The 72089-nt window shown below is 43.4% G+C and overlaps 1 protein-coding gene across 1 annotated transcript; it reads left to right on the forward strand.

The window, feature by feature from the left end:
• Positions 1–6259: 6259 nt before the first annotated feature.
• vtg3 (vitellogenin 3, phosvitinless) lies at positions 6260–44224 on the forward strand. The gene is made up of 26 exons (XM_046299305.1): positions 6260–6405; positions 6636–6887; positions 7002–7163; positions 7318–7466; positions 8083–8233; positions 8381–8538; positions 9776–9941; positions 10327–10458; positions 10689–10907; positions 11313–11530; positions 11624–11721; positions 11844–11968; positions 12059–12160; positions 12281–12400; positions 12560–12749; positions 12854–12941; positions 13154–13339; positions 13440–13575; positions 13666–13834; positions 14180–14289; positions 14385–14480; positions 14711–14923; positions 24084–24229; positions 37852–37990; positions 43632–43740; positions 43974–44224. The coding sequence occupies exons 1-25, from the start codon at positions 6301–6303 to the stop codon at positions 43737–43739; spliced, it is 3738 nt and encodes a 1245-aa protein (XP_046155261.1). The 5' UTR covers positions 6260–6300; the 3' UTR covers position 43740; positions 43974–44224.
• Positions 44225–72089: the final 27865 nt, after the last annotated feature.

Consider the following 72089-nt stretch of genomic DNA (forward strand, 5'->3'; position numbering starts at 1 on the left):
ACAAGCAAAAACTAAAGCAGGAAGTACCAGTGACTCGCTCAATACGGAAATGGCCAGATGACCTAGATGCCATGCTACAAGACTGTTTTGAAAGCACAGACTGGAAAATGTTCCAGGATTCATCCAATGTCATAGAGGAGTATACCACCTCAGTCATTAGCTTCATCAATAAGTGCATCGACGACTTCGTCCCCACAGTGACTGTACGTACATATCCCAACAAGAAGCCATGGATTACAGGCAAAATCCGCATCGAGCGAAATGCTAGAACTGCCACTTTCAAGGAGCTGGACACTAATCTGGACGCATATAAGAAATCCCACTATGCCCTCAGATGAACCATCAAACAAGCAAAGTGTCAATACACGATTAATATTGAATCTTACTACACCGGCTCTGACACTCGTCAGATGTGGCAGGGCTTGAAAACTATTACGGACTACAAAGGGAAACCCGGACGCAAGCTGCCCAGTGACGTGAGCCTACCTGCTAAATGCATTTTTTGCTCGCTTCGAGGAAAGCAACACTGAAACATGCATGAGAGCACCAGCTGTTCTAGACGAGAGTGTGATAACGCTCTCGGTTGCCGATGTGAGCAAGACCTTTAACCTCTCTAGGGTAAGTGAGACGGTAGTGTCCCACCTCTTCAACAGCCAGCGAAACTGCAGGGCGCCAAATTCAAAACAACCGAAATCCCATAATTAAAATTCCTCAAACATACATGTATTTTACCCCATTTTAAAGATTCACTTGTTGTAAATCCAGCCACAGTTTTTGATTTAAAAAAGGCTTTACGACGAATGCAAACCAAACTATTATCTTAGGTGAGTGCCTATTCACAGAATAACACAGACATTTTTCCAGCCAAATAGAGGATTCACAAAAAGCTGAAATGTAGATAAAATGAATCACTGACCTTTGAGATCTTCATCATAAGACTTCATGTTACACAATATATGTATGTTTTGTTCGGTAAAGTTCATATTTACATCCAACAATCTGAGTTTACATTGGCACCTTACATTCAGAAGTTCCAAAACATCCTTTGATTTTGCAGAAAGCCACATCAATTTACTGAAATACTATTGCTACTCAATGTTTATTATCTACGCATAGTCACTTCACCCCCACCTACATGTATAAATTACCTCGACTAACCTGTACCCCCGCACATTGACACGGTACCGGTACCCCTTGTATATATCCTCATTATTGTTATTTAATTTTGTTACTTTTTATTTATTTTTTACTTTAGTTTATTTGGTAAATATTTTCTGAACTCTTCTTGAACTTCACTGTTGGTTAAGGGCTTGTGAGTAAGCCTGTAAGGTCTACACTTGTTGTATTTGGTGCATGTGACAAATAGAGTTTGATTTGATAGGATTTTGACTGTCAGTTGAGTAACTGTAGCCCGTCTGTTGCTCTGCAAGATTTGTGTCCGTCCTTTATCCTCTTTCATCAATGACCCGTTTTCGACAACTGGCCTGAAATTGTCTGGATGTCCTTTGGATGGTGGACCATTCTTGATACAAAGAGGAAACTGTTGAGCGTGAAAAAAACGCTGCACCTGGCATCTACTAGCATACACTGTTCAAATGCACTTAAATATTTAGTCGTACCCAACCACCCTCTGAATTGCACACAAGCACAATCCATGTCTCAATTTTATCAAGGCTTAAAAAGCCTTCTTTAACCTGTCTCCTCCCCTTCGTCAATTACACTGATTGAAGTGGAATTAATATCAATAATGGATCATAGCTTTCACCTGGTGAGTAAGACATTTAAACGTGTTAACCCTCGCAAGGCATCCCCAGCCGCGCCCTCAGAGCATGCGCAGACCAGCTGGCCGGTGTGTTTGCGGACATATTCAATCACCATTTTAGATAAGCATGCTCCGTTCAAAAAATGCAGAACCAAGAACAGATACAGCCCTTGGTTCACTCCAGACCTGACTGCCCTCGACCAGCACAAAAACATCCTGTGGCGGACTGCAATAGCATCAAATAGCCCCCGTGATATGCAGCTTTCCAAGGATTGGAAAGCTGCCGCAGTCATCCCCCTCTTCAAAGGGGGAGACACCCTGGACCCAAACTGTTACAGACCTATATCCATCCTGCCCTGCCTATCTAAGGTCTTCGAAAGCCAAGTCAACAAACAGGTCACTGACCATCTCAAATCCCACCATACCTTCTCCGCTGTGAAATCTGGTTTCCGAGCCGGTCACGGGTGCACCTCAGCCACACTCAAGGTACTAAACGATATCATAACCGCCATCGATAAAACACAGTACTGTGCAGCCGTCTTCATCGACCTCGCCAAGGCTTTCGACTCTGTCAATCACCATATTCTTATCGGCAGACTCAACAGCCTCAGTTTTTTGGATGACTGCCTTGCCTGGTTCACCAATTACTTTGCAGACAGAGTTCAGTGTGTCAAATCGGAGGGCATGCTGTCCGGTCCTCTGGCAGTCTCTATGGGGGTGCCACAGGGTTCAATTCTCGGGCCGACTCTTTTCTCTGTGTATATCAATGATGTTGCTCTTGCTGCGGGCGATTCCCTGATCTACCTCTACGCAGACGACACCATTCTATATACTTTCGGCCCGTCATTGGACACTGTGCTATCTAACCTCCAAACGAGCTTCAATGCCATATAGCACTCCTTCCGTGGTCTCCAACTGCTCTTAAACGCGAGTAAAATGCATGCTTTTCAACCGATCGCTGCGTGCACCCCGCATGCCCGACTAGCATCACCACCCTTGATGGTTCCGACCTTGCATATGTGGACATCTATAAGTACCTAGGTGTCTGGCTAGACTGCAAACTCTCCTTCCAGACCCACATCAAACATCTCCAATCGAAAATCAAATCAAGAGTCGGCTTTCTATTCCGCAACAAAGCCTCCTTCACTCACGCTGCCAAGCTTACCCTAGTAAAACTGACTATCCTACCGATCCTCGACTTCGGCGATGTCATCTACAAAATGGCTTCCAACACTCTACTCAGCAAACTGGATGCAGTCTATCACAGTGCCATCCGTTTTGTCACTAAAGCACCTTATACCACCCACCACTGCGACTTGTATGCTCTAGTCGGCTGGCCCTCACTACATATTTGTCGCCAGACCCACTGGCTCCAGGTCATCTACAAGTCCATGCTAGGTAAAGCTCCGCCTTATCTCAGTTCACTGGTCACGATAGCAACACCCATCCGTAGCACGCGCTCCAGCAGGTGTATCTCACTGATCATCCCTAAAGCCAACACATCATTTGGCCGCCTTTCGTTCCAGTACTCTGCTGCCTGTGACTGGAACAAATTGCAAAAATCGCTGAAGTTGGAGACTTTTATCTCCCTCACCAACTTCAAACATCAGCTATCCGAGCAGCTAACCGATCGCTGCAGCTGTACATAGTCTATAGGAAAATAGCCCACCCATTTTCACCTACCTCATTCCCATACTGTTTTTATACTGTTTTTATTTATTTATTTTTCTGCTCTTTTGCACACCAATATCTCTACCTGTACATGACCATCTGATCATTTATCACTCCAGTGTTAATCTGCAAAATTGTATTATTCGCCTACCTCCTCATGCCTTTTGCACACATTGTATATAGACTGCCCATTTTTTTCTACTGTGTTATTGACTTGTTAATTGTTTATTCCATGTGTAACTCTGTGTTGTCTGTTCACACTGCTATGCTTTATCTTGGCCAGGTCGCAGTTGCAAATGAGAACTTGTTCTCAACTAGCCTACCTGGTTAAATAAAGGTGAAATAAAATAAAAAAAAAAAAATAAAAATCAATCCCTATACCAGTCTGCTGTTCCCACATGCTTCAAGAGGGCCACCATTGTTCCTGTTCCCAAGAAAGCTAAGGTAACTGAGCTAAACGACTACCGCCCCGTAGCACTCACTTCCGTCATCATGAAGTGCTTTGAGAGACTAGTCAAGGACCATATCACCTCCACCCTACCTGACACCCTAGACCCACTCCAATTTGCTTACCGCCCAAATAGGTCCACAGACGATGCAATCTCAACCACACTACACACTGCCCTAACCCACCTGGACAAAAGGAATACCTATGTGAGAATGCTGTTCATCGACTACAGCTCGGCATTCAACACCATAGTACCCTCCAAGCTCGTCATCAAGCTCGAGACCCTGGGCCTCGACCCCGCCCTGTGCAACTGGGTACTGGACTTCCTGACGGGCTGCCCCCAGGTTGTGAGGGTAGGCAACAACATCTCCTCCCCGCTGATCCTCAACACGGGTGCCCCACAAGGGTGCGTTCTGAGCCCTCTCCTGTACTCCCTGTTCACGCACGACTGCGTGGCCACGCACGCCTCCAACTCAATCATCAAGTTTGCGGACGACACAACAGTGGTAGGCTTGATTACCAACAACGACGAGACGGCCTACAGGGAGGAGGTGAGGGCCCTCGGAGTGTGGTGTCAGGAAAATAACCTCACACTCAACGTCAACAAAACTAAGGAGATGATTGTGGACTTCAGGAAACAGCAGAGGGAACTCCCCCCTATCCACATCGATGGAACAGTAGTGGAGAGGGTAGCTAGTTTTAAGTTCCTCGGCATACACATCACAGACAAACTGAATTGGTCCACTCACACTGACAGCGTCGTGAAGAAGGCGCAGCAGCGCCTATTCAACCTCAGGAGGCTGAAGAAATTCGGCTTGTCACCAAAAGCACTCACAAACTTCTACAGATGCACAATCGAGAGCATCCTGGCGGGCTGTATCAACGCCTGGTACGGCAACTGCTCCGCCCTCAACCGTAAGGCTCTCCAGAGGGTAGTGAGGACTGCACAATGCATCACCGGGGGCAAACTACCTGCCCTCCAGGACACCTACACCACCCGTTGTTACAGGAAGGCCATAAAGATCATCAAGGACATCAACCACCCGAACCACTGCCTGTTCACCCTGCTATCATCCAGAAGCCGAGGTCAGTACAGGTGCATCAAAGCTGGGACCGAGAGACTGAAAAACAGCTTCTATCTCAAGGCCATCAGACTGTTAAACAGCCACCACTAACATTGAGTGGCTGCTGCCAACACACTGTCATTGACACTGACCCAACTCCAGCCATTTTAATAATGGGAATTGATGGGAAATGATGTAAATATATCACTAGCCACTTTAAACAATGCTACCTTATATAATGTTACTTACCCTACATTATTCATCTCATATGCATATGTATATACTGTACTCTACATCATCGACTGCATCCTTATGTAATACATGTATCACTAGCCACTTTAACTATGCCACTTTGTTTACTTTGTCTACACACTCATCTCATATGTATATACTGTACTCGATACCATCTACTGTATGCTGCTCTGTACCATCACTCATTCATATATCCTTATGTACATATTCCTTATCCCCTTACACTGTGTATAAGACAGTAGTTTTGGAATTGTTAGTTAGATTACTTGTTGGTTATCACTGCATTGTCGGAACTAGAAGCACAAGCATTTCGCTACACTCGCATTAACATCTGCTAACCATGTGTATGTGACAAATAACATTTGATTGATTGATTGATTGATTGGTTAGTCTATATCATGGAAAGCACAGGTGTTCCTAATGTTGTGTACATCCTGTGAATATAGTATTTGTGCAAGCAGCACACTTTGAGCATTCAAATAAAGTCAAATATGTTGAATTTTAAACAATTCTTTGTAATATACAATATGTGAGTTTCACAAAGCACTGATTATTAGTGTCCATTTTAGATCACTGTTTATTTTTCCTGAAATGTCCTCCTTTTCCGTGTCATACTGACCACTGTCAACGTCACTGGTTACACTCGTCTGACATACCTTTGCCCCCTTGTTACTTTATGCCCCTCATTGATGCCAAAGATGTGCTGTGCAGACACTGGGTCATGTACTCGTTTAGTCATTGAGAACACAGCATTGCATATAAAAGGAAACATTGAGCTGCAGGATCCCACTCCTGGATTTCACCATGTGGGGGTTCCTTCTTTGTCACCTTGTGGCCTTGGCCGGTAAGTGTGCAGAGAAACAAATATATGGAAATGATTTTTAATGAGCTACTTATGACAATGTTTGATTATTTTTTCATTTTTTCATTTCAGCATGTGCCCATATCAGTTATGGTGAGTTCTTTATCAAGTGATTTGATGTATCATTTAAAACTAACCCTACATTCAAATTAGCATGTTTTCATGAATAATTATATATCAATGATGTATTGTAGAGCCTGGCTTGAACCATAAGAAAACCTATGAGTACAGATATGAGGGAATGGTGAATATTGGGCGTGGCATGCCAAACCTTGCAGAGTCTGGTGTGAGACTTGTGTGCAAAGTCAAGATCATTGGTGTGTCTGCACATACATTCCTTCTCCGGGTATGCATTCAATTAAAATTACCAATGCAATGTACTTTATAGACCTTTACCTAATTTTTCAGAAGAGAAATATACTGCATGTGTTATTTTAAGGATCTACGTTTCTTTTGATGAACATAAAATGTGTCAATATCCTGGGAATTTAAACAACCTCCTTTGAAAAATGTTTTTTAACCATAAATAAGCAATTCATTCTACCTGGTGATCCAATTATATTTTCTTCTTTTAAGGTTTCAAACTTGAACTTCGAGGAGTTCAATGGCATCCCAGGGAAGAATGAATTTGAAGCCTCACCAAAGCTTACCAAACGGATTGCTGCCGAGCTCAGCAAACCCTTCATGTTCGAGTACGCCAAGGGACGGGTTGGTGACATTCGCACCTCTGCTGAAATATCTGAAACCATCGTCAATATTGTGAGAGGCATACTTGGGTTCTTCCAAGTCACAGTCAAGACCACCCAAAGAGTGTATGAGCTTGAGGAGGTAACCAAAACAGGTTTTACATAAACAATGCTTACGTTATATTGCATTTTCATCTGTAAATAAATTGCAGAGAGCACTGTTAATGTGAGGTTTATTCTATGTATTTGTTATCAGATCGGGATCCATGGATTGTGCCAGAGTACGTATGCAAATGAGGAGGATGCCAACTCCCAAGAATTGTCAGTCACCCAAATTGTTGACATTAATAACTGCAAAAAAAAGGCAGCCATTTGCAGAGGAATGGCACTTGCTGTCGACAACAAACTTTCCAAAGAGGTTTGTCTTTCCAATCCATAGACCTATATGTGAACATGCACAATTCTTTTTGAACGAGTATACAGTGCCAATGCTACAGAGACCATCGAGGTAAATAGTATACTTTAACAGTCACTCACTTTCAATCATTTTTGTATTCTTTTACGTCATCTAGAGAGGTGACTCCGTCATTTCAACAGTGAGATATGTCTACACAGTGAAACCAACAGTTGACGGAGGCCTGATCAAAAAGGCTCATGCATTGGAGCGCCAGCATTTCTCCCCATTCAACGTGAAAGGGGGGAACTCCAAACTGCAAGCCAAGTATGACAAATCTCATTGTTTTCTTTCATTTCACTATATAAAATTGGGTGTCTGAAAATGAGAACCACCTTGTAGTTGGAGGACTTGAAAGAGATGCCACTGTTAGAGGCGTAATGACTAAACACCAACATACAGAATAATAGGTGAATGTGGTTTATTTGCCATGTACACACTAAGGATGCATTTACACAGGCAGCCCAGCTCTGATAATTGATGAAATCCACTAATTGTTTTTTTGACCAATAAGATCTTTTGCCAATAATTGAGCAAACAATAACAATTGGGCTTCCGTAGTGAAAACACAGCCTAACACTAAATTATGTGAAGGAATGTCCTGGAGGAGATGTCCAGACATGAGTTATAGGGCTGCGATTACACAGGCAGCCCAATTCAGATTTCTTGCCCGATTATTGGCAAAGCAGCTGATCTAATTGGTCAAAAGAAAAAATGAGTGAAAAAAAGATAAGAATTTGGCTCCCAGTAAACGCATCCTAAGATGAAGTGCAGCGAAGAGGTTCACTGAGAGGTTCTCAGTCTTGGGGCTATAGTGAGACATACTCACCAGGATGCCAAAGTTTGTATGTGTTAGGTGCTATTCTTGTTGACTCTCCTTTAGGAAAGAGCTTGTGCTGCTCAGTGTAACTGACACAGTGGTGACCCCTGCTGTTGGTCCCATGATTAGCCGAGGGAATCTAGTTTACAAGTTTGTGAAAGTGTTGGCCCAAATCCCCATTTTGATGAAGAAGTTGGATGATCCAGTGCACAAGGTAAAGAACAGGGTATCAATAATACTCAAAACTTGCTCTAAAAATGTTTTTTTCCTCACCCTGTCATGAAGATGTTTATGGCTCATGATTCTTTACTGCTAACGTGTGATATGCCACAAACAAATGCAACCACATTGTTGTTCACAGATTGCAGACATGATCAAACGTTTGGCCCAAGCGAACATCTACCAGACGGACAGTGCAACAAGTGAGGATGTTGTTGTTCTTTTCCAACTCCTGCGTGTGACATCGCTAGAAAACCACGAGGTTCTGTGGAAACAGCTCTCAGGGAATGATGAACACAGGTGCATATTCATGTTTATTTAATTTATAATCAAATGTATATGTTTTACTATATGTACACTATCGTTCAAAAGTTTGGGGTCACCTAGAAATGTCCTTGTTTTTTGTCCATTAAAATTACATCAAATTGATCAGAATTACAGTGTAGACATTGTTAATGTTGGAAATGACTATTGTAGCTGGAACTCTGGGATGCTGGCCTTCTAGGCAGAGTTCCTCTGTCCAGTGTCTTTGTTCTTTGCCTATCTTAATATTTTATTTTTATTGGCCAGTCTGAGATATGGCTTTTTCTTTGCAACTCTGCCTCTTCACTGTTGACGTTGAGACTGGTGTTTGTGGGTACTATTTAATGACGCTGCCAGTTGAGGACTTCTGAGGTCTCTGTTTCTTAAACTAGACACCGTAATATACTTGTCCTCCCGCTCAGTTGTGCACTGGGGTCTCCCACTGCTCTTTCTGTCCTAGTTAGAGACAATCTGCTTTGTTCTGTGAAGGGGGAGGTACACAGCGTTGTATGAGATCTTCAATTTCTTGGCAATTTCTCGCATGCAATAGCCTGACAAGTTTCAGAAGAAAGGTCATTGTTTCTGGCCATTTTGAGCCTGTAATCAAACCCACAAATGCTGATGCTCCAGATACTCCTTCTCACCCCCCACCCTTTAAGATTTAGATGCACTATTGTAAAGTGACTGTTCCACTGGATGTCATAAGGTAAATGCACCAATTTGTAAGTCGCTCTGGATAAGAGCGTCTGCTAAATGACTTAAATGTAAATGTAAATGTAATACTCAACTAGTCTAAATAAGACCAGTTTAATTGCTTCTTCAATCGGAACAACAGTTTTTAGCTATGCTAACATAATAGCAAACTGGTTCTCTAATAATCAACTACCCTTCTAAAATAATAATGGGCCTCTGTATGCCTATGTAGATATTCCATTAAAAATGTACAATTCCCAGCTACAATAGTCATTTACAACATGATCAACGTCTACACTGTATTTCTGTTCAATTTTATGTTATTTTAATGGACAAAAAAAACTTGTTTTTCAAACTAGGACATTTCTAAGTGGCCTCAAACTTTTGAACGGTAGTGTGGGTATATATAGGCATATTTTTTATATTAATTTAAACATTCTATGGTTTCCATGGTAAACATTTCTATGTTAAGTGTAATATATCAAAGGATTGCCTATGTTTGCTACAAAGTTTTTTTATTGTCATCCTTCTCTCTTGTCAGACGGTGGCTTTTGGACACGATTGTTGAAGTTGCAGATGCAAGAGTCCTCAAATTCCTGAAGAACAGATTCAAAGCCGGTGATGTATCAGCCAACGAGGCTGGACAAACACTTCTGATCGCATTTAATCATTTAGCAGCAGAGACTGACTTGATGGAGATGGCCAAGGTGATTGTCTTGGTTGGAGGTGTAACATACAGTTATTTAAATTGCATATGTTTATAAGAACTGCAGTTGGGGCGTTCGTATACTTTAGTTGAACTTTACTCAGAAGTATGCTGGTATTACATAGTACACATGGCATATCACTCCCACTGTCTGGCTACTGTAAAACATGGAACTGGAATCCCACTGTACTGATACACAGACTGGATTTTGGCATAATGTTCACTACATTACAGGAGGTATTATTGTTATACAGTAGAAAGACAAAGAGTACATTGTCCCTACATGGGCTTATGGGCCATTTAACTTTTTTTTTACACTAGATGACAAAATCATGTGTTCGATGTGATGTTTTCAGAGTGATTCATAATCAATCGTCCCTCTGTAGGAGTTTCTGTCCATGCCCTTCAGTAAGTCCCACCCAATGCTGTGGAACACTGTGGTGTTGTCCTATGGATCACTGGTCTACAGGTACTGTACCTATGAGTATGGTCCGTCTTGCCCGGTGGCAGTTGTTCAGGTAATTAGCTCAATTACCATTGTATTACTTACTGGTAAAGAAACCAAATGCATAATATATGTTCCAGTTTATTCTGGTTATATGGCAGTAGATGGTATTGTGAATGTTATGACTACTGCTACATTAATATTGTGTAGTTTTGCTGTTGTTCAGACTCTTTCTGAATAGATATTAGCTGCAAATCACTGCAGATTACAGAATTCAAGATGTGACATGTCCGTCTCAAACAGCCCCTGTTGGACCTGGCGATCGATGGCCTGAGGAGAAACAATGAATTGGACATGGTGCTAGCCCTGAAAGCCATTGGGAATGCAGGCCACCCCTCCAGCATTAAGACCATCAGGCGCTTCCTCCCCGGAGTGTCTGCCGCTCCTGTGACCCTCCCAGCCCGTGTGCTAAGTGCAGCCGTGCAGTCTCTGAGACACCTGGCAGTCAGAGACCCCCACAGCGTTAGTAGTAGTAGCAGTACTAGTAGTAGCAGTAGTTTGGTTTATTTCATTGTGTACACATTCACAACTGAAATCTGAATTCCAGAATACAAAACCAAAAAATGTAAAAGGTGATAATATTTAGGAAGTCGGTCATAGATATTGTGGTTCTGGTGTCAGAGTTCAATTTGTGTCAATAACATTTCGACCCACTCACATTAAGATATCAAGTCAATTCCCCAAATGAAAATTAATTAAAGACCTCATTGAAAAATATGCAACTCAGTATCTATTGATTCACTAAATTGATTTATATCAGACAAAATGATGACCAGTTGACATACAGTCAGATTTTGTATTAGTCCCAGTCTAATCTCTTTGATAATATGACTTTAGCTACTGTATGTCTTACGTATGTGTTTTCAGGTCCAGGACATCACAGTGAGCCTGTTTGTGCAGAGGCACCTTCCCACTGAGATCCGTATGCTGGCATGTATGATTCTGTTTGAAACTAAGCCACCTTTGGCTTTGGTGTCTACAGTGACTGCATTCCTATTGGAAGAGGCTGACATGCATGTGGCTAGCTTTTCTTACTCTCTCATTGGGAGCATTGCCAAATCAAGCACTCCGGACAACCACTTCCTGTGAGTGTTTCTGTCAGGGCAGAGTGACATTTGTTGTGTCAATGCTTCTGATTTTGCATTTAAACTGTGGCTGTTTTGTTATCTTTGTTAAAGCTCAACAGCCTGCAATGTCGCTGTGAAAATCCTGGCCCCTAAATTTGGTCGTGTCAGTTACCACTACAGCAAAGCTATGCACCTAGATTGGTTTAATGGTAAGTTCAAAACACCTGTAAGCGGCATGGGTTTACTTTGAGAACATACAGTATATGAAAGGCTGAGGAACCTGTTTTCTTCGCAAAAACATTGACTGACCACATATCTCTTGAATATCCAGACGACTTCTTGATTGGTACAGCCGCTGAGATCTTCATGCTGAAAAATGCTGCAAGCTACATCCCAACAGAAATAATGACTAAAGGGAAATTCCATTTCATTGGAAAAATATTACAACTTGTGGAGGTAATCGGTAATGTTCATATTAATTGTTTTGTACTTGTTCTGTTTCGTGGTGAAGTAAATCATTATTTGACTATTGTTTGTGTCATAAAGCTTGGCTTCCGTGCTGAGGGAATTAAGGAACTGTTTAGACAGAACATTCAAGTTTTTAATGGCCATCTCAGCTACACTGACTTCGAGGCCATATTCAAAGTGGTGAGTTCATGACTTTTCAAAACGCATACTGCACAGTTGCGGGCACTAAGAAAGTACCCTCAAATGTACTGTACCATGCCTTCAAACTCAACTTTGTTCTATTGAATCATCTTCTTTCAGCTGCAAGATTGGAAGAAATTGCCCGGGGATAAGCCTTTTTTGTCTGCCTATACACGAATCTTTGGTCAAGAGTTCTTCTTCGCGGATTTGAACAATGACTTAATTCAGAGTGTTATCATGGTGAGATTTCTAGTCAATCAAGTATTGCATGTTACTCAGTATAACACCATGTCCCTCTCTATCCACACTGGGCATTAACAAAACCTCATGATACACATTTCCTGTGGTCTCAATAAGCTGTTACACACTGTGCTCTTCTGCCACGGTATCTCCATGCAGAGCGTCAGTCCATCTGCAGGCAAAGAGAGCCCAGTCTGGAGAATGATTGAACATCTTCAGAAGGGGATGTCATGGCACTGGACCAAGCCCTTCCTTATGTTTGAGACCCGCTACATCCAAGCCACCTCCCTTGGTCTCCCACTGGAAATCAGCAAATATTATAACACAGTAACAACCATTACCGTCAATGGTAAACATTGAATACCAAGGGCATTTGAATTACAAAGCAGAATACTTTTAATATTTTAATAAATATATATATACACAATCAATAAAACATTTTCTCTTATGTAGCTAAGGCTGAAATCAGCCCACCACTGACTGATCGCCTGGGACAACTGTTAACCTCAGATGTTTCACTAGTGACTGATGGATTTGCTGGGTAATATATGTATTGATGTTTTGGTAGCTGGGGCAGTCAAACTCCTTGCATATTTATATGTTTCTTGTAAAGGATAGTGAGAAAGAGAGGTAGTGCTAGAGCAATGGGAACCCTCCCATATCAATGGCTTCATTTTACAGAGTGTTTTCATGGCTCAATTATTGTTCAATGCTAATATAACTGATTGTGTTCTATATGTAATTTTTCTGCAGTTTCTCAAAGGACCAATTTGTCTACCATGGGATAAACACTGACATTTTCCAGTGTGGTGCGGAACTGAAGAGTAAAACAGTAGTTGCCATACCATGGGAATTCAGCTTGAAAATGAATGTCAAACAAAAAACATTTGAAATTGACCTTCCTGCTTGCAAAAAGGAGACTAAACTTTTCTCAGTCAAGTATGTTTCTCACATTTCATTAGACCTGTCAAAAACAACATTTTAAGTGTCGCAATGGATAGTAACTTAACAGATGCTAATTTCCTTTTTGTTACAATAGGTTTGACGTATATGCGGTCTCAAGGAATATTGAGGAGCCATCACGTGCTAAAATGACCCCAATGATGCCTGACTCTGTTGAGGCTAATAAGGATATAGAGCCACCTAAGCAAAGATATTTGACCTCCGGACAAAAGGTACAATCACTCTCCAAGGCAAAGATTATTACACGCAAAGTAAGAGAGATATGTGTGCACTCCTAATATGCTTTCTGTTTTGCCAAATAGATTGTAAAATTGGACATTTACCATCCACAAGTAAAGGTGTGTGCAGAGGCTAACATCTATGGGGCAGTTTTCTGTGTTGAGTTTGAGGCAATGAGATCACACTACATTGATGAATACCCCCTTTACTACTTCTTGGGATACACCAACTTTGCATGTACAATTCAACCAGGTAACAGCATATACAAGTATAAAGTATAACGTAATAGGCTTTTTCTTGTACATTGTTTTGGACCGTCATTTATTGAGCCTTATTGGATGTGCCAGGAACTGGTCCACCGTTTGTGCTGCCGACCCCAGACTGTACATCAGCTCTGTGGCAGGGTTCAGTCCTTGCTTACACCTTACTTAACTGGACCTGTTGTATACATTCCTCTAATCTATCTTCGCCTTTCATTCTATCACAATAAAGCACCAACATTTGATTGGGAAATGGAATTCCATTAAACAAAAACAAGCCTCATTAGATTTCATAAGTGTGACTATTAAAATCGAAATTCCTCTCTTTCATTATCAGTCCAGTCCAACAAACCTGTTGACAAGATTCACATTGAGATGAACGCCAGCCCAACCGAGTACCCAGTTAGTGTCCGCCACCTGCTTGACACCCTGCAGAAGCTTTCCAAGGTACTTGGTCATGGTTGTACTGTCATGATCTGCACACATGCATTGCTAGGTTCATACAGTATGTGACCATTTCTACTCTATTTTTGTGTTTGCAGTACGCAACCAAGAGTTTCCATCACTCCTCTAGTTCCTCAAGCAGCAGAACGTCTCATCAAGCAAGCTTCAAAGCCAAAGAAGCTTCTGCTTCTGAGGTAGGGCTATGGCTGAAGTGCACCACTGACTACTGTAACTTTTTGTTGTGGCTGTTGTTTTAAGGGGGGGGTATATTCATATCAATCAATATTCAAAGACAGTGTCATCACTGTCTGCATTATTTCAGACATAATGAAAGTATTATGTATTTCACTCTGAAACCTAGTTGTGTTTACAAAACAGTGATGGCAGTATAAGGACCTTTGTGCCTTCTTGTACTCCTCCTCAGGCTTGGAATGCCAATTCTGAACCAGTGTTCACCATCAAGGTTCTGGCCATGAGTGGCAACAAAAAGCCAGAGGGTTACGAAGCAGCTGCTTTCTACACCCCTGCTGCCCAGATGGACAACACCCAGTTGATCGTGTCTCAGATTGGGGAGGAGGCCAACTGGAAGTTGTGCACGGATGTAAATGTGGATAAGGTCCGGCAGGAGAAGCTAAAGGTAATCAGGGTTGGGTAGGTTACCTTCTAAATGTAGTCTGTTAATAGTTAACTGTCCAAAATTGTAATCTGTAATTTAACTTTTGGATTAGCCAAACTCGGTAACGTAATCTGATTACATTTTTGAGATTTTTGAGATTACTTAGAGGCATTAGAAGAAGACAAAAATGTATGTTAGCAATTGAACAACATCTATTGCAGGACTAATCAATGTTAAAGTTTACATAGCTGGCCATATATGGATGTTCAATTTTACTTTATGGGTTGGTTATGTAGGCTTCTTCAAACCCATCGCTTTCTACTACATATAATAATACGATTAAATTATATCTTTACATGGAAAACTAAAGTCTATCACAATTCCAGTCAGTCCAATAAATTATATACTCCATGATCTTCAAGTGTACGACTTGGAAATATGGAAGTATAGATTAGCCAAATTGTTCATATTTCTTTATTTCACATTTATTTAACCAGTGAAGCCAGTTGAGAACAAGTTCTCATTTGCAAATGCAACCTGGCCAAGATAAAGCAAAGCAGTGCGACAAAAACAACAACACAGAGTTACATATAAACAAACGTACAGTCAATAACACAATAGAAAAATATATGTACAGTGTGTGCAAATATAGAAGAGTAGGAAGATAAAGGTAATAAATAGGCCATAGAGGGAAAATAATTACAATTTAGCATTTACACTGGAGTGATCGATGTGCAGATGATGATGTGCAAGTAGAGATACTGGGGTGCAAAAGAGCAAGAGGATAAATAACAATATGGGGATGAGGTAGTTGGGTGTGCTATTTACAGATTGGCTGTGTACAGGTACAGTGATCGGTAAGCTGCTCTGACAGCCGATGCTTAAAGTAAGAGAGGGGGATATAAGACTCCAGCTTCACTGATTTTTGCAATTCATTCCAGTCATTGGCAGCAGAGAACTGGAAGGAAAGGCTGCCAAAGTAAGTGTTGGCTTTGGGGATGACCAGTGAGAGTGAGTGTGTGAGATAACGGTGAGAGACTTGTTTCTGGAAAGGTTTTACCTGAGCATCACCCCAAAACTTATTTGCCATCCCTACTCTGTTGTTAATTATTTTGTGGTCATGGAGGACTGATTGGGCTCATTGAGTCGAGTTGAAAAATAAATGCTGCGCTCATGGAATTGTAGGCTTTGTGCGCTACTGAAAAGTGCTATTTACATGTGAATAATTAATGCCATGTGCTGCATTTGCAAAAGGCCTATTATTTACCTTTTTGTTGGTGAACCTTTGATATCTTGATAATATGCAGCTGTGGACAAATCCACAGATGAAGCAATAACAAAACAGTGTCCCCGCCTCTGTTTTGGTAAAAAGCTGAGGGAGGGGCCTTGAGAAATATAACCACTCTCAGATTAATAGACAGAGCTATGGATGCAAGGGCTGACCATCCATGATATCACAATTATTGTTTGTAGCATCTTATGAGTCTATACAGAACCCAAGATGGCGTACCAGTCAGGCGTCTTTTTTCTTCGGCTTGTCGTGTCCCATGTGTATACATATACTGTATATTTAAATATTTTTTCTTTGCATATATTTTTGATATTTTTCTTAATCCCAACTTCAACATACTCTCCTGCAACCCGCCTCACCCACAGTGGTATGGATCTGCTATTTTCTTTAATTGAGAACCAGAACCCCACACAGAAGCTAGCCAGCTCCTAGCTAGTAGTCAGCTAGCCACTGCTAGCAGTCATCAGCTAACCTTTAGCCCGGACAACCCCTGCCAGTCTGCACAGCGAGATTCAACCCAAAGCTTATCAGAACTCTTTTTCTCCATATCCCCGGATTCCTACCGCAAGCTCTGAACCTCTTAACCTGGATAATTGCAGCTAGCTAGCTGCTATCTGATTGGCTTCTCCTGGAAAACATCTCTGTCCCGAAGCAAGCACCAATTAGCCTGGAGCTAGCCTATGCTAGGCCCATCTCCCGGCGAGCTGAAGAATTCCATCAGCCACTCCTTGGGCTACAATAGCTTTTTTTGCCATTTGGCCTGGACCCCAATTTATTGCCGATGTGGAGCCCCGCCAATCCATCACGACTTAACTAACGACGTAATCCGCCTGAGGGGATTTTTCAACAGGCTCCTCCGTGACGACGTCCCTGAAATTTCCATCTGCTAACCACGGCCTGCTAGCTGTCTAGAGCATACCAGACTGTTAGCTGAAGAGGTCCATCAGCTACTTATGTGGGCTACTATACCTATTTTGCCAATTGGCCTGGACCCTTCTACTACACCGACCCCTGCTGATCCATCACAACGGGTCTGCCAACGTAACCGCACAAGCAGGCCCATCTGCTAGCCTGCTTGCCCCGGCCCGCTAGCTGTCTGAATAGCTGTGTCTCCAGCCCGCCCAGCTACTCACTGGACCCCATGATCACTTGGCTACGCATGGCTCTCCCTAATGTCAAAATGCCTTGTCCATTGATGTTTTGGTTAGTGATCATTGTCTTATTTCACTGTAGAGCCTCCAGCCCTGCTCAATATGCCTCAGCTAACCTTCTTGTCCCACCTTCCACACATGCGGTGACCACACCTGGTTAAATTGATGTCTCTAGAGACAATACCTCTCTCTTCATCCCTCAATGCCTAGGTTTAACTCCACTGTACTCACATCCTACCATACCTTTGTCTGTAAAGTATGCATTGAATCTATTCTACCACACCCAGAAACCTGCTCCTTTTACTCTCTGTTCCAAATGTACTAGACGATCAGTTCTTATAGCCTTCAGTCGTACCCTTATCCTACTCCTCCTCTGCTCCTCTGGTGATGTAGAGGTTAATCCAGTGCCTATCTCCACTCCCATTCCCCAGGCGATCTCATTTGTTGACTTCTGTAACCATAAAAAGTCTTGGTTTCATGGATGTTAACATTAGAAGTCTCCACCCTAAGATTGTTTTATTCACTGCTGTAGCACACTCTGCCAACCCGGATGTCCTAGTCGTGTCTGAATTCTGGCTTAGGAAGTCCACCAAAAACCTTGAAATTTCCATCCCTAACTATAACGTTTTCTGACAAGATAGAACTGCCAAAGGGGATTGCAATTTACTGCAGAGATAGCCTGCAGAGCTCTGTCTTACGATCCAGGTCAAAATCCACCTTTCCAGAAACAAGTCTCTCACCGTTGCCGCTTTCTATAGACCACCTTCTGCCCCGAACTGTGCCCTGGTCACCATATGTGAATTGATTGCCCTCCATCTATCTTCAGAGCTTGTGCTGTTAGGTGACCTAAACTGGGACATGCTTAACACCCTGGCCATCATACAATCTAAGATTGATGCCCTCAATCTCACACCTATTCTCAATGAACCTACCAGGTGCAACCCCAAATTCGTAAACACAGGCACCTTCATAGATATCATCCTAACCAACCAACCCTCCAAATTCGCCTCTGCTGTCTTCAACCAATGTGTCTGCATGCAAACAACCACGCCTCATCACTGTCAAACGCTACCTGAAACACTTTAGCGAGCACGCCTTTCTAATAGACCTGGCCCGGGTATCCTAGAAGGATATTGACCTCATTCTGTCAGTAGAAGAAGCCTGGTTATTCTTTAAAAGTGCTTTCCTCACAATCTTAAATAAGTATGCTTCATTCAAAAAAAAAAAACAGGAACAGATATAGCCCGTGGTTCACTCCAGACCTGATTGCCTTTGACCAGAACAAAAACATCCTGTGGCATACTGCATTAGCATCGAATAGCCCCCGCAACTTTTGAGGGAGGTCAGGAACCAATATAAACAGGCAGTTAGGAAAGCAAAGAATAGCTTTTTCAAACAGAAATTTGCATCCTGCAGCACAAACTCCAAAAAGTTCTGGGACACTGTAAAGTCCTTGGAGAATAAGAGCACCTCCTCCCAGCTGCCCACTGCACTGAGTCTAGGAAACACTGTCACCACCGTTAAATCCACGATAATTGAAAATTTCAAGAAGCATTTTTCTACGGCTGGCCATGCTTTCCACCTGGATACCCCTACCCTTGTCAACTGCCCTGCACATCCCACAGCAACTTGCCCAAGCCTACCCCATTTCTCCTTCACCCAAATCCAGATAGCTGATGTTCTGATGACTCTTACAAATCAGCAGGGCTAGACAATCTGGACCCTCTCTTTCTAAAATTATCAGGCAAAAACATTGCAACCCCTATTACTAGCCTGTTCAACCTCTCTTTCGTATCGTCTGAGATCCCCAAAGATAAGAAAGCGGGAGACACTCTAGACCCACTCTAGACCCAAACTGCTACCAACCTATATCTATCCTACCCTGCCTTTCTAAGGTCTTCGAAAGTCAAGGTAACAAATAGATCACCGACCATTTCGAATCCAACCATACATTCTCCGCTATGTAATCTGACTTTCGAGCTGGTCATGGGTGCACCTCACCCACGCTCCAGGTCCTAAACGATATCACAATCCCCATCGATAAAAGACAGTACTGTGCAATTGTCTTCATCGACCTGGCAAAGGCTTTCGACTCTGTCAATCACCACATCCTTATCGGCATCTTGGTTTCTCAAATGACTGCCTTGCCTGGTTCACCAACTACTTCTCAGAGGCCGGACCTCTGGCATTCTCTATGGGGGTGCCACAGGGTTCCATTCTCGGGCCGACTCTTTTCTCTGTATACATCAATAATGTATCTCTTGCTGCTGGTGATTCTATGATCCCACCTCTACACAGACGATACCATTCTGTGTACTTCTGGCCCTTCTTTGGACACTGTGTTAACTTCTTGTGGATCATTGGGACGCTACCGTCCCACCTGGCCAACATGCTGTGAAATTCTAGAGTGCAGACTTCAAATGACAAAAACTCTAATATTAAACATTCATGAAAATACAAATATTATTCATCAGTTAAAAGCTTAACTTCTTGTTAATCCAGCCGCTTTGTCAGATTCCAAAAAGGCTTTACGGCACCATGCGATTATCTGAGGAAAGCGCCCCGCACGCAAAAACATTAATTTTCCAACTGAGCAGAGTAGTCAAGAAAGTCAGAAATAAGGATAAAATTAATAATTTACCTTTGAAGATCTTCATCTGGTTGCAATCACAAGGGTCCCAGCTGCATAACAAATGGTCCTTTTGTTCGATAAATTCCTTCTTTATATCCCAAAAAAGTCTGTTCCATTGGCGCGCTTAACTCCGTAATCCACTGGTTTCGCTCATTAACCTTTTGTGACTAGGGGGCAGTATTTTCATCTTTGGAAAAATAACATTCCCGTAGTAAACTGGATATTTTGTCAGGACAAGATGCTAGAATAAGCATATAATTGACAGATTAGGATGGAAAACACTCTAAAGTTTCCAAAACTGTAAAAATATTGTCTGTGAGTATAACAGAACTGATATTGCAGGCGAAAGCCTGAGAAGAATCAAATCCGGAATTGACTCATCTTTTGAAAGCTCTGTGTTCCAATGCATCCCTATTGAGCATTGAATGGGCTATCAACCAGATTACTTTTTCTCCATATTCCCCAAGGTGTCTACAGCATTGTGACGTAGTTTTACGCATTTGTGTTGAAGAATACCCGTAAGCGGATACATTGCGCAACCGGTCACCTGATGGCTCCCAGAGTGATTCTCGCGTAAAATACAGAGGTAGCCGTTATTCCAATCGGTCCTACTGAAAAACCAATTGTCCCGCTGGATATATTATCGAATAGATATTTGAAAAACACCTTGAGGATTGATTATAAACAACGTTTGCTTTGTTTCTGTCGATATTATGGAGCTAATTTGGAATATTTTTCGGAGTTTTCGTGACTTCAATTTCCGGGTGATTTCTCAGCCAAACGTGAAGAACAAACAGAGTGATTTCGCCTACAAAAACATTTTGGGAAAAAAGGAACATTGGCTATCTAACTGGGAGTCTCGTGAGTGAAAACATCTGAAGCTCATCAAAGGTAAACGATTTAATTTGATTGCTTTTCTGATTTCCGTGACCAAGTTACCCGCTGCTAGCTGGACAAAATGTTATGCTAGGCTATCGATAAACTTACACAAATGCTTGTCTAGCTTTGGCTGAAAAGCATATTTTGAAAATCTGAGATGACAGGGTGATTAACAAAAGGCTAAGCTGTGTCTCAATATATTTCACTTGTGATTTTCATGAATAGGAATATTTTCCTGGAATATTTATGTTTGTTGCGTTATGCTAATTAGTGTCAGTCGATGATTACGTTCCCGCACCCGGGATGGGGAGTTACTAGAGGTTAAAAATGCATACAAATGAATCCCAAACGTTACCTATGAACTTCTTCCAAAAATATCAAACAATGTTCCTAATCAATCCTCAGGTAACCTCTTTATGTAAATAAACGATAAACTTAAGACAGAGAATAACATTACCGGAGATAAATAACGAAGTGCATGCCCTCACTGGAACATACACGACAGCCAAAATGGGAGCCACTTGGAAAAACTACAAATTCTAGCTCATTTTTCTAAAGACTGTTGACATCTAGTGGAAGCACTATTATTCCCATTCCCAGCCATTGTAATCAGTGGTGAGCTGAAAAATAATTTCTGGATAGATTGTACTCGGGTTTTTGCCTGCCATATCAGTTCTGTTATACTCACAGACATGTGGAGTGTTTTCTCTCCAATGCTACCAATTACATGCATATCATAGCATCTGGGCCTGAGTAAGATGCGGTTTACTTTGGGCACCTCATTCTTCCAAACCTCCGAATACTGCCCCCTAGCCCGAATAAATTAACTAATCTCCAGATGAGCTTCAATGCCATACAACATTCCTTCCGTGGCCTCCAACTGCTCTTATATGCAGTTAAAACTAAATGCATGCTTTTCAACCGATCGCTACCAGCACCTGCCCACCCTTCCTGCATCACTACTCTGGTCGGTTCTGAGTTAGCATATGTGGACATCTACAAATGTCTACATGTCTGGTTAGTGTAAACTCTCCTTCCAGACTCACATTAAGCATCTCCAATCCAAAATTAACTCTAGAATCGGCTTCCTATTTCGCAAAACAAAGACACCTTCACTCATGCTGCCAAACATACCCTCGTAAAACTGACTATCCTACCGATCCTTGACTTTGGCGATGTCATTTACAAAATAGCCTCCAACACTCTACTCAGCAAATTGGATGCAGTCTATCACAGTGCCATCCGTTTTGTCACCGAAGCCCCATACACTACCCAGCACTGCAAGCTCTATGCTCTCGTTGGCTGGCCCTCGCTTAATATTCATCGCCAAACCCACTGGCTCCAGGTCATCTATAAGTCTTTGCTAGGTAAAACCCCATCATATTTCAGCTCACTGGTAACCATAGCAGCACCCAGCTAGCTTTAAGCACCAGCTGTCAGAGCAGCTCACAGATCACTGCACCTGTACATAGCCCATCTGTAAATAGCCCATCCAACTACCCTCATCCCCATACTCATTTTTTTTTGCTCCTTTGCACCCCAGTATCTCTACATGCTCATTCATCTTCTGCACATCTATCACTCCAGTGTTTAATTGCTAAATTGTAATTATTTCAAAGCTATGGCCTATTTATTGCTGTACCTCCCTTATCTTACCTCATTTGCACACACTGTTTATATACTTTTTTTCTATTGTGTTATTGACTGCATGTTTTATTCCATGTGTAACGCTGTGTTGTTGTTTGTGTCGCACTGCTTTGCTTTATCTTGGCCAGGTCGCAGTTGTAAATGAGAACTTGTTCTCAACTAGCCTACCTGGTTAAAAAAAGGTGAAATAAAAATATATACTGTGGGAGGGAGTTATATCCCCACTGTATATATACCTTGTTTGTTTACATTTACAATGGAGAAAACAAGCTTATATTTGGGTTTCTTATGGAGTGTGACAGTTTAACTAAGCTCAAGAGGCATTTACAAGTTTTATTCATCAAGAAATAATGGATTTATTAGTCCAAAAATGGATGTAGCAAATTCATGGTGCCCCTTTAAGTCTATCAAAAGTGTGCAAATTTGAGCATGTGTCCATTAGGCCTTTGTATTTTCTTTTCTTATCAGCTTGAATTAGATTGAGCAATAAAATGCCCACCTCTATTCTATAGGCTGGGATCTGCACTATGCAGCTGTTGCAAGAGTGCATATTTCACTGGCTGTCCACTGGTTCAAAAACAGTGATTGTTGTGAAACTTAAATTTCTTGAATTCAACTTATTTTTGGTTCAAATGTATATTTCGATTTGTGAACAGCCATCCACAACAACCACAATCCATAAGGCGCAAATAACTAAATGAGAGAGCAGCAGTGTGATTCACATCAATGCGCTATGTAGATATCAATAATAATTGATATCCGTTTCGCCATAGACTACAACACTGTTGTTATCCTTACCTCCCATCATTTGTTCAAGTTGGATAATCTTTGTATGCCGGCAGTAGTTACACCATTGGAGACATATCTTGGACTGTAGACTATATAAGCCTATTCCTGCTCTTTTCCCGTGATCCATTCCCACATCCAACACATTTGGTGTGTCATCATAGTGGTCTCTGGCTTGTGGTCAGACACTCAGGTGGAACAAACTTACATTTGAGCATTTTTTCAATGCTGATTTGAATGTCATTTAAAAAACAGAGAGGTGCCAATTATGTTTTTGCAAACATCGTTTCTGAATTTAGTTATCTAGTTATCTAGTTTTTCAAAAGTGTCTATAATCTGATTACAACATTTTTCTGGTAACGTAACAGATCACAGTTACCAATTTTTGTAATCCCTTACATGTTACTGATTACATGTAATCTGTTTACCCCCCAACCCTGAAGGTAATAGGCAGTACACTAAGAAAAGAAGGTACTAACTAGAACCTAAAAAGGTTCTTCGGCTGTCCCCATATGAGAACCCTTTGAAGAACCATTTTTTTGGTTCCAGGTAGAAGAACTCTTTTGGTTTCCATGTAGAAATATTTCCCCAGAAGGTTCTACATGGAACCCAAAACAGTTCTACCTGGATCCAAAAAGTGTTCTCGTATCAGGAGAGGGGCAGAACCCTTTTCAAACCTTTTTTTCTAAATAGTGAAGATACAAGGTGGGAAGAGATATCTCTCAATAGGGATTGGAGAAATATGACATGTTATTCAATGTGATGGCTTCATAAGTGTTTTCCTTTTCATGTTAGATGCACCTAAAATGGGGAGCTGAGTGTCAGTCATATGAGATGTCAATGAAAACTGCCACTGCACATCTGCCTGGGTCCAGACCCACTCTGAAGGCCAAGATTCACTGGAAGACTGTTCCAGGATACATGATAGAGGTTGGAAAAAGGTGAGACAAGCACACATTCAGTACACTGAAAATTATATTCAGTTTCCCAATCCTACTGCAATCAGAGTAATGTATTAGCAGGTCGTGTGACTATTCACATTGTATATAAATGCTATTGTTTATTTTATGCTGATGACACTGTGATGTACTGACTTCTCTGTTAACCAGCTATAGCCGATCTACAGACTGCATGTAATGTCATACAAAAAGCACCTGTTGACCTGAAACATGTACTGAATTTGGAAAAAAGTTGTTTTCTAGAGAGACTCTACTGATTTAACCCTTTGGACCCCAATATAATTCTAGAATGCTGCTGTAGATTACTGAGAATTTTCAAGATTAAGCACATTTTCTCACAAATTTCAAATAAACAGACATAGCTCAAGAACAAAAAACAAATTACAATTACAAGTCAACTTAGTTTAAATATGACACCACATTCATGTCAATAGGAATAACACCAATTTTGTCTCCCATCGTGTAAAGACACTCACTATCAAAAAACAATTAACACTCACAACATAAAACTCTAGAGTATTTAAATTGTACAAAATGTCACCAAATTACTCATTCAAACAGTACCAACTATGACATATTATTTATATATACAGTAACAGTCAAAGGTTTGGACACACCTACCCATTCAAGGGTTTTTCGTTATTTGTACTATTTTCTACATTGTAGAATACAAATTGTTAAACAAATCAAAATACATTTTATATTTGAGATTCTTCAAATAGAAACACTTTGCCTTGATGACAGCTTTGCATTTTGGCCTTGGTCTGGAAGGTGACCAAGAATGTGATGGTCACACTGACAAAGCTCTAAAGTTCCTCTGTGGAGATGGGATAACCTTCCAGAAGAACAACCATCTCTGCAGCACTCCGCCAGTCAGGCCTTTATGGTAGTGTGGTCAGACGGAAGCCACTCCTCAGTAAAATTCACGACAGCCCGCTTCATTTGCCAAAAAGGCACCTAAAGGACTCTCAGACCACGAGAAACAAGATTCTCTGGTCTGGTGAAAACAAGATTGAACTCTTTGGCCTGAAAGCCAAGCATCACATCTGGAGGAAACCTGGCACCATCCCTACGGTGAAGCAAGGTGGTGGCAGCATCATGCTGTATGGATGTTTTTCAGCAACAGTGACTGGGAGACTAGTCAGGATCCAGGCAAAGATGAACGGAGCAAAGTATAGAGTGATCCTTGATGAAAACCTGTTCCAGGGTGCACAGGACCTCAGACTGGACCCTGAAAGTTTCAGAGTAAAGGTTCACCTTCCAACAGGACAACGACCCAAAGCATACAGCCAAGACAACGCAGGAGTGGCTTTGGGACAAGTCTCTCAATGTCCTTGAGTGGCCCAGACAGAGCCCGGACTTGAACCCGATCAATCATCTCTGGAGAGTCCTTAAAATACCTGTGCAGCAACGCTCCCCATCCAATCTGACAGAACTTAGCCAAGAAGACTCACAGCTGTAATCGCTGCCAAAGGTGCTTCAACAAAGTACTGAATAAAGGATTGGTCTGAATACTTAGTTTGTAAATGTGATATTTCTGTTTTTACTACATTTTCACAAAAAAAAAATCCTTTGTCATTATGGGGTATTATGTGTAGATGAGGTAAAAAAACAATTTAATCAATTTTAGAATAAAGCTGTAATGTAACAAATTGTGGAAAAATGCAAGGTTTATGAATACTTTCAGAATGCACTGTATATGTAAGGGAACACCCCCCTGAAATGGAAAAAAATGAATGGGAAGTCATTGGCACTGGACAAACCATATACACAGTGTCCAATACCACTCAATTCGGCGTCGTTTCGTTCAAAGTTGATTTGCAAATGCCATAATGGCAAATGCCAGATGTAACACTTTAAAAATCCAACAGGTGGCTAGCGCGCTCCACCGTGGTTTTTCACATTGCAAATGAAACACAAGTCAACATCCAAAAGCAACATTTTGAAAAAGTGAGAGAAAAAAAATCAAAAACCCAGCAACCCCTTAAAGTGCTTTCTGGACCGTTTTTCGAAATTCTTTCAATTTTTTTGTCAATTACACATGTGTAAGAACTGTATGAATATATTTTTGTCCAATTTTTTATCATTATTATTATTATTATTTTTTACTTGTGCATAAGGCATATGTTTTGTCCATTTGCAATATGATTTCATAGGAAGTCAAAAGTCAAAAGTAAAAAATAGCAGAAATTTTGAAAAAAACTTCACACACCCTTAAAAGTGCTTTCTGCGTTGGCAGAAATCCGCGTTGGCAGAGTGTGCTAAAGCAGTGAATAGAACAAACATAGGGAGGAGGCTTCTAATGTTAACATGCATGAAACCAAGGCTATTACGGTTACAGAAGTCGTCAAAAGAGAGCGCCTGGGGAATAGGAGTGGAGCTAGGCACTGCAGGACCTGGATTCACCTCTACATCGCCAGAGGAACACACGAGGAGTAGAATAAGGGTGCGGCTAAAAGCAATAATAATTGGTCGTCTAGAACGTCTGGAACAGAGAGTAAAAGGAGGTTCCTGGGGGCGATAAAATAGCATCAAGATATAATGTACAGACAAAGGTATGGTAGGATGTGAATACAGTGGAGGTAAACCTAGGTATTGAGTGATGAAGAGAGAGATATTGTCTCTAGAAACATCATTGAAACCAGGACATGTCATTGCATGTGTGGGTGGTGGTACTAATAGGTTGGATAAGGTATAGTGAGCAGGACTAGAGGCTCTACAGTGAAATAAGCCAATAAACACTAACCAAAACAGCAATGGACAAGACACATTGACATTAAGGAGAGGCATGCTTAGTCGAGTGATCAAAAGCGTCCAGTGAGTGGAGAGGTTGGTTGGGGGTCATGGCGATTTAGACAGCTAGCCAGGCCATCGGTAGCAAGCTAGCATAGGATGGAGGTCTGTTATTAGCCACCTCTTGCGTTCCGTCAGTAGATTAATGGGGTTCCGTGTGGTAGAGGGGATTAATCCAAATCATACAACAACAACAAAAATAAAAACAATAGATATAGTTATAGAGGCCCAAGAAGAAAACATAATAATAATAAAAATAAATAAATTGTCCGATTGTCTATTCAGATAGCAGCCGGTAAGACAGCTAACAGTTAGCAGGCCGCAGATGGGCGTTCAGGTAACGTCGCGATGGAGGAGCCAGCCGGATAACTTCTTCGGGTAGATAATGTCGGCAGTCCAGTTGTGAAGGCCCGGTGGGGCTCCGCGTAGGCAGTAAAATGGGTCCGGATAGGTGACTGCAGCCCAGGTGTGATTGATGGAACTCAGGAGTGATTGACGGAGCTGGCTAGCTCCGGAATAATTGATGCTTGCTCCGGAATCGACGAAAGCCAATAGTCACACGGATAGCAGCTAGCTAGCTGTGAGATCCAGGTATGAATGTCCAGAGAGCAGTTGAAATCCAGGGACGTGGAGAGAAAAATGTCCGCTATGTTCCGTTCTGAGCCGCGCTGCGCCGTACAAAACTGGCGATAGATTTTCGAGCTAAAGGATAGCTGATGACCACAAACCGTGGTTAGCTGAATACTAAGGATTTGCTAGTAAATTGTGTTGTGACTTTACTTTCATTAATAATCTGAAGACTGTTATTTATCTAATCAACCTAAATATGTTTTATTGTTAGTGATTAAGTGAATGATGTAACAATTAACTCATTAGGATCTGGGGAACCATGAGAGCGGTTCTTTATAGAGTTATCATCTCACAAATTAAACTCTAAAGGTCGTTACCTATTACATTCATAAACAGTCAACTTATTAAATCATAACCTCGTATCATATCATAATTCAGAACAGTCGTAACCACCTTGCATCTGCAAAAACCAGAGCCTTACTTATGATTTAGCACAACACAATATGTAAAAATAATTAATTATTTACTGGCTAACTAGTAAACAGAGAGAGACAATTCACGTTGTTACATTTAGAAACTACTCTCAATTATAGTACTCCTTTACTTTGCACACAAACCGCCGCGCACTTGGAGTAAGAAATCATTCATTTATTTACGTGAAATGACATATCTGTTGGAACCGGGACACATTGAAAAGTGGATTTGGCCTTTTCGTGGCATGCTTGTAAGGCTCTGATTGTCCAAAATGGTTCCGACAAGTCTCATATGGTTGGCCCTCTTTATAGTTGTCATGTAGTCCTGAACAGAACTACAGAGTTTATTGTACTTCCATTTTCTCTGGAAGATGCTTCTTTGAAGATATGCTAGCCGGTCATGTCAACGGTTCCCAGTGGGGTGATGAGAGTAGCGTACTACGATGGTTTGAAAAGAGTAGTAGAATATTCCCACTTAAGTTCACTTTTCCAGATACTTTACTTAGGACAGCTAATCAGCCATACCAGTGATTGTCCAAGAGGTGACATGATCATCTCTACCTCATTTTGAGATTCAGAGTTCAAACCACCACATGAGCTGCAGCTCTACGTCTCTCTGGTCTGATATGTTAATTTAGTTACCCATCATTTATGCAGTTTGTTCGAGAGGGGCGGATCCGTCAGGCTGACACGCTCCCTGACGTCACTCAGGGGCTTGACTTGTCACTTGTACAAAGTTATGTACAACTATTATCTCTTATGTCTCCTAAATTCATGTCCCACTCTTAACAAAAACACTTTCATAATTTTTCATGTTTAATGTTCAACGCATGGGATGGTCACTTTCCAAGTTATAGTATTTCCTGTATAATATTTTTTTACATCACAAAATAACAACCAAAATGTCATTAGTGTTCTTTAGATCGCCTCTGACCATGTTCAATGTTAGAAATATTTAGTCGGGAAATGTATGTGAAACAAAGTCACATTCCTCTGGTGAACATTGGAGAGAGATGCTAACTGTTGATTTACAACAGGGTGTGAGGTGTTAACCCCTACCAGTTCACTCCTCCACCCCTCTGTGGGTGAGAGGTCTTTTGGTTGAAGTTATTTATTGAAAAGCTGATCTGACCTACAGTGGGGCAAAAAAGTATTTAGTCAGCCACCAATTGTGCAAGTTCTCCCACTTAAAAAGATGAGAGAAGACTGTAATTTTCATCATAGGTACACTGCAACTATGACAGACAAAATGAAATTAGAAAAACAATCCAGAAAATCACATTGTAGGATTTTTAATCAATTTATTTGCAAATTATGGTGGAAAATAAGTATTTGGTCACCTACAAACAAACAAGATTTCTGGCTCTCACAGACCTGTAACTTCTTCTTTAAGAGGCTCTTCTGTCCTCTGAATCTGCAATAGGTTAGCAGCTTGGTTTGAAGACATCAACTGTGGGAGCAATTATTAGGAAATGGAAGACATACAAGACCACTGATCATCTCCCTCGATCTGGGGCTCCACGCAAGATCTCACCTGTGGGGTCAAAATGATCACAAGAACAGTGAGCAAAAATACCAGCACCGCACGGGGGGACCTCAACTCGTCGTGTTTGGAGGACAAAGAATGATGAGTTGCATCCAAAGAACGCCATACCTACTGTGAAGCATGGGGGTGTAAACATCATGCTTTGGGGCTGTTTTTCTGCAACGGGACCAGGACGACTGTTCCGTGTAAAGGAAAGAATGAATGGGGCCATGTATCGTGAGATTTTGAGTGAAAACCTCCTTCCATCAGCAAGGCATTGAAGATGAAACGTGGCTGGATCTTTCAGCATGAAAATGATCCCAAACACACAACGAAGGAGTGGCTTCGTAAGAAACTTTTCAATGTCCTGGAGTGGCCTAGCCAGTCTCCAGATCTCAACCCCATAGAAAATCTTTGGAGGGAGTTGAAAGTCCTTGTTGCCCAGCAACAGCCCCCAAACATCACTGCTCTTGAGGAGATCTGCATGGAGGAATGGGCCAAAATACCAGCAACAGTGTGTGAAATCCTCGTGAAGACTTACATAAAACGTTTGAACTCTGTCATTGCCAACAAAGGGTATATAACAAAATATTGAGATAAACTTTTGTTATTGACAAAATGCTGATTTCCCACCATAATTTGCAAATAAATTCATTAAAAATCCTACAATGTGATTTTCATGATTTATTTTCTCATTTTGTCTGTCATAGTTGAAGTGTACCTACGGTGATTCTACTTAGTGGTGTTTTTCTTACGGCGCTATCCTAAGTTGATAAATACATGATAAGGTATTACCAGCATGTGTGTTAACCATCAGAAGAGTGTTTTGGAGATTCCCTTCCAATGGGTGACTACTAACTGCTCTGTCGCTGTTATCAAGGGCAATTCGAATTGTTTGGTCTCAAACCTTCTTACTGACTGTGGCTGGACTGACCGTTGCTGGCATTGATACTTGTATCCAAGAGGACCAGCTTCGCTACCAATTTATTCCATAATGTTATCCTACACATGATTTGAGCATTTAAATAGTTGCATTGTAGTTGAGACTATGCATGGTAATGAAGGGTTATTGTAAAAACATTTGGGGGAGGTGCAAAGTCCACTGGACTTCTTTTATGACCTGTGTGGGACACCTCTGTGATATGTCAGATGTATCCTAAGGTTATCCCCGTCGAGGGGCTTGTCCACTCCTCTCTGTCCTCGTGGGGAGGTTTACAACTTGATTTGTTTCCTGATCGGGCAGCCTCGTACAGCACTGCACGTAGCCTCGATCCACCCCCCACTGGCCTTGACGAGGCATATCATGAGTCTGGACTAGTATTCCCGCCCTTTGTGTCTCGGGACCTCCCCACCAGCAGTTGGTGTTGGTGTCTGTGGCACAAACAAAAAGATTGTGCCCTTTGTATGAGTTGTCAGCAGCTGCATTTTTAGTAGATTGGCTATAACGTTTCAACCAAGTCTCCTAGTGTTTGTGCTTCAAAACGCCCAGTGGCTGTCGTGGCCTGCCATTCACCACAACATCTGCATGTGGCAACCATTCCAGTACCTGCGAACTGAGACAAGGATATCTTTCGGCAATATTGTTTCACCAGCTGGAGTCACCAGGTCAGTGGTGGGACCTACTGTACACCGTTAGTTTTATTGTAAAGGGTTTCAGTCCCCCTCCTAGCAGAAAGAGCAACATCGGAAGCAGAGTCCACTCTGAAAGTTGATGCTTTGTTTCCTGATACGCTTGTGGAAGTGTCTGAAGGACAAGATACGTTAGCTATGGTATCGCATGACTCCAAGGAATAGCGAAGTTGCTCACTCACATAGAATGTTGGCTCACAATCTTGAAAACAATAGTCTATCAGATTCTGCACCAAGCGGTTGCGAAATGTCTTTTTCCCAAGGGGTCCTGTCAACAGATACTCCCTGTGGATGACTGTGTTGCAGCCAGCGTTAGGAGAAGACAGTGTGGTCAGTGGAGACAGCACGGTTACCTGTGAGCACAATTGGTTGTTTTTCCAATCCATCAGAGAAAACAAACGATCCATCAAGTCTGCTCTGAGTAGCATGTGTTCAGTGTTGAGGCTGGTAACATACACAGGGTGAATAAGCTAAACATCTTGGAAGTATAGTTTTAGCGTTAGTCGGATTGTGAGAGGCGAGGTAGTCTGAGTTAACCCTCAAAGTTTGTCTTATCGTTCTGTCCTTAACCAATGTTTAGCTTGGTTCACAGCACTTTTGAGATCATTGTCAAGCCCGAATCAATTAGCTCATCATGGGTTAAGCAGTATTTGAGTTGTGTTTTGTGGTCATATTCCCCACAAAGTGGAGTGATTTTTAGCAATGGCGTAATGTATCATTTTCCTTCATGGTAAAAACAGATTGACTTATCAGAGTTTGAGTGGAGTTGGCTATTGTGATGTTGTTTACATTGTGCGTAGCAACATTTGTATCTGAGTCTGTAGTCAAAGCCTGTGGGCTTGTTTCTTGATCGAGCGGGCCCTGGATAGAGTGTTGAGTGAGAGCGGGGGTAATTTAATAGTTTTGGTCCTCGCTAGTCATGGTGACTTATGTTTTTCGTCTTTCTCAAATGTTGCTGCTTCTGTATTTCTCTTAGCAGAACGTCTTGAGAGCATCGGTCTACAATTTGATCGTCATTGAAGCCTTTTGACCCTTGTGCCCTGACACCTTGTGTGGGTTGGGTGCAGGAAAGTAGCTGTTTTGTCATCTGACTTGGTCATTGTGTTCATTAACTGATCGTCTTTGGTCTGCAGCATTTGGACTGGAACATTATTGCTTTGAGTGTTGTTCATCAAAACAGCATACATGTTATCAATTTGCCCGCCCCTGTTTGTAGCGAACTCGCACAATTTACATAGATTTGCTTGTCATATTTATTTTTAGATGATTTTGTTCAAGAGTTTGTGCTTGTTCGTCATCATAAGTTTTTGCCATTTCTTTTACTTTTGCAGTTCCCAAATGCAGTTCCTCGTCTAGCAGTATCCTTTCCTTTTCTGCTTTTGGCATTAGTTTCCTTGTTCTTTCCACCTGTCCCTTCATGTCAACCGTTTCCTGCTCGTGCTTCTGCTGTGCACTGCGAAACTTGACCGATGTCAGTCTCTGCTGGTGGCCATACCTCAGGGCTAAATTCGAGAGAACCTTACAAGGCATTTCTGCAGTTTTTTCACTTATTGCATTGCGATCTAACATTCTCAGCTCTTTGTCAAAATGTGGGATAATATCGCTGCTGATTTCAGCAATCATCCTTTCCATGGGTGAGGGTTCACTAATTAGCAGGGGAATGGGGGCCAACGCCTCTGATAGCTTGCTCATCATTATTATTATTCTTAGCGATTTGATTAGCTGTTCAGGATTCTCATGGCTTGGGGACATTTTGGTCCTAGACTTGACGCTCTGGTACCGCTTGCCATGCGGTAGCAGAGAGAACAGTCTATGACTGGGGTGGCTGGAGTCTGATAATTTTTAGGGCCTTTCTCTGACACAGCCTGGTATAGAGGTCCTCGATGGCAGGCAGCTTGATGTACTGGGCCGTATGCACTACCCTCCGTAGTGTCTTGCGGTCGGAGGCTGAGCAGTTGCCGTACCAGGCAGGGATGCAACCCGTCAGGATCTTTTTAGTTTTCTGTGGGGGAGTAGGCTTTGTCGTGCCCTCTTCACGACTGTCTTGGTGTGTTTGGGTCATTCTAGTTTGTTTGTGATGTAGACACCAAGGAACGTCAAGCTCTCAATCTGCTCCACTGAGAATGGGGGCATGCTTGGTCCTCCTTTTCCTGTAGTCCAAAATCATCTCCTTTGTCTTGATTACGTTGAGGGCTAGGTTGTTGACTATATCTCTCTCACTATTACTCAATGCCTAGGTTTACCTCCAATGTACTCACATCCTACCTTACCTTTGTCTGTACACTATGCCTTTAATCTATGCTATCGTGCCCAGAAACCTGCTCCTTTTACTCTCTGTCCTGAACGTGCTAGACGGCCAGTTCGTATAGCACTTAGCCGTACACTTATCCTACTTCTCCTCTATTCTTCTGGTGATGTAGAGGTTAATCCAGGTCCTGCAGTGCCTAGCTCCACTCCCACTTCCCAGGTGCTCTCATTTGTTGACTTCTGTAACCGTAAAAGCCTTGGTTTCATGCATGTTAACATTAGAAGCCTACTCGCTAAGTTTGTTTTACTCACTGTTTAGCACTCTGCCAACCCGAATGTCGTAGTCGTGTCTGAATCCTGGTTTAGGAAAACCACAAAAAAACTTAATCTCCATTGCTAACTATAGCATTTTCCGTCAAGATAGAACTGCCAAAGAAGACGGTGTTGCAGTCTACTGCAAAGACAGCATGCAGAGTTCTGTATTACTATCCAAGTCTGTACCCAAACAATTTGAGCTTCTACTTCTAAAAATGCAATTTTCCAGAAACAAGTCTCTCACTGTTGCTGCTTGCTATAGACCTCCCTCTGCCCCCAGCTGTGCTCGATACCATATATGAATTGATTGCCCCCCATCTATCTTCTGAGCTCGTGCTACTAGGTGACCTAAAATGGGACATGCTTAACACCCCGGCCATCCTACAATCCAAGCTTGATGCCCTCAATCTCACACAAATTATCAATGAACCTACCAGGTACAACTCCAAATCCGTAAACATGGGCACCCTCATAGATGTCATCCTAACTAACTCACCCTCCAAATACAACTCGGCTGTTTTCAATCAAGATCTCAGCGATCACTGCCTCACTGCCTGCATCCGTAAGGGGTCAGCGGTCAAACGGCCTCCACTCATCACTGTCAAACGCTCCTTAAAACACTTCTGTGAGCAAGTCTTTCGAATTGACCTGGCCAGGGGATCCTGGAATGACATTGACCTCATCCCGTCAGCACATGATGCCTGGCTATTCTTTAAAAGATCTGGGACACTGTAAAGTCCATAGAGAATAAGAGCACCTCCTCCCAGCTGCCCATTGCTCTGAGGCTAGGAAACACTGTCACTGATGATAAATCCACTATAATTGAGAATTTCAATAAGCATTTCTCTACGGCTGGCCATGCTTTCCACCTGGCTACCACTACCCCGGTCAATTGCCTGGTACCCTCACCAGCAACTCGCCAAAGCCCCCACCATTTCTCCTTTACCCAAATCCAGATAGCTGATATTCTGAATGAGCTGCCAAATCTGGACCCCTACAAATCAGCCGGGCTAGACAATCTGGACCGTCTCTTTCTAAAATGATCTGCCAAAATTGTTGCAACTCCTATTACTAGCCTGTTCAACCTCTCTTTCGTATCGTCTGAGATTCCCAAAGATTGGAAAGCTACCGCGGTCATCCATCTCTTCAAAGGGTGTGACACTCTAGACCCAAACTGCTACAGACCTATATCTATCCTACCCTGTCTTTCTAAGGTCTTCAAAAACCAAGTTAACAAACATATTACCGAGAATATCGAATCCCACCGTATGCAATCTGGTTTCAGAGCTGGTCATGGGTGCACCTCAGTCACGCTCAAGGTCCTAAACAACATCATAACCACCATCGATAAGAGACATTACTGTGCAGCCGTATGCAGCTGTCAATCACCACATTCTTATCGGCAGAATCACCAGCCTTGGTTTCTCAAATGATTGCATCGCCTGGTTTACCAACTACTTGATAGAGTCCAGTGTGTCAAATCGGAGGGCCTGTTGTCCGGACCTCTGGCTGTCTCTATGGGGGTGCCACAGATTTCAATCCTCGGGCCGACTCTCTTCTCTGTATACATCAATGATGTTGCTCTTGCTGCTGGTTGTTCTCTGGTACACCTCTACGCAGACGACACCATTCTGTATACTTCTGGCCCCTCTTTGGACACCTCCAGACGAGCTTCAATGTCATACAACTCTCATTCCGTGGCATCCAGCTGCTCTTAAACGCAGGGAAAACGAAATGTGTGCTATTGAACTGATCACTGCCCGCACCTGCTCGCTTGTCCAGCATCACTACTCTGGACGGCTCTGACTTAGAATACGTGGACAACTACAAGTACCTTGGTGTCTGGTTAGACTGTAAACTCTCCTTACAGACTCACATTAAGCATATCCAATCCAAAATTCAATCTATAATTGGCTTCCTATATCGCAAACAAAGCATCCTTCACTCATGCTGCCAAACATACCCTCATAAAACTGACATCAGTGATGTCATCTATAAAATAGCCTCCAACACTCTACTCAACAAACTGGATGCAGTCTATCACAGTGCCATCCATTTTGTCACCAAAGCCCCATACACTACCAACCATTACGACCTGTGCGCTCTCGTTGGTTGGCCCTTGCTTCATACGCGTCGCCAAACTCACTGGCAACAGGTTATCTACAAGTCTCTGCTAGCTAAAGCCCCGCCTTATCTCAGCTCACTGGTCACCATAGCAGCACACACTCGTAGCATGCGCTCCAGCAGGTATACCTCATTGGTCACCCCCAAAGCCAATTCCTCCTTTGGTCGTCTTTCCTTCCAGTTCTCTGCTGCCAATGACTGGAACAAACTGCAAAAATCACTAAAGCTGGAGACTCACATCTCCCTCACTAGATTTAAGCGCCAGCTGTCAGAGCAGCTCACAGATCACTGCACCTGTACATAGCCCATCTATCTACCTACCTCATCCCCATACAGTATTTATTTATTTATCTTGCTCCTTTGCACCCCAGTATCTCTACTTGCACATTCATCTTCTGCACATCTACCATTCCAGTGTTTAATTGCTATATTGTAATTACTTCGCCACCATGGCCTACTTATCTTACCTTATTTGCACTCACTGTATATATACTTTTTGTTTTATTTTGTTCTACTGTATTATTGACTATGTTTTGTTTATTCCATGTGTAACTCTGTGTTGTTGTATGTGTCGATTTGCTGTGCTTTATCTTGGGCAGGTCGCAGTTGTAAATGAGAACTTGTTCTCAACTAGCCTACCTGGTTAAAAATAAAGGTGAAATAAAATAATAAAACCGGCTGGTATAGAGGTTCTGGATGGCAGGGCCTCAATGATGTACTGGCTATAAGCACTTCCCTCTGTAGTGTCTTGCGGTCAGATGCCGAACAGTTGCCATTCCAAGCAGTGATTCAGCCAGTCAATATGCGCCTAATGGTGCTGCTGTAGAACCTTTTGGGGATCTAAGAGTCAAATAATTTCGGAATACTGAGGGAGAAGAGAGGTTCTTGTACCCTCTTCATGGCTGTTTTGGTGTGTGTTGACCATGAAATATCTTTGGACACAGAGGGACTTGAACCTCTCAACCTGCTTCACTACAGCCCCGTCAATGTGAATTGGAGCATGCTTGGCCCTTCGTTTACTGTAGTCCACGATCAGCTTATTTGTCTTGCTGAAGTTGAGGGAGAAGTTGTTGTTCTGGCACCACACTGCCAAGTCTCTGACCTCCTCCCTAGAGACTGTCTTATCGTTGCTAATGATTAGTCCTACCACTGTTGTGTTATCATCAAACTTAATGATGGTGTTGGAGTCTAAATGGTGCTGGCCGTTTTATGGGCTCCATTCTGCGATGATCTTAAAAACATTTTTTAATAATGTTTCCCCCATCATTCTCTATGACCAAAAATGTCTTATGGACATCAGAACAGCGATCACTAACCTCAATTTGGATGAAGAATTCTACTTCAATGACAGGACATACTGCTCACCTGGGACCAGGCCATTATCCCCGACACTTAGAAGCAGAACATATGGTAATATAAGGCCGACGTGGGGGCAGCCTGATAAAACTATGGAGGTGTTCTATTGGCAAATGTACAGTTACTGGAGAACGAACTAGACAAGCCCCTTTCCAGACTATCCTATCAACGGGACCTGAAGAACTGTAATATCCTATGCGTCAAGGACAGCAGTTGCGCTATCTCTAATTTTAAGTAAGTATCGAGATTCTGCTTGCCTGTGTTAGAATACCTCCTGATAAGCTGTAGGACATACTATTTTCCAATAAAGTTTATATCTGTATTCTTCGTAGCTGTATACTGACCACCACAAACCGATGCTGGCAGTAAGACCAGACCATAATATGTGTATTGTGCATGTCTTCTTGTTTTTGTATTTTCGTGTTTGCAGTGCTCCCGTCTTGATTGATGTATCGTGTCACTAACGCCTTGCTGCTTTTGTAATGCAGGGCTCCCTTGTATAAGAGACATTTCCCCCTGCTTAAATAACAGTTAAATAGCTAAAATAACTACATTATCTCTTTCTCCTTTAGTATTGAGAAGTACATTCCAGGCATGGCATTCCTTTTGGGGTTTTACCAGAAACATGCCACAAATGCCAAACATGAAGTTTCTGCATTAGTTGTTGCAGCAACAGCAGGCAGCATTGCTACGACGATCAAGCTCCCTGATGTGAGTAATACACTAACATTGGTTATAAATCTGTTTTTTTATCCATAGTATTCATTTCTAAGACTCACTTTATGAAACGTTATAATGGCTTATAGAAAAAGATATGTTCATAAATGCTTTATGAATTGTTATAAATGTTAACCGTTTAAATGTAATTGTAATTGTTATCCATTGTAATAAGGGCTACACGATTAATACAATTGCTGCATGCTCAATATCCAAAATAGTAAGAGGCTGCGATATTTTGAAACATCCCTTCTGTACAAAAAAAATAATATTTTGATTTATTGTTTGTCTTTTGGCCGCTTCCCAGTCCCAATCCCACACACACCAAACCCCACTCGAGCAGATAGTTCCTCGTGCTCGAGATTCACTTTGCATGTATGCCCAAAGTAAACTAACTGTAACTCAGGCCCAGAAGCTATGATATGCATATAATTGGTATATTTGGATAGAAAACAGTCTAAGATTTCCAAAACTGTTAAAGTATTGTCTGTGCGTATAAAATAACTGATATGGCAGGCGAAAACCTGAGGTAAATCCATTTTTTTATCTAATGGGATAGGACCCAGATTGCAGTTCCTATGGCTTCCACTAATGTCTTTAGACATTGTTTCAGGCTTGTTTTTTTAATTAAGAAGAATGAGAGCTGGTTAGTGAACTGAGTCAGTGGACTGAGGAAGAATGCAGAGTTGGTTTGTGCGGGTGACTGAGTAAGCACCCTTCGTTGTTTTTCCTTTCTATTGAATACACTATTGTCCGGTAGAAATATTATTGATTATTTAGACAATTGACAACCTGAGGATGAATTATAAACATCGTTTGACATGTGTCGACAAACTTTACCGGTACTATTAGGATGTATTTGTCTGCATGTTTTGACCGCCTTTGAGCCAGTGGATTACTGAATAAAACGTGCAACAAAACTGAATTTTTGGGACATAAAGATGGACTTTATTGAACAAAAAAAAACATTTGTGTAGCTGGGACTCTTGTGACTGCAACCATATGAAGAACTTCAAAGGTAAGTGATTAATTTTTTTTGCCATTTCGGACTTTGTAATTCCTTTACTTGGTTGTAAGATGTTTGTATGCGCTTGTATGCTGGGCGCTGTCCTCAGATAATCACATGGTATCTTTTCGCATTAAAGCCTTTTTGAAATCTGATAAAGTGGCTGGATTAACAAGAAGTTCATCTTTAAGCTGGTGTATAACACTTGTGTTTTTTTATGAATGTTTATGACTAGTTCTGTATTTTGAATTTGGAGCTCTGCAATTTCACCGGATGTTTTTGAGGTGGGTCGGATGTTGTTGTGTGTTGCTTTAGCAGTATGCTTAGGATCATTGTATTGCTGGAAGGTGAACCTCCCTCGCAGTTTCAAACCTCTTGAAGACTGAAACATGGTTCCCTCAAGAATTTCCCTGAATTTAGCTCCATCCATCATTCCTTCAATTCTGACTAGTTTCCCTGTCACTGCCGATGAAAATCATCCCCACAGCATGATGAGCGTGATGAGAGATGTTGGGTGTGCGCCAGACATAGCCAGCAGAATACCAGACATTTGCCAGCAGCATACCACCCTGCATACCACTGCTGGCTTGCTTCTGAAGCTAAGCAGGGTTGGTCCTGGTCAATCCCTGGATGGGAGAACAGAAGCTGCTTGAAGTGTTGTTGCAGGGCCAGTAGGAGGCACACTTACCTCTGGTTTAAAAACAAATATCCCCAGGCCAGTGATTGGGGACACTACCCTGTGTAAGGTGCCGTCTTTCGGATAAGACGTTAAACGGGTGTCCTGAGGTCATTGAAGATCCCATGGCACTTATCGTAGGGGTGTTAGCCCAGGTGTCCTGGCTAAATTCCCGATCTGGCCCTCAAACCTTAGTGTTTTCTTTATTATTTTGGTCAGGCCAGGGTGTGACATTGGTGATTTATGTGTCTTGTCTAGGGGTTTATTCGATTTATGGGGTTGTGTTTAGTAGACTTGTCTAGGAAAGTCTATGGTTGTCTAGAGTGGTTCTCAGAGGCAGGTGTTTATCGTTGTCTCTGATTGGGAACCATATTTAGGCAGCCATATTCTTTGGGTATTTCGTGGGTGATTGTTTCCTGTCTTTGTGTTTGTTGCACCAGATAGGGCTGTTTCGGTTTTTTCACGTTTATTGTTTTGTATATTCTTCTATTTTCATATTTCATTAAAGATGTATAAAGATAATCACGCTGCGTTTTGGTCCTCTGCTCTTTCACCAGAAGAAAACCGTAACACCCCCGTTTACAATTGGCTCATTCATCCCCCCTCCTCTCCACTGTAACTATTCCCCAGGTTGTTGCTGCAAATGAGAACGTGTTCTCAGTCAACTTACCTGGTAAAATAAAGGATAAATACAAATTGCATTTTTCCTTGATGGCCAAAAAGCTAAATTTGAGTCTCATCTGACCAGAGTACCTTCTTTCATATGTTTTTGAAGTCTTCCACATGCCTTTAGCTGAACGTCAAACATGTTTGCTTATTTTTTTTTCTTTAATAACCTGTTTGGGCTAGGGGGCAGTATTTTGGGTTATACATGAGTTAAAAGCTGAAATTATTTTTCATCTAACTGCTTTGTCTGGTTTACAATAGGCTTTACAGCAAAAGCATGCCATGCGATTGTTTGAGGACGGCGCACCACATCAAAATATTTTTCAACCAGCACAGGCTTCATAAAATCAGGGAGCAGTATTTTCACTTTTGGATAAATAGCGTGCCCAATTTCAACTTCCTGCTACTCATGCCAAGAATATAAGATATGCATATTATTAGTAGATTTGGATAGAAAACACTCTGAAGTTTCTAAAACTGTTTGAATCATGTCTGTGAGTATAACAGAACTTACGTAGCAGGCAAAACCAAAAGGACTAACCATTCAGAATAAAACAAATTGAGGTCTCTGTCTGTTCAGTGAATTCTCATTTGGGAAAATATATTTCTTAGGCAACTTGTTTGCAGTTCCTACCGCTTCCATTGGATGTCACCAGTCTTTGGAATTTGGATGAGGTTATTGATTTGTGCAATGAAGAAGTACGGCCGTCTAGGAAATGGGTAACCCTGTTGAGAGTTGCGAAAGACTTGAAAAGTAGTGTTGGTTTGTTGTGTTCCTGTATTGAACACAGATAGACCCGTCTTCAATTTGATCGATTATTAACGTTTAAAAATACCTAAGGTTGTATTACAAAAGTAGTTTGAAATGTTTTGGCAAAGTTTACAGGCAACTTTTGAAATACTTTGTAGTGACGTTGTGCAAATTGGAAGCTGTTTTTTTCTGGATCAAACGCGCCAAATAAACTGACATTTTGGATATATATGGACGGAATTAATCGAACAAAAGGACCAATTGTGATGTTTATGGGACATATTGGAGTGCCAACAAAAGAAGCTCGTCAAAGGTAAGGCATGATTTATATTTTATTTCTGTGTTTTGTGTAGCGCCTGCAGGGTTGAAATATGCTACTCTCTTTGTTCACTGTTGTGCTATCATCAGATAATAGCTTCTTATGCTTTCGCCGAAAAGCCCTTTTAAAATCTGACATGTTGCCTGCATTCACAACGAGTGTAGCTTTAATCTTACATGAATGATTTAATAAAAGTTTGATTTTTTATATCATTTTATTTGAATTAGCCGCGCTGCTTTTTCCCTAGCTTTTGGCCAAGTGGGACGCTAGCGTACCCTATCCTAGAGAGGTTATTAAACCAACTCTGACTCCCAGTACCAAAACTCAAAATGTGTCCTCGTTTGGGAAGAAACAAGCCTGAAACCTTGAACAAAGACTGTTGACATCTAGTGGAAGCCATAGGAATTGCAATCTGGGAGCTGGAATTGCATATGCCCCATAAATTTCCATTGTAAAAGCATGGGCTATCAAAAAGAAAATGTTCCGGTTGGTTTTTCTTTGGATTTTCTCCTACCATATCAATTGTGCTATATACAGGTCAGTACCAGCGGTGGACTACATCAGCATTGTTAGTTCAACAGCTTGTTTTTAACCAGAGAGAAAAAGGCTATATTCTACAATAATTGGTGAATGTACCATTTCAATTTGTTCCTACTCTGTCCCAACCATCTCCTCCCTTACTTCGGCTGTCATGCCAAAGAAAACGGAATTCAAAGTGCTCGCTGTATTGCAACAATGCAAGTAGAATGATCAATCAATCAAATGTATTAATAACGCCCTTCTTACATCAGTTTGTCACAAAGTGCTGTACTGAAACCAAGCCTAAAACCCCAAACAGCAAGCAATGCAGGTGGAGAATCACGGTGATTTTGGAAAAACTCCCTAGAAAGGCCGGAACCTAGGAAGAAACTTAGAAAGGAACAAGGCTATGAATGGTTACCAGTCCTCTTCTGGCTGTGCTGGGTGGAGATTATAGCAGAACATGGCCAAGATGTTCAAAGATGACCAGCAGGGTCAAATAATAATAATAACAGTGGTTGTAGAGGGTGCAACAGGTCAGCACCTCAGGAATAAATGTCAGTTGGCTTTTCATAGCCGATCATTCAGAGTATCTTTACTGCTGTCTTTAGAGAGTTGAAAACAGCAGGTCTAGGACAAGGTAGCACGTCCAGTGAAAAGGTCAGGGTTCCATAGCAGCAGACAGAACAGTTAAAACTGGAGCAGCAGCACGACCAGGTGGACTGGGGACAACAAGGAGTCATCAAACCAGGTAGTCCTGAGGCATGGTCCTAGGGCGCAGGTCCTACGAGAGTGAGGGAGAGAGAGAAAGAAAGCGAAAAATAGAGAGAGAGTATACTTAAATTCACACAGGACACTGGATAAGACAGGATAAATACTCCAGATATAACAGACTGACCCTAGCCCCCGACACAAACTATTGCAGCACAAATACTGGAGGCTGAGACAGGAGGGGTTGGGAGACACTGTGGCCCTGTCCGACGATACCCCCGGACAGGACCAAACAGCAGACAGAACCCCACCCACTTTGCCAAAGCACAGCCCCCACACCACTAGAGGGATATATTCAACCACCAACTTACTATCCTGAGACAAGGCCGAGTATAGCCCACAAAGATCTCCCCCACAGCCCGACCCCAAGGGGGGATGGCAACCCATACAGGAAGATCACGTCAGTGACTCAACCCACTCAAGTGACGCATCCCTCCTTGGGATGGCATGGAAGAGCACCAGTAAGCCAGTGACTCAGCCCCGGCATAAACTACAGACAATGAACACAATTACTTTTTGTCAATAGCAATTTGAATGCACACAAATACCGTGACGAGATCCAGAGGCCCATTGTGAGGCCCATTGTTTTTAAGGTATCTGTGATCAACAGATGCATATCTGTATTCCCAGTCATGCGAAGCCGATAGATTCATTAGACGCTAATCTATTTCAATTGACTGATTTCCTCATTTAACCTGTAACTCAGTAAAGTCTTTGGAATTGTTGTGTTAATATTTTTGTTCTGTATATAATCCCAAGTAAAATTGCAATTCGATTTGTTGCCAATATTGTGCTGCCCTAATTGTAATACAAAATACATGCTTACTATTTATTAATATTCTTTATGCATGCTCATGGTCTTTATTATAAAGTGTTTCTAGCTGTTTTTGGTGCTTTTCTAACTGTATGTTTTTGTCATTACATCAGTTGACAGTATATCATCAGGCGATCGCTATTCCAATCCAAGTGACCGATTTTGAGGACGGTCAACAGTTCATGGGAAACTCAACATTGGAGATGCATAAAGAGCTATAAGGTAAATTACAATAATTGTTTTTCGGTTGAAAAAAATGTGTACTGAGCTCAATTTATAAATGTACAAGTGACATTTATATACTTGATATGGATTGTTCTTAACGCCCCATTATTCCCCCGTCTTACTTCATTGGTGTTGTGCTCAAAACATCAGGGGCCTTTGTTTTTTAGCATAAAGGTTATGAATCATGTTGATTATTTTACGAGTCTTACCATTGCCATTGTGTACCGCAGAAGGACAACTAAAGGAACAGAAATCCATGACCATGCAGTGAATCTTTTCATCAGCAATGAGGCAAATGGCATACATTTCTAAAAAGTGAAGATCTGGAGAAGGCAAACCATAAGTCTTATTTGTACAATAAGTGTTTTTGTGTTAAACGTTAATTTGGATATCATATCTGAAATCAATATTTTCAAAAGTCGACCTTCTTTCACTTGAAAGTTTGCCTATTGATGTGAAATAAAATGGTAATCTGCATCATTCAAATTCTTTGAACATTCATTATTTGAAAGAATGTCGTTTTCATGAATATGTAAACATTATATTATATTATTCACAGATATTGTGAATTTGAATCAAAATGAGATCCCAAAATATAACTAGAATATTTGATTCAATTTTATGAAATTAAATGGAATCGTGTAGTAACCAAAGAAGTGTTAAATAAATCTAAATATATTTTAGATTTTAGATTCTTCAAAGTAGCCACCCTTTGCCTTGATGACAGCTTTGCACACTCTTGGCATTCTCCCAACTAGCTTCACCTGGAGTACTTTTCCAAAATTCTTGAAGTTGAAGTTCCCACATATGCTGAACACTTGTTGGCTGCTTTTCCTTCACTCTGCGGGCCAACTCATCCCAAACCATCTCAGGCGCAAACCAGATGGGATGGCGTATCGCCGCAGAATGCTCTTGTAGCCGTGCTGGTTAAGTGTGCCCTAAATTCTAAATAAATCACAGACAGTGTCACCAACAAAGCACCCCCACACCATTACACTTCCTCCTCCATGCCTCAAGGTGAGAACCACACATGCGGAGAACATCCGTTCACCTACGCTGCATTTCACAAAGACACGGCGGTTCGAATCAAAAATCTCAAATTTGGACACGTCAGACCATAGAACAGATTTCCACCGTTGTAATGTCCATTGCTCGTGTTTCTTGGCCCAAGCAAGTCTCTTATTTTTATTGGTTTCCTTTGGTAGGGGTTTCTTTGAAGCAATTCAACCATGAAGACCTGAGTCTCCTCTGAATAGTTGATTTTGAGATGTGTCTGTTACTTGAACTCTGTGAATAATTTATTTGGGCTGCCATTTCTGAGGCTGGTAGCTCTAATGAACTTATCCTCTGCAGCAGAGGCAACTCTGGGTCTTACTTTCCTGTGGCAGTCCTCATGAGAACCAGTTTCATCATTGCACATGATGGTTTTTGCGACTGCACTTGAAACTTTCAAAGTTAATGACATTTTCCGAATTGACTGTCTTAAAATAGTACTGTCATTTCTCTTTGCTTATTTGAGCTGTTCTTGCCATAATATCAACTTGGTATTTTACCAAATAAGGTATCTTCTGTATACTACCCCATACTACCCCTATCTTATCACAACACAACTGACTGACAAATGCATTAAGAAGGAAAGAAATTCCACAAATTAACAAGGCACACCTGTTATTTGAAATGCCTTCCAGGTGACTAATTCATTATTAATTTGGTTGAGAGAATGCCAGGAGTGCTGTCATCAAGCTGTCATCAAGGCAGAGTGTTGATACTTTGAAGAATTTCAAATATAAAATACATTTATATTTGTTCAACACTTTATGTGGTTACTACATGATTAGTCCGGGTATCCATTTGATTAGCTGTTAAGCAGTTTTATGGCTTGAGGGTAGAAGCTGTTCAGAAGCCTTTTGGACCTAGACTTGCTACTTTGGTACCGGTTGCCGTGCTGTAGCAGAGAGAACATTATATGACTAGGGTGGCTGGAATCTTTGGCAATTTTCAAATCAAATCAAATTCCATTAGTCACGTGTGCCGAATAACACAGGTGTAGACCTGACAGTGAAATGCCTACTTACAAGTCCCTAACCAACAATGCAGTTTAAAAAAATATGGATGACAATAAGAAATTAAAGTAACAAGTAATTAAAGAGCAGCAGAAAAATAACAATAGTGAGAATATATACAGGGGGGAACTGGTTCAATGTCAATGTGCGGGGGCACCGGTTAGTTGAAGTAATGTGTACATGTAGGTAGAGTTATTAAAGTGACTATGCATAGATGATAACAACAGAGAGCAGCAGTGGTGTGAAGATGGGGAGAGGGTGGCAATGCAAATAATCTGGGTAACTCAGAAGTCTTATGGCTTGGGGGTAGAAGCTGTTTAGTCCCAGGGTCCTTAGCTTATTGATGAGCTTTGAGGGCGCTATGGTGTTGAACGCTGAGCTTCAGTCAATGAATAGCATTCTCACATAGATGTTTCTTTTGTCCAGATGAGAAAGGGCAGTGTGGAGTGCAATAGAGATTTCATCATCTGTGGATCTGTTTGAGCGGTGTGCAAATTGGAGTGGGTCTAGGATTTCTGGGATAATGGTATTGATGTGATCCATGACCAGCATTTCAAAACACTTCATGGCTAAAGATGGGAGTGCTGCGGGTCAGTTTTCATTTAGGCAGGTTACCTTAGTGTTCTTGGGCACAGGCACTGTGGTGGTCTGCTTAAACTTAACAGATTTGTACCTTGTCAGCTCGGGGGGTTTGAACTTGCAACCTTCTGGTTACTAGTCCAACGCTCTAACCACTAGGCTACTCTGCCGCCCCTGAAGCTAGGGGACACGATTTTTAAGTTTGGAAAAATAACGGTCCCAAAGTAAACGGCCTATTTCTCAGGACCAGATGCTAGAAGATGCATATAATTAGGATAGAAAACACTCTAAAGTTTCCAAAACTGTCAAAATATTGTCTGTGAGTATAACAGAGCTGATATTGCAGGTGAAACCCAGAGAAAAATCAAACCAGGAAGTGGCTTCTGATTTGAAAACTCCATGTTCAATAGCCTCCCATTGCTCCATTTAAAGGGATATCAACAATATTATTTTTCCTATCACTTCCTCAAGGTGTCAGTCTTCAGTCATAGTTTCAGGCTTTTATTTTTTTAAATGAGCCAGACCGATAACATCGCGTCAAGTGGTCACATGAGTTTTGCTCGCGCAACAGAGTTTGGATAGGTATTGCTTTTCCATCTCCTACTGTGAAAGACATTTGCGGTTGATATATTAGCGATTATATATTTTAAAAACAACCTGAGGATTGATTATAAAAAACGTGGACATTACCTATATTATTTGGAATTTGTCTGCGTTGTCGTGACTGCTCTGTCCTGTGGATTTCTGAACATAATGCGCCAAACAAACGGAGGTATTTTGGATCTAAAAATAATCTTTATGGAACAAAAGGAACATTTGTTGTGTAACTGGGAGTCTCGTGAGTGAAAACATCCAAAGATCATCAAAGGAAACGATTCATTTGATTGCTTTTCTGATTTTCGTGACCAAGCTACCTGATGCTAAGTGTACTTAATGTTTTGTCATGCGATCGATAAACTTACACAAACGCTTGGATTGTTTTCGCTCTAAAGCATAATTTCCAAATCTGAGACGACAGGTGGATTAACAAAAGGCTAAACTGTGTTTTGCAAAATTGCACTTGTGATTTCATGAATATGAATATTTTTTGTAATATTATTTGACTGAGGCACTATGCTATTCAGCGGTTGCTGATGACAAATATCCTGCTTAAGGGATGGGTAGCGTTAAGAAGTTAAAACATGTCGGAATTACAGACTCCGACAGGAAGAGGTTGAAAATGTCAGTTGAAAAAGACACTTGCCAGTTGGTAAGCGCATGCTCGCAGTACACGTCCTGGTATTTCGTCTGGCCCTGCAGCCTTGCAAATGTTGACCTGTTCAAAGGTCTTGCTCACAATGGCATAGGCGAGTGTGATCACACAGTCATCCGGAACAGCTGGTGCCATCATGCATGTTTCAGTGTTGCTTGCCTCAAAGCACACATAGAAGTCATTTGGCTCGTTTGGTAGGCTTTTGTCAATGACCAGCTTGCGGCTGGGCTTCCCTTTGTAGTCTGTAATAGTTTGTAAGCCCTGACACATCCGACGAGCGTCTGACGAGCCGGTGTCGTACGATTCAACTACTCACCCGGAACATATTCCAGTCTGTGCTAGCAAAACAGTCCTGTTGTCATGGTTTGTCATTTATTATCATGTCTTGTCCCTGTGCTCCCCATTCTATTCGTTTCCCTCTGCTGGTCTTATTAGGTTCTTTCCCTCTTTCTATCCCTCTCTCTCCCCCCTCCCTCTCTCACTCTCTCGCTCTCTCTTCTCTCTATCGTTCCGTTCCTGCTCCCAGCTGTTCCTATTCCCCTAATCATCATTTAGCCTTCCCACACCTGTTCCCGATTCTTTTTCCCTGATTAGAGTCCCTATTTCTCTCCTTGTTATTCGTTTCTGCCCTGTCGGTTCCTTGTCTAGAATTCGCCGTGCTGTGTTTGTGTATCGCCCTGTCGTGTCGTGTTTTCCTCAGATGCTGCGTGGTGAGCAGGTGTCTGAGTCTGTCTGGTTCAAGTGCCTTCCCGAGGCAACCTGCTGTTCACCTGCTGTTCAAGATCGAGTCTCCAGTTTGTCCTCGTCATTTCAAAAGTGAAAGTTGTGTTTTTTTGATTGTATTTACTTTACTGGATTAAAGACTCTGTTTTCGCCAAGTCGCTTTTGGGTCCTCTTTCACCTGCATGACAGAAGGAACCGACCAAGGAATGGACCCAGCGACTTCAGACGCTCGTTACACTGCCGTCGAGATCCAAGGAGCCATGCTCGGCAGACACGAGCAGGAATTGTCTGCTGCTCGCCATGCCGTGGAGAACCTGGCCGCTCAGGTTTCCGACCTCTCTGGACAGTTCCAGAGTCTACGTCTCGTGCCACCTGTTACTTCCTGGCCTGACGAGCCTCCAGAACCTAGGGTTAATAACCCACCTTGCTACTCCGGGCAGCCCACTGAGTGCCGCTCCTTTCTCACGCAGTGTGAGATTGTGTTCTCTCTCCAACCCAACACATACTCTAGAGAGAGAGCTCGGGTTGCTTACGTCATTTCACTCCTTACTGGCCGGGCTCGAGAATGGGGCACAGCTATCTGGGAGGCAAGGGCTGATTGCTCTAACAAGTTCCAGAACTTTAAAGAGGAGATGATTCGGGTTTTTGACCGCTGGCTTCCTTATGCCAAGGTGAACGGTCCATAACGGATTATTCTATTGAGTTTCGCACTCTTGCTGCCTCTAGTGAGTGGAACGAGCCGGCGCTGCTCGCTCGTTTTCTGCAGGGACTCCACGCAGTGGCCAGGATGAGATTCTCTCCCGGGAGGTTCCTTCAGATGTGGACTCTTTGATTGCTCTCGCCATCCGCATAGAACGACGGGTAGATCTTCGTCACCGGGCTCGTGGAAGAGGCGCATCAACGGTGTTTCCCTGCTCCGCATCGCAACCATCTCCCTCCTCTGGCTCAGAGACTGAGCCCATGCAGCTGGGAGGGATTCGCATCTCGACTAAGGAGAGGGAACGGAGGATCACCAACCGCCTGTGCCTCTATTGCGGAGTTGCTGGACATTTTGTTAATTCATGTCCAGTAAAAGCCAGAGCTCATCTGTAAGCGGAGGGCTACAGGTGAGCGCTACTACTCAAGTCTCTCCATCAAAATCCTGTACTACTTTGTCGGTCCATCTACGCTGGACCGGTTCGGGTGCTACATGTAGTGCCTTGATAGACTCTGGGGCTGAGGGTTGTTTCATGGACAGAAGCATGGGTTCGGAAACATGACATTCCTTTCAGAGAGTTAGAGAAGCCTACGCCCATGTTCGCCTTAGATGGTAGTCATCTTCCCAGTATCAGATTTGAGACACTACCTTTAACCCTCACAGTATCTGGTAACCACAGTGAGACTATTTCTTTTTGATTTTCCGTTCACCGTTTACACCTGTTGTTTTGGGTCATCCCTGGCTAGTATGTCATAATCCTTCTATTAATTGGTCTAGTAATTCTATCCTATCCTGGAACGTTTCTTGTCATGTGAAGTGTTTAATGTCTGCCATCCCTCCCGTTTCTTCTGTCCCTACTTCTCAGGAGGAACCTGGCGATTTGACAGGAGTGCCGGAGGAATATCATGATCTGCGCACGGTCTTCAGTCGGTCCCGAGCCAACTCCCTTCCTCCTCACCGGTCGTATGATTGTAGTATTGATCTCCTTCCGGGGACCACTCCTCCTCGGGGTAGACTATACTCTCTGTCGGCTCCCGAACGTAAGGCTCTCGAGGATTATTTGTCTGTGTCTCTTGGACGCGGTACCATAGTGCCTTCTTCCTCTCCGGAGGGAGGGGTTCTTTTTGTTAAGAAGAAGGACGGTACTCTGCGCCCCTGCGTGGATTATCGAGGGCTGAATGACATAACGGTTAAGAATCGTTATCCGCTTCCCCTTATGTCATCAGCCTTCGAGATTCTGCAGGGAGCCAGGTGCTTTACTAAGTTGGACCTTCGTAACGCTTACCATCTCGTGCGCATCAGAGAGGGGGACAGTGGAAAACGGCGTTTAACACTCCGTTAGGGCATTTTGAGTACCGGGTTCTGCCGTTCGGTCTCGCCAATGCGCCAGCTGTTTTTCAGGCATTAGTTAATGATGTTCTGAGAGACATGCTGAACATCTTTGTTTTTGTCTATCTTGACGATATCCTGATTTTTCTCCGTCACTCGAGATTCATGTTCAGCACGTTCGACGTGTTCTACAGCGCCTTTTAGAGAATTGTCTCTACGTAAAGGCTGAGAAGTGCTCTTTTCATGTCTCCTCCGTTACTTTTCTCGGTTCCGTTATTTCCGCTGAAGGCATTCAGATGGATTCCGCTAAGGTCCAAGCTGTCAGTGATTGGCCCGTTCCAAGGTCACGTGTCGAGTTGCAGCGCTTTTTAGGTTTCGCTAATTTCTATCGGCGTTTCATTCGTAATTTCGGTCAAGTTGCTGCCCCTCTCACAGCTCTTACTTCGGTCAAGACGTGTTTTAAGTGGTCCGGTTCCGCCCAGGGAGCTTTTGATCTTCAAAAAAGAACGTTTTACGTCCGCTCCTATCCTCAGTTACTCCTGACGTCACTAGACAATTCATTGTCGAGGTTGCGCTTCAGAGGTAGGCGTGGGAGCCATTCTATCCCAGCGCTTCCAGTCTGACGATAAGGTTCATCCTTGCGCTTATTTTTCTCATCGCCTGTCGCCATCTGAGCGCAACTATGATGTGGGTAACCGTGAACTGCTCGCCATCCGCTTAGCCCTAGGCGAATGGCGACAGTGGTTGGAGGGGGCGACCGTTCCTTTTGTCGTTTGGACAGACCATAAGAACCTTGAGTACATCCGTTCTGCCAAACGACTTAATGCCCGTCAAGCTCGTTGGGCGTTGTTTTTCGCTCGTTTCGAGTTTGTGATTTCTTACCGTCCGGGTAGCAAGAACACCAAGCCTGATGCCTTATCCCGTCTGTTTAGTTCTTCTGTGGCTTCTACTGATCCCGAGGGATTCTTCCTTATGGGCGTGTTGTCGGGTTAACAGTCTGGGGAATTGAAAGACAGGTTAAGCAAGCACTCACGCACACTGCGTCGCCGCGCGCTTGTCCTAGTAACCTCCTTTTCGTTCCTGTTTCCACTCGTCTGGCTGTTCTTCAGTGGGCTCACTCTGCCAAGTTAGCTGGTCATCCCGGTGTTCGAGGCACTCTTGCGTCTATTCGCCAGCGCTTTTGGTGGCCGACTCAGGAGCGTGACACGCGCCGTTTCGTGGCTGCTTGTTCGGACTGCGCGCAGACTAAGTCGGGTAACTCTCCTCCTGCCGGTCGTCTCAGACCGCTCCCATTCCTTCTCGACCATGGTCTCACATCGCCCTAGACTTCATTACCGGTCTGCCTTTGTCTGCGGGGAAGACTGTGATTCTTACGGTTGTCGATAGGTTCTCTAAGGCGGCACATTTCATTCCCCTCGCTAAACTTCCTTCCGCTAAGGAGACGGCACAAATCATTATCGAGAATGTATTCAGAATTCATGGCCTCCCGTTAGACGCCGTTTCAGACAGAGGCCCGCAATTCACGTCACAGTTTTGGAAGGAGTTCTGTCGTTTGATTGGTGCGTCCGTCAGTCTCTCTTCCGGGTTTCATCCCCAGTCTAACGGTCAAGCAGAGAGGGCCAATCAGACGATTGGTCGCATACTACGCAGCCTTTCTTTCAGAAACCCTGCGTCTTGGGCAGAACAGCTCCCCTGGGCAGAATACGCTCACAATTCGCTTCCTTCGTCTGCTACCGGGTTATCTCCGTTTCAGAGTAGTCTGGGTTACCAGCCTCCTCTGTTCTCATCCCAGCTTGCCGAGTCCAGCGTTCCCTCCGCTCAGCGTTTGTCCAACGTTGTGAGCGCACCTGGAAGGAGGGTGAGGTCTGCACTTTGCCGTTACAGGGCACAGACTGTGAGAGCCGCCAATAAACGCAGGATTAAGAGTCCAAGGTATTGTTGCGGCCAGAGAGTGTGGCTTTCCACTCGCAACCTTCCTCTTACGACAGCTTCTCGTAAGTTGACTCCGCGGTTCATTGGTCCGTTCCGTGTCTCCCAGGTCGTCAATCCTGTCGCTGTGCGACTGTTTCTTCCGCGACATCTTCGTCGCGTCCATCCTGTCTTCCATGTCTCCTGTGTCAAGCCCTTTCTTCGCACTCCCGTTCGTCTTCCCTCCCCCTCCCGTCCTTGTCGAGAGCGCACCTATTTACAAGGTACATAAGATCATGGACATGCGTTCTCGGGACGGGGTCACCAATACTTAGTGGATTGGGAGGGTTACGGTCCTGAGGAGAGGAGTTGGGTTCCGTCTCGGGACGTGCTGGACCGTTCACTCATTGATGATTTCCTCCGTTGCCGCCAGGATTCCTCCTCGAGTGCGCCAGGAGGCGCTCGGTGAGTGGGGGTACTGTCATGTTTTGTCATTTATTATCATGTCTTGTCCCTGTGCTCCCCATTCTATTCGTTTCCCTCTGCTGGTCTTATTAGGTTCTTTCCCTCTTTCTATCCCTCTCTCTCCCCCTCCCTCTCTCACTCTCTCGCTCTCTCTTCTCTCTATCGTTCCGTTCCTGCTCCCAGCTGTTCCTATTCCCCTAATCATCATTTAGCCTTCCCACACCTGTTCCCGATTCTTTTTCCCTGATTAGAGTCCCTATTTCTCTCCTTGTTATTCGTTTCTGCCCTGTCGGTTCCTTGTCTAGAATTCGCCGTGCTGTGTTTGTGTATCGCCCTGTCGTGTCGTGTTTTCCTCAGATGCTGCGTGGTGAGCAGGTGTCTGAGTCTGTCTGGTTCAAGTGCCTTCCCGAGGCAACCTGCTGTTCACCTGCTGTTCAAGATCGAGTCTCCAGTTTGTCCTCGTCATTTCGAGTGAAAGTTGTGTTTTTTTTTATTGTATTTACTTAACTGGATTAAAGACTCTGTTTTCGCCAAGTCGCTTTTGGGTCCTCTTTCACCTGCATGACACCTGTAGCTTATCATCTGGGGAGGCAAGTATCCTAATGGTTAGAGCGTTGGACTAGTAACTGGATGGTTGCAAGATCAAACCCCAGAGCTGAAAAGGTAGAAATCGGTCATTCTGCCCCTGAACAAGGCAGTTAACCCACTGTTCCTAGCCCATCATTTAAAATAAGAATTTGTTCTTAACTGACTTGCCTAGCTAAAGTAAAGAAATCTGATCATCTGTCAAAAAAATAATCTGTCAACTTCTGTATTAAGTGAATCACTGAGCAATGCTATTCCACAATTCCTCATCCTAATATTTACACTACCATTGAAAAGTTTGGGTTCACTTAGAAATGTCCTTGTTTTTGAAAGTAAAGCACATTTTTTGTCTGTTAAAACTTCTTGCGACCAGCAATCCCGGATCCGAGAGCATAATCATAGAAAAACACTCTAACATTTTGGAAAGAAAACACTCTGACGTTTCCAAAACTGCAAAGATTTTGTCTGTGAGTGCTACAGAACTGATGTTACAGGCGAAACCCAGATAAAAATCCAACCAGGAAGTTCCGCATTTTTTGAAACCGCCTCATGCCAATGACTCCTTATATGGCTGTGAATGAGCTACGAATGAGCTTAGTTTTCCACTTATTCCCCAAGGTGTCTACAGCATTGTGACGTCTTTTTAGGCATTTCCATTGAAGAATGGCCGTAAGGGACCATATATAGCATGTGGTCACATGGTGTCTCCCGCAGAAAATCTCGCGTAGAATACTGAGGTAGCCATTTTTCCAATCGCTTCTTTTGAGAAACCAATTGCCTCGATGGATATATTATCGAATATATATGTTAAAAAGAACTTGAGGGTGGATCCTAAACAATGTTTGCCGTGTTTCTGTCAATTTTATGGAGCAAATTTTGAAAAAAGTTTGGCGTTATAGTTGTAGCATTTTCCGGTCGATTTCTCAGCCAAGCATGATGAAGAAACGGGAGCTATTTCGCCTACAAAAATAATCTTTTTGGAAAAAAGGAACATTTGCGATCTAACTGGGAGTCTCCTGAGTGAAAGCATCGGAAGTTCTTCAAAGATAAATGATTTACTTTGGTTGCTTTTCTTATTTCCGTGAAAATGTTGCCTGCTGCCAGCAGAGCTAGCATAGCATTATGCCATGATAAACTTACACAAATGCTTGTCTAGTGTTGGCTGTAACGCATATTTTGAAAATCTGAGATGACAGTGTTGTTAACAAAAGGCTAAGCTTGTGTTTGAAAATGTTCATTTCATTTCATTTGCGATTCTCATGAATAGGAAAAGTTTCTAGGGGTATGTATGTCCGCTGCGTTATGCTAATGCGTTTGATGCTATGAATACGCTCCTGGATACGGGATTGCTCGTCGCAAGAGGTTAAAGAAGCAATACAACTGTCCTTCTTTAGATTAGTTGAGTATCTGGAGCATCAGCATTTGTGGGTTTTCGATAACAGGCTCAAAATGACCAGAAACAAAGATCTTTCTGTTGAAACTTGTCAGTTTATTCTTGTTCTGAGAAATTAAGGCTATTCCATGCGAGAAGTTGCCAAGAAACTGAAGAGCTCGTATAACGATGCGTTGTACCCCCTTCACAGAACAGTGCAAACTGTCTCTAACCAGAATAGAAAGAGTGGGAGGTCCCGGTGCACAACTGAGCAAGAGGACAAGTACATTAGAGTGTCTAGTTTGAGAAACAGACGCCTCACAAGTCCTCAACTGGCAGCTTCATATAAATAGTACCCGCAAAACACCAGTCTCAATGTCAAATCAAATCAAATCAAATGTATTTATATAGCCCTTCGTACATCAGCTGATATCTCAAACTGCTGTACAGAAACCCAGCCTAAAACCCCAAACAGCAAGCGATGCAGATGTAGAAGCACGGTGGCTAGGAAAAACTCCCTAGAAAGGCCAAAACCTAGGAAGAAACCTAGACATGAACCAGGCTATGTGGGGTGGCCAGTCCTCTTCTGGCTGTGCCGGGTGGAGATTGTAACAGAACATGGCCAAGATGTTCAAATGTTCATAAATGACCAGCATGGTCGAATAATAATAAGGAGAACAGTTGAAACTGGAGCAGCAGCACAGCCAGGTGGACTGGGGACAGCAAGGAGTCATCATGTCAGGCAGTCCTGGGGCATGGTCCTAGGGCTCAGGTCCCTTGAGAGAGAGAAAGAAAGAGAGAAGGAGAGAATTAGAGAATGCACACTTAGATTCACACAGGACACCGAATAGGACAGGAGAAGTACTCCAGACATAACAAACTGACCCTAGCCCCCCAACACATAAACTACTGCAGCATAAATACTGAAGGCTGAGACAGGAGGGGTCAGGAGACACTGTGGCCCCATCCGAGGACACCCCCTAACAGGGCCAAACAGGAAGGATAAACCCCACCCACTTTGCCAAAGCACAGCCCCCACACCACTAGAGGGATATCTTCAACCACCAACTTACCATCCTGAGACAAGGCTGAGTATAGCCCTCAAAGATCTCCGCCATGGCACAACCCAAGGGGGGCGCCAACCCAGACAGGATGACCACATCAGTGAATCAACCCACTCAGGTGACGCACCCCTTCCAGGGACAGCATGACAGAGCCCCAGTAAGCCAGTGACTCAGCCCCTGTAATAGGGTTAGAGGCAGAGAATCCCAGTGGAAAGAGGGGTACCGGCCAGGCAGAGACAGCAAGGGCGGTTCGTTGCTCCAGAGCCTTTCCGTTCACCTTCACACTCCTGGGCCAGACTACACTCAATCATATGACCCACTGAAGAGATGAGTCTTCAGTAAAGACTTAAAGGTTGAGACTGTGTTTGTGTCTCTGACATGGGTAGGCAGACCGTTCCAAAAAATGGAGCTCTATAGGAGAAAGCCCTGCCTCCAGCTTTTTGCTTAGAAATTCTAGGGACAATTAGGAGGCCTGCGTCTTGTGACCGTAGCGTACGTGTAGGTATACGCGGCAGGACCAAATCAGAGAGATAGGCAGGAGCAAGCCCATGTAATGCTTTGTAGGTTAGCAGTAAAACCTTGAAATCAGCCCTTGCTTTGACAGGAAGCCAGTGTAGGGAGGCTAGCACTGGAGTAGTATGATCAAATTTTGGGGTTCTAGTCAGGATTCTAGCAGCCATATTTAGCACTAACTGAAGTGTATTTAGTGCTTTATCCGGGTAGCCGGAAAGTAGACCATTGCAGTAGTCTAACCTAGAAGTGACAAAAGCATGGATTAATTTTTCTGCATCATTTTTGGACAGAAAGTTTCTGATTTTTGCAACGTTACATAGATGGAAAAAAGCTGTCCTTGAAATGGTCTTGATATGTTCTTCAAAAGAGAGATCAGGGTCCAGAGTTATGCCGAGGTCCTTCACAGTTTTATTTGAGACGACTGTACAACCATTAAGATTAATTGTCAGATTCAACAGAAGATCTCTTTGTTTCTTGGGACAAGCATCACTGTTTTGTCAGAGTTTAAAAGTAGAAAGTTTGCAGCCATCCACTTCCTTATGTCTGAAACACATGCTTCTAGCAAGGGCAATTTTGGGGCTTCACCATGTTTCATTGAAATGTACAGCTGTGTGTCATCCGCATAGCAGTGAAAGTTAACAGTATGTTTTTGAATGACATCCCCAAGAGGTAAAATATATAGTGAAAACAATAGTGGTCCTAAAACGGAACCTTGAGGAACACCGAAATTTACAGTTGATTTGTCAGAGGACAAACCATTCACAGAGACAAACTGATATCTTTCCGACAGATAAGACCTAAACCAGGCCAGAACTTGTCCGTGTAGACCAATTTGGGTTTCCAATCTCTTCAAAAGAATGTGGTGATTGATGGTATCAAAAGCAGCACTAAGGTCTAGGAGCACGAGGACATATGCAGAGCCTCGGTCCGATGCCATTAAAATGTAATTTACCACCTTCACAAGTGCAGTCTCAGTACTATGATGGGGTTTAAAACCAGACTGAAGCATTTTATATACATTGTTTGTCTTCAGGAAGGCAGTGAGTTGCTGCGCAACAGCCTTGTTGTCAAAAGTGAAGAGGGGATTCCTGGATGCTGGCCTTCTAGGCAGAGTTCCTCTGTCCAGTGTCTGTGTTATTTTGTCCATCTTAATCTTTTATTTTTATTGGCCGTCTGGGATATGGCTTTTTATTTGCAACTCTGCCTAGAAGGCCAGCATCAGGGAGTCGCCTCTTCACTGTTGGCATTGAGACTGGAGGTCTTCAGTGCTGATGAAATCCCTGGAAATTCTCTCATTCTAGTGAGGGGACATTCTGGGATTTAAATAACAACATAAGGCTGATGTATACAGCTGAGGGATGGTGCAGGGGAAATGTAACCCTGTTAACAGAACATTTGAAGCTATGAATTGTTTGTTTACATTCTTGTTGTTTGTAATCAACTGATTACTAAAACCTTACCTTCTGAGTTATGATAGAGAAAGACGCTTGCTAAAGCCTGTTGCGACTCCAGGGACAGTATTTTCATTTTTTGTAAAAAAAAACATTCCCGTTTTAAACGGGATATTTTAACAGGACAAGATGTTAGAATATGCATATAATTGACAGCTTTGGATAAAAAACACTCTAAGGTTTCCAAAATTGTAAAGATATTGTCTGTGAGTGTAACAGAACTGATGTTGCAGGCGAAAGCCTGAGATAAATCCAATCCGGATGTGCCCCATATTTTGAAAGCGATGCGTTCCAATGAGTCGCTATTGAGCTGTGAATGTGCTATCAACCAGCTTACACTTTCTACCTATTCCCCAAGGTGTCTACAGCATTGTGACGCAGTTTTATGTATTTATGTTGAAGAATAGCCGTAGGTGGCTACATTGCGTAAGTGGTCACCTGATGGCTCCCAGGGTGACTCTCGCGTAAAATACAGAGGTAGCCATTACTCCAATCGGTCCTACTAAAAAACAAATTGTCCCTACGGATATATTATCGAATATATATTTGAAAAACACCTTGAGGATTGATTATAAACAATGTGTTTCATGTTTCTGTCGATATTATGGAGCTAATTTGGAATATTTTTCACTGTTTTCGTGAATGCAATTTCCCGGCCATTTCTCAGCCAAACGTGACTCAACAAACGGAGCTATTTCACCTACAAAAATAATATTTGGGGAAAAATGAAATTTGGCTCTCTACCTGGGAGTCTCGTGAGTGAAAACATCCGAAGTTTCATTTGATTTCATTTGATTGCTTTTCTGATTTGTGACAAGGTTGCCTGATGCTAGCAAAGCATAATGCTATGCTAGGCTATCGATAAACTTACACAAATGCTTGTCTAGCTTTGGCTGAAAAGCATATTTTGAACATCTGAGATGACAGGGTGATTAACAAAAGTCTAAGCTGTGTCTCAATATATTTCATTTGTGATTTTCATGAATAGGAATATTTTCTAGGGATATTTATGCCCGTTGCGTTATGCTAATTAGTGTCAGGCGATGATTATGCTCCCGCATGCAGGATGGGGAGTCAGTAGTCAGCTCATGAGACATTTATAACTTCTATTCTTCAAGAATCAATGAGTAAATATCAATAATTCAAATGACCATTGAACAGATTCCCAGATCCCAGACTGTGTCTTTAATGCTGGGACTCCAGACTGTAAGATATGAAAGATGAGAGGTTTGGCTAATAGACTGGGATGTGTTCTGACTGTGACACTTAATATTAACAAATTTAAATTAGAGGAAAAAAATACTTGAAAACATAATCACCTTAACACTTGACCTGATCCATTTGAATGTGTCACGATTGCCGTATGGAGTCGACCAAAGCAGTCACATACGGCTCTTGCAGCTCCTGGCTGGCTGACGGCTCTGGAGGCTCCTGGCTGGCTGACGGCTCTGGCAGCTCCTGGCTGGCTGACGGCTCTGGCAGGTCCTGGCTGACTGACGGCTCTGGCAGGTCCTGGCAGATTGACGGATCTGTCAGCTCCTGGCTGACTGTCGGCTCTGGCGGCTCAGGACAGACGGGAGACTCTGGCGGCTCAGGACAGATGGGAGACTCTGGCGGCTCAGGACAGACGGGAGACTCTGGCGGCTCAGGACAGACGGGAGACTCTGGCAGCGCTGGGCAGGAGGAAGGCTCTGGCAGCGCAGGATAGGCGGGAGCACCTGTAGGGATGAGATGGAGAGACAGCCTGGTGCGGGGGGCTGCCACCGGAGGGCTGGTGGGTGGAGGTGGCACTGGATAGACCGGACCGTGCAGGCACACTGGAGCTCTTGAACACCGAGCCTGCCCAACCTTACCTGGTTGAATGCTCCCGGTTGCCAGGCCAGTGCGGCGAGGTGGAATAGCTCGCTCTGGGCTGTGGTGGCGAACTGGGGACTCCATGCGTAAGGCTGGTGCCATGTACGCTGGCCCAAGGAGACGCACTAGAGACCAGATGCGTAAAGCCGGCTTCATGGCACCTGGCTCGATGACCACTCTAGCCCGGCCGATACGAGGAGCTGGAGACACTGTGCGCTCCACCGCATAACACGGTGCCTGCCCGGTCCCTCTCCGGTAAGCAAGGGAAGTTGGCGCAGGTCTTCTACCTGGCTTCACCACACTCCCCATGTGCACCTCCCAATACATTTTTGGGGCTGCCTCTCGGGATTCCAGCCATGCTGCCGTGCTGCCTCCTCATACCGGCGCCTCTCTGCTTTCCCTGCCTCCAGCTCTGTTTTGGGGCGGAGATATTCCCCTGGCTGTGGCCAGGGTCCTATTCATGAAAATCGCAAATGAAATGAAATAAATATATTGGCTCACAAGCTTAGCCTTTTGTTAACAACACTGTCATCTCAGATTTTCAAAAAATGCTTTTCAACCATAGCTACACAAGCATTTGTGTAAGAGTATTGATAGCTATTAGTACACGTTAATAAGCAATCACATTGATCACGAGGCGATGTATATTCTTTAGCTGTCCGTCTGGAAATAATGTCCGGGTAAATCTCAACCAAAATATCCGGTCGGAGACCTGAAGAAATGGCTTGTCTCTTCTTCGTTTGACCAAGAAACAAAGCCTAGGCAAATGACAAGACCATTGACATCGTGTGGAAGCTGTAGGTATTGCAACCTCAGCCCCATTTATTGTGGTTCGCCTTTATCAATGGGTTGAAGTGGTGGATGGATATATATTTCCATTTTCAGTGATCAGATTTTCCTGCGCTTTTCGATGAAACGCACGTTCTGTTATAGTCACAGCTGTGATTTAACCAGTTTTATAAACGTCGGAGTGTTTTCTATCCACACATATTAATCATATGCATATACTATATTCCTGGCATGAGCAGCAGGGCGCTGAAATGTTGCGCCATTTTTAACAGAATGTTCGAAAAAGTAGGGGGTAGGAGTAACAGGTTAAACACACAAATGTATTGAGTAACTGGAGCCCACAGATTTCCATCATCAACCTGGCGTACAGCCTGAAACCATGAAGTTCATTTTACCTGGTCCTTGGGCAGTTGATTAAACTTGATTTGGTAGTGTTTTCTCCGACTTTAGCTTTTCAGCACCTTAGCTTTAAAAGCAGGGTTATAGTTAGCTAACGTTAGCTAGCTGAAGAACGTCCATTAGAATTGTCTCATTGGCTGATAATGGTGACGTACATTCCATGCAACAGTCTATGTTCATGCAAACATTTTTTTTATATAGAATCGAAGGGTTTTTAGGTATGATGTAGTTTGTTGAGTACATGGAAATATGTTAAAAACAACCAACCAAGGATATCCAAAATGTTTATAAGTTTATATTTAAAAAATGATCCAGCCATTATTGTGTTATAAGAACATTGCAGTGCAGTTTTATTTTTTCATGTGAATTGGTGGTCAGACAGCTTTAGGATGAAAATGTTTTGTTGTCCCTGAGATTATTTAAATGTTTGTCTTTCTGCTTTGTATGCGTCAGCCTAGGCCTACCTATTGTATTAAAAACACATCTTTGTCGCATTATTCACAGACTCTCAGAATTCGCTGCTTCAAGTTCAGTAGCCTACGTCTCCTCCTAGTTGGGCAGGAGGGATTTTTTTGTGGCGGTAAAATGTATTACAAGAGAAATGGCAGTGGAAACACTTTAATCCGCAAATATTGATATAATAAACATCCCATCGAAGTAAACGTGGAGTCGCATGATGACATGTTGTGTGGTCCTCCCACAATGACTCTGGAAGATATTCAGTTTATTAGGCTACTGATTAAATCAATTATGATGAAATTCAACAGGGTGGTGAAAGTGCAACATGCAACGTCATTTTCAATAGATATCGAGGGTATTATCTTACTATTTTGTCCATAATAATCTACTCATATAGGCTATACCGGCACTATATCTGCAAACTATTGGCTAGAGCGCAAGTGCCAATACCAGAATGGGGACATTCGCTATTTAACACAAAACAGTTTTTATTTGATACATGGAAATTTAACCACAAAATAAATGTTATCATGCACAGACTTTTATCCGTAACAAGTTAATTTGATGGTGGGGAAATGTGCATATTTTATTTATGAAGATTTTCAAATATTCTCATGAAAATTTGTCGCCAATTGGATGGAAACCTAGCTTTTGAAAAGAAGGCGAGTGTTGCGCCTTTTCATTTTCAAAAAATATTGATCACCCATTTATTTGTTCCAGCCTGAAAATCGTTGTACTCAAAGGTCAGCTATATTTTATATGCAAAATGTAGCTCAAGAGAAAGTGCAAGTGTCCACTCATCATTCTTGCAGCTTCATGTTCAGTAGCCATACATATGTGCAAGATCGGGTGTGTGTTTGGTCTCAATTAAATAGAGCAGACTATAGCCTATGCATGGGCGGAGAAGCACAGGGCAGTTATCTTTCCAAGGAAATTTACTTCCTAAATATGATCATGCTATAGTTTAGGTGATATAATGTGCCACTTGAATGTGAGAAACTCCGGTAAATTAACCTATTTCGTAGGTCATTTTTTATATTGCCTATATGGTGCAACATTGCTGGGACCATGGCTGACAATTGAGCTGCTTCACATACAGTCTAAAATAACATTGCAGGACTGCAGTTCGGTTCAGGACCAGTTCTTGCAGTAGAAGGTGGGAGTTTGACAGAACGTCAGGGTGTGGAAGTGTCCGGTATGTAAAGCTGATGGCAGGAGAGGGATGAATAAATCAGTCAGTCAGTAGCAGTAGTGTAAAAGCGGGGATTGGCGGGTGGTGGACACAATGCAGATAGCCTGGTTAGCCAATGTGCGGGAGCACTGGTTGGTCGGGCCAATTAAGATAGTATGTACCTGAATATATAGTTAAAGTGACTGTGCATTTATGATAAACAGAGAGTAACAGCAGCATAAAAGGGAGTAGCAGCAGCATAGAAGAGGGTTGGGGGGAGCACACAATACAAATAGCCATTTGAGTTGCCATTTGAGTACCTGTTCAGGAGTCTTATTGCTTGGGGGTAAAAACTGTTGAAGCCTTTTTGTCCTAGATTTGGCACTCCAGTACCGCTTGCCATGCGGTAGTAGAGAGAACAGTCTATGACTGACGTGACTGGGGTCTTTGACAATTTTTAGGGCCTTCATCTGACACCACCTGGTGTAGAGGTCATGGATGGCAGGCAGCTTAGCCCCAGCGATGTTCTGGGCCGTATGCACTACTCTTTAGGTATGGTATCTGAATTTAGGAATAAAGAATCAGCAAAAACATAGTTTGGGAAGAATAGATGTTGAGGGTGCTACAATTAACAAAATTTTTTGATTTTTTTCCCCCACAAAATTTGGCATATGGCCTTTATTACTGCTGTTTGAGCGTCAACAGAACCTTTCCGCAGCACCCCAACCCCAATTAATTTCACAATCTCACACGCAGACATACACACACACCCATGGATTGAAAATACATAAAATGGTACAACAATCAAAGGCTTCTAGCAACAGAGGGAGTGAACAACTGCACACTTCTGAGAGTTAAGGTTGGAGAAGCAGAGCTCTCTTAATTATATAAAAATGTGTTCTGAACATGTGCTTTGATAAATGCATGAAACAAAACCAGTGCAACATTTAACACATGAAAGCATGTCCAAAACTGTCTCAAAGTCAGCATTTTACAATATCTCACACACACACACACACACACACACACGCACGCACGCACGCACGCACGCACGCACGCACGCACGCACGCACACACACACACACACACACACACACACACACACACACACACACACACACACACACACACACACACACACACACACACACACACACACACACACACACACACACAGTTTCAGGCTGGTTTTTGGAAAAATGAGCTAGAAGTTGTAATTTTTCTGAGTGGCTCCCATTTTGGCTGTAGTGTTCCCATGGCCGTGGATGAAAGTGCTTTCTTGGTTATTTATCTCCGGTAATGAACATACAATTTAAGACGGAGAATTGTATCATTTATTTACGTATTAGGGTACCTGAAGTTTGATTATAAACGTTGTTTGACTTGATTGGATACGTTTATTTGTAACGTTTGGGATTCATTTTGTATGCATTTTGAAGGAGGAAAACTGTGGATTATTGAATGACGCGCGCCATCTAAACTGAGTTTTTATGTATATAAAGAAGGACTTTATCAAACAAAAGGACCATTTGTGATGTAACTAGGACCTTTTGGAGTGCCAACAGAAGAAGATCTTCAAAGGTAAGGCATTTATTATATCGCTATTTCTGACTTTCGTGTCGCACCTGCCTGGTTGAAAAATGTTTTTCATGCTTTTGTATGCTGTGATAATAATAATCGCATGGTGTGCTTTCGTCGTAAAGCCTTTTTCAAATCTGACACAGCGGCTAGATTAACAAGAAGTTAAGATTTATTTTGATGTATCCTACTTGTAATTTCATGATTGTTAAATTTTTATATTTCTGTAACTTGAATTTCTCGCTCTGCAATTTCAACGGATGTTGGCCAGGTGGGACGCTACTGTCCCACCTGCCCATAAGAAGTTAACTAACCCCCAGAAGAGCTTCAATTCCATACAACTATCCTTCTTTGGCCTCCAACAGCTCTTAAATGCATTATTTTCAACCGATCACTGCCCGTACCTGCCTGTCCGTCCAGCATCACTGCTCTGTACGGTTCTGACTTAGAATATGTGTAGAATACCCACCACTGCGACCTGTACGCTCTTGTTGGCTGGCCCTCGCTTCAAACTCATCACCAAACCCACTGGCTACAGGTGATCTACAAGTCTCTGCTAGGTAAAGCCCCGCCCTATCTCAGCTCGCTGGTCACCATAGCAGCACCCACTCGTAGCACATGCACCAGCAGGTATATCTCACTGGTCGCCCCCAAACCAATTCCTCCTTTGGTCGCCTTTCCTTCCAGTTCTCTGCTGCCACTGACTGGAACAAACTGCAAAAAACACTGAAGCTGTAGATTTGCATCTCCCTCACTAGCTTTAAGAACCAGCTGTCAGAGCAGCTCACAGATCACTGCACCTGTTCATAGTCCATCTGTATACAGCCCATCTATCTACCTCATTCCCATACTGTATTTATTTATTTTGCTCCTTTTGCACCACAGTATCTCTACTTGCACATCCATCTTTTGCACATCTACCATTCCAGTGTTTAATTGCCATATTACTTCACCACCATGGCCTATTTATTGCCTTAATTCCCTTATTTGACCTTATTTGCACTCACTGTATATAGACATTGTTTTCTTTTTTTTCTACTGTATTATTGACTGTATGTTTTGTTTATTCCATGTGTAACTCTGTGTTGTTGTATGTGTCGAAATGCTATGCTTTATCTTGGCCAGGTTGCAGTTGCAAATGAGAACTTGTTCTCAACTAGCTTACCTGGTTAAAGGTGAAATTAAAAATAAATAAAACATGTGGACAACTACAAATACCTAGGTGTCTGGCTAGACTGTTTATTCTCCTTCCAGACTCACATTAAGCATCTCCAATCCAAAATTAAATCTAAAATTGCCTTCCTATTTCGCAACAAAGCATCCTTTACTCATGCTGCAAAACATACCCTCGTAAAACTGACCATCCTACTGATCCTCGTCTTCGGTGATGTCATTTACAAAATAGCCTCCAACACTCTTTTTAGTTTTCTGAGGGGGAATAGGCTTTGTCGTGCCCTCTTCACGACTGTCTTGGTGTGTTTGGACCAATCTAGTTTGTTGTTGATGTGGACCCCAAGGAATTTGAAGCTCTCAACCTGCTCCACCAAAGCCTTGTCAGAATTCTGTAGTCTTTTAGGGGTTAACAAAACTTTAGCAGGAGAATAACCATGCTGCTTTTCATTGAAATATACTGAGCGTTCATCATGACCCTCTGCAAGATATGTCATGTCAGTCTATGAAAGAATTATGTGTTCAAGCCAAGGCCTTGTTGACATGTTCTGTTTGAGAGACTGATAGTGACTATGTCAGGATTTGGTAATAAGTAAATGTTATCCAAGTTCCTAAATGTTAGCCTTTGGTCTTGTTTGCTCTTACAACCCACAAACACACCATAGACACATTCACATTATTCATTTGTCTATTGGGTTTCTTTCAGGATATTTAACATACACTTGTATATTGGGGAATCAGATAAGTGTAAAATCATTATTAAATGGACTATTTTTAAATAATTCACTTTGTCTGATCAAATTAATCTAGCACAGTTGTATTCCGAGTGCTGATTCAATGTAAGGGACAGACAGACAAAGCAGGAAACGAGAGATAACTGAGTAGGGTGCAAATACTAGGGGTTCTGTTTTCCCAAATTGAAGTTGTTGACAAAGAGAATTCAAACCATAAAGTGCATTAAATAGACTAAAGCCTCTACATAGATCAAGGTATAACTGAGGTCTACATAACAGAACAGGGTGAGCAACTCAAAGGTTATTAACAGAAGCTATAAGGTTAGCGCACATAATATAAAGGGAGTGCACTGGCCAGGGACCGGTTTCTTGATAGCAATGGAATTAAGCTAAGTGTTTTAACGATGCATCATTTCTATAACAGCTGAAAAGGTATTGTGTTTCCCAAAACACCATGTAGACAGAACGATCACTAAGTGAGTCTTCTGAGCATGTGTCGATACTGATAGAATCGAAGGAAAGGTACCGCTGCTCTCAGAGCAGCTTTCTCCATTCAAATCTTACCATTAGAATTATAATTATTATATAAATTATATATTATATAAAATTATAATAATTTTGCACGCCCAATTTTTCAGTTTTTGATTTGTTAAAAAAGTTTGAAATATCCAATTAATGTCGTTCCACTTCATGATTGTGTCCCACTTGTTGTTGATTCTTCACAAAAAAATACAGTTTTATATCTTTATGTTTGAAGCCTGAAATGTGGCAAAAGGTCGCAAAGTTCAAGGGGGCCGAATACTTTCGCAAGGCACTGTACATACTCCAACCAGTAACCATGGATTACAGGCAACATTTGCACTGAGCTAAAGGGCAGAGTAAGACCTTTAAACAGGTCAACATACAAAAGGTTGCGGGGTCAGACGGACGTGTGCTCCGGGCATGTGCTGACCAACTGGCAGGTGTCTTCACTGACATTTTTAACATGTCCCTGATTAAGTTTGTAATACCAAAATGTTTCAAGCAGACCACCATAATTCCTGTGCCCAAGAACACAAAGGCAACCTGCCTAAATGACTCCAGATCCATAGCAATGAAGTGCTTTGAAATGCTGGTAAATGATCACATCAACACCATTATCCCAGAAACCCTAGACCCACTCCAATTTGCATACCGCCCAAACAGATCCACAGATGACGCAATCTCTATTGCAATCTCTACTCTACGCTGCCCTTTCCCACCTGGACAAAAGGAACTGTAACGGCGTTCTTCGTTTGTTGAAAGAGAGTCGGACCGAAATGCAGCGTGGTGGTTACTCATGTCTTTAATGTAGAAGTGCGATACATGAAATAACTTAAGAAATATACAAAAACAACAAACGGAACGTGAAAACCTATACAGCCTGTCTGGTGAACAATAACACAGAGACAGGGACAATCACCCTCGAAATACACAGTGAAACCCCGGCTACCTAAATATGGTTCCCCAATCAGAGACAACGAGAATCACCTGACTCTGATTGAGAACCGCCTCAGGCAGCCAAACCTATGCTACACACACCCCTAATCAGCCACAATTCCAATGCCTACAAAAAACCCAATATGACAACACAATACACCCATGTCACACCCTGGCCTGAACAAATAATTAAGGAAAGCACAAAATACTATGACCAAGGCGTGACAGAACTCCCCCCCCCTAAGGTGCGGACTCCCGGACGCACCTCACAACCATAGTGAGGGTCCGGGTGAGCGTCTGTCCATGGTGGCGGTTCCGGCTCGGGACGTGGACCCCACTCCATTAATGTCATAGTTCCTCCCCTTGGCGTCCATGGATAATCCACCCTCGCCTCCGACCATGGCATAATAGTCCTCACCCACAACCCCACTGAACTGAGAGGCAGCTCGTGACGGAGGGGCAGCTCGGGACGGAGGCGCAGCTCGGGACTGAGGGGCAGCTCGGGACTGAGGCAGCTCGGGACTGAGGGGAAGCTCGGGACTGAGGGGCAGCTCGGGACTGAGGGGAAGCCCAATACTGAGATGAAGCTCAGGCAGGTAGTAGGCTCCGGTACATCCTGGCTGGCTGGCGGATCTGGAAGATTCTGGTTGACTGGCAGATCTGGAAGAGTCTGGTTGACTGGCAGATCTGGAAGAATCTGGTTGACTGGCAGATCTGGAAGATCATGGCTGACTGGCAGATCTAGCTGCTCTGGCTGCTCCATGCAGATTAACAGCTCTGGCTGCTTCATGTAGACTGACAGCTCTGGCTGCTCCATGCAGACTGGCAGCTTTGTGCAGACTGACAGCTCTGGCTGCTCCATGCAGACTGGCAGCTCTGGCTGCTCCATGCAGACTGGCAGCTCTGGCTGCTCCATGCAGATTGACAGCTCAGGCTGCTCCATGCAGACTGACAGCTCTGTGCAGACTGGCAGCTCTATGCAGACTGACAGCTCTGGCTGCTCCATGCAGTCTGACAGCTCAGGCTGCTCCATGCAGGCTGACAGCTCTGGCTGCTCCGAACAGGCAGGAGGCTCCGGCAGCGCTGTAGAGGAGGAAGGCTCTGGAAGCGCTGAACAGGTGGGAGACTCCAGCAGCGCAGGAGAGGGGGAAAGCGCTGGCTGCGCTGAACAGGCGAGGCGCACTGAAGGCCTGCTGCGTGGTGCTGGAACTGGTGGTACTGGATCGAGGACACGTACAGGAAGCCTGGTGCGGGGAGCTGCTACCGGAGGACTGGTGTGTGGAGGTGGCTCTGGATAGGCCGGACCGTGCAGGCGCAATGGAGCTCTTGAGCACCGAGCCTGCCCAACCTTACCTGGCTCGATGCCCACTCTAGCCCGGCCAATACGAAGGGCTGGTATGAACCGCACCGGGCTATGCACCCGCACTGGAAACACCGTGCGCTCCATAGCATAACACGGTGCCTGCCCGGTCTCTCTAGCCCCCCGGTAAGCACAGGGAGTTTGCGCAGGTCTCCTACCTGGCATAGCCATAGTCCCTGTAAGCCCCCCCCAATACATTTTTGGGGCTGACTCTCAGGCTTCCATCCACGTCGCCATGCTGCCTCCTCATACCAGCGCCTCTCCGCTTTTGTCGCCTCCAGTTCTTCCTTGGGACGGCGGTATTCTCCAGGCTGAGCCCAGGGTCCTTTTCCATCTAATATCTCCTCCCAAGTCCAGAAGTCCTTTGATCGCTGCTCCTCACGATTAACAGGGAGAGTTGGCTCAGGTCTGACTCCTGACTCTGCCACTCTCTCCCTGAGTCCTCCCCCAATACATTTTTGGGGCTGACTTTCGGGTTTCTTTCTGCTCCGCCGTGTCTTTCTCTTCGACTCCATTCTCCTATAGCCCTCTTCGCACTGCTCCAGCGAATTCCAGGCGGGCTCCGGCACTCTCTCTGGGTCGACCGCCCACCTGTCTATTTCATCCCACATCGTATACTCCATACTTCTGCTATCCATAACGTCCTCCCTTCGCTGCTCCTGCTGTCGATGCCTGTTATCACGCCACTCGGTCCGTGTGTGGTGGGTGATTCTGTAACGGTGTTCTTCGTTTGTTGAAAGAGAGTCGGACCGAAATGCAGCGTGGTGGTTACTCATGTCTTTAATGTAGAAGAGCAATACATGCAATAACTTAATAAATATACAAAAACAACAACCGGAACGGGAAAACCTATACAGCCTGTCTGGTGAACAATAACACAGAGACAGGAACAATCACCCACGAAATACACAGTGAAACCCTGGCTACCTAAATATGGTTCCCAATCAGAGACAACGAGAATCACCTGACTCTGATTGAGAACCGCCTCAGGCAGCCAAACCTATGCTACACACACCCGGAACAGGGCTCCGGGCAGCCGAGCGGAAATGGAGGAAAACTCGCCTCCCTGCGGACCTGGCATCCTTTCACTCCCTCCTCTCTACATTTTCCTCCTCTGTCTCTGCTGCTAAAGCCACTTTCTACCACTCTAAATTCCAAGCATCTGCCTCTAACCCTAGGAAGCTCTTTGCCACCTTCTCCTCCCTCCTGAATCCCCCCTCCTCCCTCTCTGCAGATGACTTCATCAACCATTTTGAAAAGAAGGTCGACGACATCCGATCCTCGTTTGCTAAGTCAAAACGACACCGCTGGTTCTGCTCACACTGCCCCACCCTGTGCTCTGACCTCTTTCTCCCCTCTCTCTCCAGATGAAATCTCGCGTCTTGTGACGGCCGGCCGCCCAACAACCTGCCCGCTTGACCCTATCCCCTCCTTTCTTCTCCAGACCATTTCCGGAGACCTTCTCCCTTACCTCACCTCGCTCATCAACTCATCCCTGACCGCTGGCTACGTCCCTTCCGTCTTCAAGAGAGCGAGAGTGGCACCCCTTCTGAAAAAACCTACACTCGATCCCTCCGATGTCAACAACTACAGACCAGTATCCCTTCTTTCTTTTCTCTCCAAAACTCTTGAACGTGCCGTCCTTGGCCAGCTCTCCCGCTATCTCTCTCTGAATGACCTTCTTGATCCAAATCAGTCAGGTTTCAAGACTAGTCATTCAACTGAGACTGCTCTCCTCTGTATCACGGAGGCGCTCCGCACTGCTAAAGCTAACTCTCTCTCCTCTGCTCTCATCCTTCTAGATCTATCGGCTGCCTTCGATACTGTGAACCATCAGATCCTCCTCTCCACCCTCTCCGAGTTGGTCATCTCCGGCGCGGCCCACGCTTGGATTGCGTCCTACCTGACAGGTCGCTCCTACCAGGTGGCGTGGCGAGAATCTGTCTCCTCACCACGCGCTCTCACCACTGGTGTCCCCCAGGGCTCTGTTCTAGGCCCTCTCCTATTCTTGCTATACACCAAGTCACTTGGCTCTGTCATAACCTCACATGGTCTCTCCTATCATTGCTATGCAGACGACACACAATTAATCTTCTCCTTTCCCCCTTCTGATGAGCAGGTGGCGAATCGCATCTCTGCATGTCTGGCAGACATATCAGTGTGGATGACGGATCACCACCTCAAGCTGAACCTCGGCAAGACGGAGCTGCTCTTCCTCCCGGGGAAGGACTGCCCGTTCCATGACCTCGCCATCACGGTTGACAACTCCATTGTGTCCTCCTCCCAGAGCGCTAAGAACCTTGGCGTGATCCTGGACAACACCCTGTCGTTCTCAACTAACATCAAGGCGGTGGCCCGTTCCTGTAGGTTCATGCTCTACAACATCCGCAGAGTACGACCCTGCCTCACACAGGAAGCGGCGCAGGTCCTAATCCAGGCACTTGTCATCTCCCGTCTGGATTACTGCAACTCGCTGTTGGCTGGGCTCCCTGCCTGTGCCATTAAACCCCTACAACTCATCCAGAACGCCGCAGCCCGTCTGGTGTTCAACCTTCCCAAGTTCTCTCACGTCACCCCGCTCCTCCGCTCTCTCCACTGGCTTCCAGTTGAAGCTCGCATCCGCTACAAGACCATGGTGCTTGCCTACGGAGCCGTGAGGGGAACGGCACCTCAGTACCTCCAGGCTCTGATCAGGCCCTACACCCAAACAAGGGCACTGCGTTCATCCACCTCTGGCCTGCTCGCCTCCCTACCACTGAGGAAGTACAGTTCCCGCTCAGCCCAGTCAAAACTGTTCGCTGCTCTGGCCCCCCAATGGTGGAACAAACTCCCTCACGACGCCAGGACAGCGGAGTCAATCACCACCTTCCGGAGACACCTGAAACCCCACCTCTTTAAGGAATACCTAGGATAGGATAAGTAATCCCTCTCACCCCCCCCTTTAAGATTTAGATGCACTATTGTAAAGTGACTGTTCCACTGGATGTCATATGGTGAATGCACCAACTTGTAAGTCGCTCTGGACAAGAGCGTCTGCTAAATGACTTAAATGTAAATGTCTAATGAGCCACAATCCCAATGCCTACAAAAACCCCAATATGACAACACAATAAACCCATGTCACACCCTGGCCTGAACAAATAATTAAGGAAAACACAAAATACTATGACCAAGGCGTGACAGAACACTTATGTGAGAGTACTATTCATTGGCTACAGCTCAGCATTCCACACCATAGTACCCTCAAAGCTCATCACTAAGCTAAGGATCCTGGGACTAAACACTTCCCTCTGCAACTTTATCTTGGTTCCTGACGGGCCGCCGCCATGTGGTGTGGGTAGGTAGCAACACATCTTCTAAGCTGATCCTCAAC

This window comes from Oncorhynchus gorbuscha, linkage group LG14 (assembly GCF_021184085.1).
Source record: "Oncorhynchus gorbuscha isolate QuinsamMale2020 ecotype Even-year linkage group LG14, OgorEven_v1.0, whole genome shotgun sequence".
Classification (NCBI taxonomy): domain Eukaryota; kingdom Metazoa; phylum Chordata; class Actinopteri; order Salmoniformes; family Salmonidae; genus Oncorhynchus; species Oncorhynchus gorbuscha.

Excerpts from the sequence above, each read along its gene's own strand:
- vtg3 (XM_046299305.1), top strand. The coding sequence starts at position 6,301 with ATGGTGAATATTGGGCGTGGCATGCCAAACCTTGCAGAGTCTGGTGTG. Across the intron at positions 12,401-12,559 it reads TAATTCAGAGTGTTATCATG|AGCGTCAGTCCATCTGCAGG; the intron begins GTGAGATTTCTA and ends ATCTCCATGCAG. Across the intron at positions 24,230-37,851 it reads ATGATAGAGGTTGGAAAAAG|TATTGAGAAGTACATTCCAG; the intron begins GTGAGACAAGCA and ends TTTCTCCTTTAG.